We start from the raw sequence: 57530 nt of genomic DNA on the forward strand, positions 1-57530 counted from the left end.
ATCTTGTCACCACGCAGTCTGAACTTTGCAACTGCAAGATGGCAGGTCTCAGAGTGACTGGGTTGAGGTCTTGTGTGGGCTGGTGCCACAGTGACACCCATGAGCAGTGGCAGGGCCCAAGGCTGCATTTCCACCTCACCTCCATCATGCCAGTGTCACCGATCCACAGGGCCCTTTGCGTGGGAACACTGGGTCCCCCAGCCCTACTGCTCCAGAACCTGCATCATAGCAGGGACCCCAAGTGACAGCCTCACACGCTGATGTTTGAGACTTGCTAGTGTGAACTTGGAAGAAGGCTTGTTTGGGGTCAGCATGCCCTGGGGCCAGGCCAGCACCTACATCTGTCCCCTGGTCACCTTTTAACAGCTGCCAATACTGCTCCTGACTTATTTTGGATGTGTAGCTATTGGAATATCCCCAGTCTGCTCAGCAAATCCCCCATGTGACTGTTGTCTGTCACAGCAGGGGAGTGACAACAATCTGTCAGGGAGGGGAGGTAATTTCACTAAATCTACTGACCTTAGGACAAGTCACTTTGCATGGGTTGCTTCCTTATGTGCACCTCCCAGCAACCTTTTATAGTGGGTATTTTTTACTGGGCTACTGATGCAAGAAACTGAGGCTGGGAGAAGGGAAGGGACATGTCCAAGGTGAGGTGGCTGGCAGAAGGTAAGGCTAGCATTGAACTCAGGTTTGTCTGTGTGTTGGTCAGGGCAAGGCTAGCTGCTGTAACAAACAGTCCCCAGACTTCACAACTCAGCTGTCAGAAACCAGCTTTTGCTAGTTGACAGTGCAGTCTGTGGTGGGCAGCGACCTCCACACAGGAGCTCAGGAACCCCATCTTCTCCAGGCTGTGGGTCTGGGCTCCCCAGGAACCCCCAGGCTGGCAGCTGCAGATGTGTGTGTAGAGACGTGTGCCCCTCTCTAAGCCCACAGCCCAGAGCACAGCACTGCTAATGCATGAGAAGTGGTCACAGGGCATGTGCGGGGTGGGGACTGGGAAACTCTGTCTTCTTTGGGCGACTTCACTGTGGAGCACGGAGCACAGACTGTTGGAGGACAGCTCCCCACTTCTGCCACAGTGTGGCCCTAAGCCTGCGCCCCCCAGCACATGGCAGGAAGGAGTGTGCACACAGCTCTGGTGTTGCGTGGGCTGCAGCCTTGGCTGAGGTATTAATAAATCCTGGAGTTAGAAAGGCCCTCAGATTCTGCCCTTCCATCTGCGTCATGAGCTCCTCTACACAGCCCTTGGCAAGGTGATTGTCCAGCCTGTGCTGGCCATGAGGCTCCCTGACCCGGAGTCACTCCTTGTGAGGCAGCTGCCCTGGTTCCAGTGTTTCTGGGACTCTGCTGGCCTTTGCCCCAGACTGGCTGGAGGCTGGCAGAGGAGCCCAATGGTTAGAGAAATAAGAAGAATGGAGGTGCTTCACCGTCAGCCCCTGATTCCTCATTCTGAGGTGACCCCTTCCTTCCTGTCTCTGTCTTCTTTGTCCTGCCCTCTGGATCTGCCCAGAACACACCTGCCAATTTGCCTCAGGTCACAGATTTTCTAAGTCATTTACTTATTCAGTTTATAGCAGGGATGGTCGCTAGGAATAGTGAGCGTACTGGGTTGAACAGTGTCCCCCAAATTCATGTCCACTCAGAACCTCAAAATGTGATTTACTTGGAAATAAGGTCTTTGGAGATGAATTGGAGGAGGGGGGTAATCCAGTGACTGGCGGGAAGAAGAGGGAGAGTCGGACAGAGACAAGAGGAGCCCTGTGAGTGACACACGAGGAGCTTTTATGAAACAGCAGGACAAACACAGGAGCAAGGCTGCCACAAGCTGAGAATGGCCAAGGGCCACCCAGGATCACCTGAGTCAGGAGGAAGCCCGGGATAGGTGCTCCTGCTGAGCCCAAGAGGGACCCTGTCTTGCCCTCTTGGACTGTGGCCCAGGCCTCCAGACTGTGAGAGAACACGGCTCTGCTGGACGCCTGTTTGTGATGTTTTGTGCAGTAGCTCTAGGACATCGGCATGGCAAGGAAGCCAAAGCTAAAGAATGCCTGCTCTTGAATGAAGGAGAGACCAAAAATACAAGCCAGGCAAGATGGCGCATGCCTATAATCCCTACTCAGTAGCTACTCAGTGGGCAGAAGGTGGGGGGATAGAAGTTCAAAAAGTCAAGCTGGGTATGGTTGTGCAAACCTGTAATCTCAGCTACCTGGGAGTTCCCGGCCAGCCCAGGCATAAATGCAAGAAAGGGCTGGAGGCATGGCTCAAGTGGTAGAGCGCCTGACTAGCAAGCTTAAGGCCCTGAGTTCAAATCCTAGTACTGCCAAAACAACAACAAAAACAAAAAGACAGACAACAAGCAAACTCATACAGGGGAGCTTGCTATGGGGTTGGTGTCAGTCGTGGCAAGGATGAACGGAAGTAGCTTTGGACACAGTAGGAGGAGACAATGTAAGCAGTGGATCAGGGGAAGCAATTTGCACTGGATGGAACAGTCGGGGCAAAGGCCCTGGGGTAGGAAGGAGCTTGGTATCCTCCAGGAACAGGCAAGAGGCCAGTGTGTCTGGGCAGAGCCATGGGAAGGGGAGGGGAGGGGCAGAAACTGAGCAGGAGGCTGTGAGGGGAGGCACGGGGAAGGAACAGGCGTTTCCTCTGAGTGTGTGCTGTGTCCCATCTGAAAGGCATATGAAATTTAATCTGCGCTAGGAGATAGTAAGAGGTGAGACCAGTTCAAGGGGGTTTAGAGGAGGTCACAGCTCTGCCCCCATGAACAGGTGACAGATGGGTTAATGGTCCCGGGAGCGTGCTGCTATAAAAGCCAGTTTAGCTGGGTCTCTCAGGACCTCCCATCTCTGTCCATGTGCTGTGCAGTGTCACCTCAGGATTCTGACAGCCAGAAGGCCGTCACCACATGCGTGCCATGACCTTGGGCAAGAACTGTGAGCCAAAGCAAACCTTTCTCTTTATATCTTGCACAGTCTGTGGTATTCTGCTCTCAGCAACAGAAAAGGGGCCAAACTACATTGGGAAGTCTTTGGAGGGTTTTATGCAGGAGAGTGGCTTGGATTTGTGTCATTTTGTCCAGTGTCAAAATAGAGAATTTAAGAACAATTAATAGCCAATGAACACGCAGGACCGTGGCCAGGCCTGCGGATGGAAAGAAACAGTGAGAGAGCATGGTCTGGGTTAGTTGGGGCCTGCAGAGACAACCTGGCAGCAGAGACCTGGGTGGGCCAGGACAAGGCTGGGGAAGGGCTCCCCGGGGAGGCACACAGTGAACACAAGGGCGGGTGGGGCACAGGCCACACTCCTGCTCACCATGGAATGTCACCCACCATCACACCCGCATTACTCCTCATGTCTGCTTTGTTTTGTGATCAGTTCCTGATGGTGACACTCTGGACTTCCCATGAGAGAGCTCAGCTGCTCCTTAGGTCTTGCAGATCTCGATCTCAATCTAAGAATGCTTTGTAGTGTGTACAGCCCTCTGTCGTTCAGTTCCACATCTGCCCCGAGGTGGGGAGAAGGCAGCCGTGCAAACAGGACTTATTTCACCTCCAGAGAGGCCGAATTTGATTGTGTCATGCAAGAAAAACACGCAAGCTCCAGAGAGGCAGGAGTGGAGACATGCCTAGCACAGGCGAGATGCTTGGTCCCCACTCATTTGTCCCAGCCAGATGACCTGGGAGACAGGCGTCTAAAATCTGGCTTGCTGATAAACAGTTGGTTTTGGCATGGCCTTGGCCAGAGTCCCCTGCCAGGAAGTAGTAGACAAGATTTGATCCCCAGCTGTGTGGCCTTGAGCAAGTGTCTTAAATTTTCTGAGTCTCAGCTGCAAAATAAGAATGTGGTTTGATTCCCAAAGGAAGTTGGAGAGGAAGGCTCTGAGCTGCCAAGAGTGGATCAGGCTGCTGGGACCCATGTGACGCTGGATGAGTCACTGCATGACTCTATTTCCCCAGCCATTAAATAGGACAAACAGTAGGATTTGCCTAAGAGCTACTCCTTAAGGCCTGACTTAGGGGTGTCCTCTTCCAGAGGCCTGCTGTCTGGAGGCCACCTCTGGACCCCACAGTCCTACACATAGACATCTGCTGTGCACAGGCCTCCAAACCTCACTCTAACCTTAAGCTCCTACTGGGGCCTTGGGTGCTGGGCCTCTCCAGGTGGGAGCTCCATGCTGGTGTCAGGCCAGACTGTGTCTCTCTCTGTTCAAGGGTGAAGGGCCCTGCCTCAGACGGGCAGGACAAAGGCAAGCAGAGCTGAGAACAGCCACCGGACTGTTTTCTCCAGGGAACGCTTGAAGGCACACAGTTCAAGTGGCATTTCCGGCCCCGCCACAGTTGGGGCCCCTGAGTGCGTGCAGAGATGATCCCTGGCCCAAAGTTTCCCCCCTCTTCTTCCCAGATGCTCCCTGACATTTTGCAAAGTGAGCTGCCCCCGGACTGTGATGGTTTCGTTGTTTGGAAAATGTAAGGAAAACAATGGTCTGTGATCACAGCAAGAATTCTGAGTAATTTCTGTCTTTAAAGATTGTCAGAAACAGTATCTGCTTGTGAAACTGTCAAATCGCACCCACGAGCATCAGGGCGCACTCCAGGCTCTCTCTGCTCTGCTACTCTTCAGCCTCTGTGTGGCTTTGACGGCTGCTGCTAAACGACACAGTGTCCGGAAAGTTTGGGAGGCTTTTGATTTGGGTAATTTTCAGCTCTTCTGACGTGTGTAATGCCTAAGATTTTGTCCTATTGTTTTCCTCTACATTGAACAAGAAACTCTCTCTCCCACTAGCTCAGGGCTTTGTAAAGATGACAGTAGGGACTCGGGTTGAAAACACGTCACATCAGAAGTGACAGTGGAGACACTGTAACTGCCTGCAACCCACACCCTGGGGTGTGTGTTCAGAGAGGCCCTCAGTAACTGGCGTGCTGTCTGCTGGACGGCCATCTGCACTCACCAAGTGCACTTGCTGGGGGTCAGGCACAGGGTGTGTGTGTCACGTCATTGCAGCAGGGACAATTAGAACAGAAAAAGGTGTCCCATGCTGACCCTGGGCACACCCTTTGGCTTCTCAGAGCCTCAGATTCCCAATCTGTGACAGGAGACACCACCCATCTCCCCCTGGTGTCCTGTGGATTAAATGAGGTATCACAAGCATTTAGGAAGGGTGGCGCTGATCCCTGGTGTGGTACAGAGGACATCAGCGTCCAGCATATGCCATGTTGCACTGGGCACTGCCTCCCAGGTCAGCTCTCGGGTCCCCATAGCCCTGTGGGATGCAGTGACTGCTGAGTGGACACTTGGAGAAGATCGGGGGATTCTGCAGATCTAATGACATCACCTGAGCCATATTCACAAATGCCCACCCCGTGCTCAGCCCTCGGATGTAAAGGCAGCAGCTCTTGGAAGCCATCAAGATGCCCCTTCAGCAGCGAGAGTACCCAGTGGAGACTCGTACCCAGCACTCGCAGGGAAAACTGTGCAGCCAGAGATGGCGTGGAGCAAACCTAACCGCGAGCAGCTGAAAAAGCCCAGGCTGAGAAGCTATCGTCTGACTCCAGCTGCAACCTCCTGGGATGCAGAACTGTAGGATCATCATAGATCCTTGTTGCTAAGAGGGGAGAGAGGGGAGATGGACAGACAGAGCCCAGAGGATGCGTGGGGCAGTGACACTACTAGAATGACACCGTCACTGTAACATCTGTCTAAACCGAGAGACTGTCCAGTATCAAGATGGCCCTGAATGTGCAGTATGGACTTGGGGTGCTCAGACATATCAAACGCACCACTTGGTGCAGGATGGATGCCACAGTCGGAGAGGCTGTGTGAGGAAGGGCGGGGCAACGGGAATGCTCTGTTCTTTCTGTTCCATTTTGCTGTGAACTGCTCTAAGAAATAAAACTATTTTAAAACAAGAAGAAGGGTAGGCAGAGTAAAGTCAGCACCTCTTCCAGGGAGTCCTCCCTGAGTACTGCTGCCTGCAGGCCACCCCACCTCGCACCTCCCACAGGAATCTGCAGCAAACATTGCTTCTCCCCTGGGTCAGGCCCTCCCTGGCCAGCAGGTGGCTGCTCTTTCCACTTATGAGACATTGGGGCCCATAAGTCTCTGGGGAGTGGAGACCGCTATGCCCCAGACCCTTCCATTCAGGCAGGCCTGGAAGCAAGCAGCAGGTACCTAAGTATGAGCTTCCTGTCCCCTGCTGATGGACTAAGCACTAGAGGCACTCTGATGTGCTCAGCTTATGGTGCCACCACTGCTGTGTCCAGCCCTGGTGACACAGCCTGGTCCCTGAGCTGCTGTCACCAATGCACAAAGCCCCATGCTCCCTGCTTTCATGGGGTGAGTCCTCCCCTTACCCAAAAGGGCAGGTGAGGGCAGAGGGACCAGGGAGCTCACCTGGTCCTGCCTGGACATGGGAGGTCTCAGACAGTGCTCCCCGCCAACTCAGTGCCTTGGCCTTCTCACAGTTGTCCTTGCCTCCTGCTCCCCTCCCCATGTGAAATGTCCCAAGGCACTGGGTGACTCACAAAGCATTAAAAGGCTGTCACTCTCTGCCTTCAGAGAAGAGTAAATCACGACTCAGACACACGGAGGCTCAGAGCTGTTCGAGACAATGGGGCGCGTGTGCACGTAGGGAGTGCAGAGGAGTTGACAGGTGTGGGCACCGAGCAGCACGCAGCCCTGCTGACACAGAGCCACGTGACCAGCACCATCTCCTCCTGCCCACCAAAACTCCCACCACTTGTGCTGTGATTCCCAGGAGGCTGCACAGTGGGCACAGCTCAGGTGTGTAAAGGAAAGACAGAAAGGAGGGAAGAGCTGCTGCCCGGAGTGCTGCAGGGAGGTGGGAAAGGGGACTGGGACCCTGGGGAGCCCATAGGAGGCCAGGGTCTTGTGGGTCACATGGCGTTAGGAATTGGAGTGGGGGCTCAGTAGAGAGGTAGCAAGGGCTGAGGCAGGAGCGTGGCCTGAGTGCTCCCCAGAGGTGTTCCTGTGGCCCCTCTGCCCTGCACTCCCAACTTGAGGTCCAGTAACAGGCAAGACCAGTATCTCTAGGTGGCTCTACAGCTTGGGTTAAGAACCCCAGTTGTCACATGCCTCCCAGTCCAGGGCCTCTCGTTAAGGTGCAGTACTGGCTCTTGAGTCTGGAATGGGCTGTGGGCTCTGTGCTTCCAGGCTGCACCTGCCATGACCCATCATGCTACAAACAGCTGGTGTGGCAGCTCACGTGCCCCCATGTATCAGGCCCTGGGCCTGGTTCCTGGAATGCCGATGCAGCTGGTCTCAGGACTCCAGTGTGTGGTCCCCAGTCCAGGTGCTATTCTTATCTCACTAACCCAGCAGGTGAAAACCCCAGTTCGGGCCACAGGGTTCTATGATGCCCTGAGGGTCACAGTCTCTGGAGCATTCAGCCTGGTCACTTGGCGAGCTCAGTTCTGTTGCTTGGTCCCTTAGGACTGTGCTGGGCTTTGTCACCTTGAGTCCTTGGTTCCTATGCTTATGTTTAAATCCAGCATTAGCAGTGTTCTCCCCAAGGCTGCCTGTTGTCAAGGGTTGGGACTTCTGCACTCCTTCCAAGCTCATCCACAGGACCTTGGCTGGACACCAGCCTACCACAGGGCCTCATGCTCAGATGCGATGGTACCAATTATATGAGTTTCCTGGGGCTGCTGTGACACATTGCCACAACTCAGTGGCTTCTAACAATAGACATTTATTCCATGATAGTTCTGGAGGCCAAAGTCTAAAATCAGTGTCACAGGCCACAATCAAGGAGATGTGCTGGCAAAGTGGCTCAAGTGGTAGAGTGCCTGCCTAGCAAACATGAGGTTCTGAGTTCAAACCCCAGTACCACCAAACAAACAAAAACAAGGAGACGTGTGCCTGGCCTCTTCCAGCTTCCAGGGGTGGCCAGCACTCCTTGGCTTGTGGCCACATCATTACAACGCCTGCATCTCTGGTTCTCTCTCTGCTCTGTCTTCACATCAACTTCATCTCTGTGTGTGGTCAGACCTTCCCCTGCTTCTCTGCTGTGTGAGAGCGGCACACTTGTGTTTAGATTTAGGGTTCACTGGATTTCTCAGGCCAACCGCCCCACCCCAAGACCCTTAATCACATCTGCCCAGCCCCTTTTCTGAATAAGCTCACAGTCACAGGTTCTAGGAATTAGGACTCGATGTCTTTCTGGGCACTATTTATCCAGTACACCAATGGCCTGAAGATCCCCCAGCTTTGCCATCCTCCAAAGCAAGAACTCACCAAGTCCCTGCCTCTTCTCTGTAAGCTCGGTGCACAGTCACTGCCTGAAACCTGCAGGAAGTCAATAAATGGAAGCAGGCAAGTTGTGAAGGTACAGTATAAAAACTGGGAAGAAGTCAGGACTGAGGCTGGGGGAAGATATTTTGATGTCATATTAAAGAGTCTGGACTCTATTGTACAGGCAGGAAACAGCTTGTATGCGGTCCCTCCTGCATGGAATTACTGACTGACTGACTGACTGACTCACTCACTCACTCACTTATTCATTCATTTATTCATTCACTCATACATTCAAGACTCAACACAAGCGCACACAGCTGGCTCTTTGGGGCAGGAGCCCAGACCCCACAGGACAGAAGCCTTGGTCCCATCAGAGCTGTGCTGAATGTGCCCTTTTCGTGTATCTAGCAGGTATTGCTAAGTGTCCGGCTGCTAGACTTTCTGTCACTCTGAGATTGATGGTGATTAAAGCTTTGTGGATGGGGCCTTGCACCGTTATGCACCGTTCCTGTGAAGGCTTTCTGCCTTCCAGTCTTCCTTATCCAATATTAATTTGCCATTCCTAGTGTTTTTAATTCCAATTTTCAATGTCCATCTAGAACTTCTGCTTGTTAGCATTCTGATTTCTTGTAAGTAGCCCCTAACTGGGTTTCAGTTTTAATTCCAGAACTCTGCAGGCTTTTCTGGAAATCCAGCCCATTCAGTTATTATGAAAGTTCTTCTCTGTTGTTTATTTCAGAATCTTCCTTGATGTTTCCTTGAAATAGACTGTGCTGTTGTTTCCTCTTTCTCTCCTTAATTTTGCTTCCTATTTGTCCTCTAGCTCTCCCCCAGCTTTTCTGTTTGTTTTCTGTTTGTTTGTTTTTGTGGTACTGGGGTTTGAACTCAGGGCCTCACACTTGCTAGGCAGGTGCTCTACCACTTAAGCCACTCCACCAGCCCCCAGCCCCGCCTGTTAATCAGAACTTCTCTGCTTCTTTTTCCACTAACTTCTGCTTTTCAGTGCCTGAGAGCCATACTCAAACTGATATTCCCCATTAATGTGTCAGAGCAAATGGTAACAATACTCCACCACTAGGCTTTCCTTCCCCACCCACGTGCCAGATCAGATCCTCACTTCTTCTGGCTCCCCCAACCAGATGTGATCTTAGAATGTTCTGACTTCTCCGTAAAATAGAATCCATTTTTCAGTTTCAAGCAAACATAGATTTTCCCTCTAGCACATGGCTCACGTTTCAGGAATCTCTTCTTAGCATCTACAGTACAAAATTTCGGGTGCTTTTAGATTTAAACCATGAGTTTTGCAAGGGCCATTGTTTGCCACCACTTCCTGTTCTGGGCACCCACTCTGTCTAATCTCCACTGTGACTGAGCTGTCTGGGTCAAAGGGGATCTTCTTTCAATCCTTCCCCTTTTTCCTGCTGATTTTATGTTTTTCTTCCACACTATACTGTGTTTACTCCAGCTCATTTTCCAGTTCAGTAATTTGTCTTCACCTTCATTCTTTTTTTTTTTTTAATTTGCCTGTTACTTTCTTAGCTTTTCAGCTTTGCAGACAATGGTAAACGCTGCTGCGCTCTGACTGGGGCTCCTTAAGTAGTCTCGTATATTTCTGTTGAATTCTCTCCTCCCTTAGATCTCTATGGGAGAAATCATTCCCTCTGTCCCCTGCCTCTGTTTGTTCAGTCCCCTTGGAGCATTTGTGAAGTGTCTTGGCCTCTGTGAGATTGTGTGGGCGTGTTCTGATGACCAGGCAGTGGTGATTTCCTGGAGAGTAGCCAGCCAGCAGGGGGTAGACGACAAGGCCATGCACATTTTCCAAGATGATAAAGACAGAGTTGCTGGAGGAGGCCTCTTCTGCTTTCACAAGTGTGAATGGGGCTGCTGGTTCCCTGGTGGGGCTGCAGGAGCCATTCAGGTCAGGTCAGCCCTCCAAGCTGGAGGGAAGGGTGACTGGGTCAAAAATGAAAGCAACTAGTGGAATTGGTTTTCTAAGCTCTCAGGAGACAATGGGAAGAAGTGAAAGCTTTTCAAGATAACAAACAGGAAATGTCCAACCTCTTCAGGACTGTGGTTTGGACATGGTTTGCCCCTCTACACTCATGTTGGAGAAAGGGATGGGGAGGGATTGGTTAATGGGTACTGAGCCACAGTCAGATAAGAGCAGGAAGCTCTGGCGGCCATTGTACAGTAGGGTGACTGCAGACAACGATTATGTTCTGTGTATCTCAAAAAAGCCAGAAGGAAGGATTTTGAATGTTTTCACCATAAAGAAACAATAAATGTTTGAGGAGTTACCCTGGTTTAAACATTGCATAGTGGACAGATTTCAAATGTCACATGGTACCCCCATGTGTATGTACAATTTTTGTCTTTTTGTGTGTCTATTAAAATAATTTTAAATTAACAATAGCCAAAAGGAATTTTGGTTCCTGCTGTGAAATGTTCAGAGCAGATGGGGCCTTTAAGAGGTGATTGGATCATACAGAGGGTGGATGCCTTTTTGGAGGAGAGGGCCAATGACCAAAGCTGGATGAGTACTACTGCACAGATTGCTATAAGTGAGGCTGTCCTGTGTTGCCTTCTTTCCTACAGTCCACGTGCCTTTCTGCTCTTCTGCCATGTGATGAAGCAAAGTAAGATACCTGCCAGAGGCTGCCACCTGAGTTTGGACCATGAGCCAAATAAACTTCTTTCCTTTATAAATTACCCAGTCTTAGGTATTCTGTCATAGCTAGAAAAACTGCATTAAGACAGTTAGTTACCATAGAAATGCAAATTATAATTACAGGGGACTTTCTTTCAATTTCCTTATATTTCCAAGGGTCTTAAAAAAAAAAAAAAGGTAATTCCCATAGCAGTATGTGCTAGAAACAACTTGGAGAAAGTTGTTTTGGGATGATGCATCTATAACTGTGAAAAATCCATCAGCACTCAAAGCCCCTACTTGCAGGACTTTGCCCTAAGGCAACAGCCACCCCCCTGCAGTGTTCTCGCAGGGAATTCTGGAACCACCTTCTTAAATGTACACGGACCCCAAAATGCAAGCAGAAATGACAATTTGAGTGATTTGTTTTCTTCTTTCTACTTTTTGTAATCCCCCTAATTCTGTAAGTTAGGATTCTAAAAGGAGGGAAAAATTCTGATTGACGTTGAATAACTGAACCTCAGTTTTTCTCAGCAATAAAAAGAGCCCAGTTCCACCTGCATCCTAGGGTTCTTAGGGGTGAAATGCAAACTTCCACAGGTAAACCTCCCCCTCCCACTCTGCCCAGCACGGCTTCCTCCCTCTGTGAGCTTCGCTGGGCTACATGAGGAATTGGGGGCCACGGGGGCAGCTGAGACTCAATAAAGACTAGTGAGTTTTGGCAGCTTTGACAAAATTCCCAAGGGAGTGAGTCCAGTAGACAGGACCCGCCTCCAAAGCCATCTGGAATATTTGTCCTCAACATGTTAGCATGCAATCTCTGGCCACAGCTCTGAACTTCAGTCACTGCAAAGATGGCCCGGGACAGGTATCTCAGGTCGTAGGGCCCAGAGACCGAGCAAGCAGGGCCTCCCATCCCAGGCAAGCTGTCTCAAGCGTCGACCTTTGCCTGCATCTCCTAACCACACCTCTCAGACAGCTCTGAAGACCAAAAGAATGGTGTCTTCCAACTGCCAGGATCCTCACATTACTCCCTGGGCTCATATACTTACTTTTTAAAATGCATCCCACAATTACCTTGTGGAAAGCATGCTACGTTACTTTTGATTTTGTGCATTTAAAGCAGTGCTTGGATACACGTACACATTTAAATGGCCGCAGTTTTCTGTTCCTTCTGGGGGAGCCCGCCATATGTCTAGCAGCACCGAATTAAGGCGTCTGGAACAGAGTAGGCGCCGCCTGTTAATATTACAACAGCAAACATAATGAATCTGCAGGTGGGACCCCTGGGGAGTGGCGGTGAAAGGTGCTTGCCCACAGATCCAAACACCTGTTACGCACGCACAGGGCCCAGCCCCTTCTTACTGCAAGGGACGTCCTGTGGGCGGAGCCAGGGCGGGGCGGAGCCCGAGTCCGCTCGGAAACTTTCGCTGTGGGCGGGCCGGACCCGCCGCAGCAGGCGAGGCGCATCGTGATTGGTGAGAGCACTCGATGATTGGCGAGCGCGCCAGCCGCTCAGCGGGCCGATCCGGCGCCGCGTTCCCGGGGCCGCGCTGGGAGTGGAGGACGGCGGAGGCCCTCCCCTGGCGCCCCGCCCCCCGGCGCGGAGAGAAGCTTTAGCTCGCTCTGTCCGCCTCTTCTCTCCCGGCTCTCCCGAGCAACTTTGCGGCTGGCCTGGAGGCCCGAGAGCATCGCGGCGCCGCGTGAGGCCCACTCGAGGCCGGTGAGTGCTTCGGGGCTGAGGTCCGTCCCGCGGTGGCCTTGGGTTACGCAGAAGCTCAGGAGGGTCCCAGAGCGCGGGGAGGCGCCGTCCGCTGCAGGCCTCAGTTTCCCCTTCCGAGCTATGGGTAACCTGGCTCGAAGTCCTCTATAAGTTACCAGAAGTTGGAGGGCCGGGGGTCCCGCTGCTTTTTGACCTTTGCCCGTGCCTGTCGCATCTTCCCGGAGGCACGCGCCCCTCTCCCAGCCCGGGCGCCCCGGGATCGGCTGCATCCCCCTCCGATCACTGTCACGCCTTCGAGCCTCTCAGTGAAACCCCGCCTGGGGCGGAAAACGGGGTCGACAAAGGCCAAGCGGCTCGTGGGCCGGCGGCTGAGTGCTGCAGGCGGGTGTCCTCTCCCCGCCGCCCCCAGGACCCGTCCTGCTGCCCGCCCCCTCCTGCCCCCCGCGCCGCCTGGCTGCCCCGTCATGCCCTTCCCCCGCATCCAAGCCGAGCTGGACCCAGGGCTGCCCTCAGTGTCCGCCCGGCCTCTGGAAGGCGCTTGAACACCAGGGGGGGTTGGGGGGACCACGGTTGGGGTGGGGGATCAGTCACGGAGTAGCAGCTCCTCTCCCCAGTCTCTCTCTGCCCATTCGGGTTGCAGCCTCAGGATCCCTGCGCTGGGATCCATCCTGGTATGAACCAACCCTGGCGTGACCACAGCTCTGGTATGGACTTCTCCCGAACATCATCTCTGAGCTGATAGCTGGAAGCCTGGGGAATCCCACCCAGCTCTTCTGGGTGTGATGGAGCTGCGTTCTCTCACCCATTTTCTGTAGTTGATGTAATGAAATTCCAAGGAACCAGCCTTGTAGTTCCTTCGACTCCCCACCACACCCCCTTATTTTTACCCCTCCCAACAGTCTCAGGTGTAGGAGACTGGATGTAGAACTGAGACTATCTGTGTGAGATCTCTCTGCCGACCTGCCTTCCCTCCCTCCCCCCCACCAAGCAAGTGCAGCTCCACCTCCCCTCTCCTTGGACAATGACCCCTGGCCCTTAGCCCAGGGCTTTATGGTTTGCAAAGGGCTTTCCCTTCTGCAGGATCCATCACTCACTCACAGGGCAGTGACAGTACCCTGGGTGCTGGCTGCCCCTGCTCACTGCATTCCAGAATGAGGCCCACCAGGAGCCCAGAGGCCTCGCTTTCTACCTGTTTACCTCTGTCTCCAAGGGGCTGTGACTCTCAGGGATCTGGAGGCAGGTTCCTTTTGTTCCATCACCTTCCTTCCTGCCTGCCCCTTTGCTCTCCCTAGACACAGGCAGGAGATGCCATCTTACCTTCTTTTTTGGGTAGAAGAGTATGGAGGGCTCCCCAGTTCTGGCCTCCACTTGTGCCTTCCAGGCCAGGACTGGACAGGCCTTTGGGGCTGGTCACTGAGGGGACCCAGCTCATTCTTGGCCTCCAGAAATGCCTACTCTGTGTGTCAGGTACCAAACACATCCCTGATGGTGGTGGTACGAGTCACAGTGGGTAGAGAACTTGGTACTGCTGCCCCTGGCCACAAGGCAGAGCTCCCGGCACCTCTTGTTTCTCATTCCCTTTGTGACCTCCTATCTCTCCTGGCTCCCCATCTGCTCCAGTGCCTGCCCTGGTCTCTCTGCATGGCCCCGCAGCCTCCTCCCAATCCAACTCCAGCAGGCCTGTTGGTTCTTAAGCTCTGCATCCTGTGGTTTGTGGAGTCAGGTTCATCTCCTAACCCAGCATTCGTTCAGGCCCTGGGGACTTGCTCAGCTCTCACTGGCCTCTTCTCTCCTTTCTAACCCACCCCCAGCAGTCACATCCCAGCCGCCTGCACTTTCTCGGCCACAGTTGTTAACTCACTGCTGTCCTTGTGCTGCCTGCTCTCCTGGACACATCCCCTGCTGTAATGCCCAGAGCCCCCACCAGCTCAAAGGCTGGCCCTGGATCCCCAGCTCCCATCCACTTGTCCTGAAGGCTCAGTCAAGCCTTCACAGTCCCTAACTTTCTGACCCTTCCCTTGGTTGAGTGAGGTTCCCCTTCTGTGCCTGGCAACCCCAAGTGCTGCTCTGCCTCTGTGGTTGTCCATTTAGGTGTTGTCCTTCCCATCCAGACTGAGCTGCTCAAAGTCTGACCCTAAAACGTCCTCTCTAGGACAGGGAGACCCAGCACTAGACAGACTCAGTCCATGCCTGCTGACTGTCCAGGCCAGACCAGAGTTGGTGCCAGGTATGGTGGACCATGGCTGTCCACGATTGAGGCCCGGGCCATTCCCAGTTCATCTCCCCCTTTGTTCCCATGAACTTGCCACATGGGGTGAGCTGGAATGTTCCTTGGTTTGGCCTTTAATACTCTAGGCAAAAATAGGTACCTGGGAGCCACCAAGGGCTTTGTGCCCTTGTCTTGAGGCACAGCCCTGTGCCAGGGGCTCAGGTTATGTCAGGCCAGGCCAGCACAGGGGACCTACTGGGCCCAAATTCCCAGTTGTAGATGGGTTTTAATATAACACTTTGCTTTAATTCCAAAAACATTACACATTCATTATAGAAGATTAGGGAAATACATTTTTTAAAAGAACAAAATAAAACCACCAATAATCCTTATTCAGAGATAGCAGTTATTAACATTGGTTGTGGGGAGGGCATTTTCTTCTTTTTCTGCAGATTTTTTTGTTTTCATTCTAAACAGACCCATGACTGTATCTTACGTTGCTCTAAATTCTGCCTAACAGTGTTAGATAAGCATTTTCCCATCTTTAAGCCTTTGTCTACAAGGTCATGTTTAATAGCCGTGTGGAGGTCTGTGGATTTCATCACCCGGGCCCCCCTGGACACAGGTGCCACTGTGAGGGACACCCCTGTGTGGGAGCCCTCAGGTGTCTCCTGTGAGTCTTGTGGGGATCCTGGAGGTGGAGATGTTGGCTTCCCAAGGAGCCGTTCAAGGGCTGCCCTGCAGAGTAGAGTGAGGCTGGGCTGGGCAGAGTTAGAAGGTTCTGGGAGAAGGCCCATGAGGTCATTCTGCTCCACGTCTCAGGGGATGTGTGGTCAGGACAGCCCTCTCTGGGAGTGGTAGCTCCTCAGCCGAGTTCCTTGGTGCTCACGTTTAAGTTTTGATGGGATAAAAATATGCCTTGGTGCTCATGAGGAAAGAATGCTAGCCACTCTGTGTTTTGAGATCTTACACAACGACGGATTCCAAGCCACTACTCTGATCGTGATAGAGCTGGGGGTAGACCGGGCATGACCAGGCTCTTATTCTGCAGTCAAGGGTGCCCAGGCCTGGGGAGGCACTTGCTTAGGGTCACACAGCTACACTAGTCTCTGGCTGGTACTCTTTCCCAAGGCTAGGTCTCTTCAGGCTTCTACTCTGCCTATGTTAAGCCCCTAGTGTGTGCCCTAAATACAGCCCTGTCTTCTGAGTGCATAGTGTCACTATGCAGATGAGGAAGGGGCAGACACTGGGCAGGTCTTTGCTGCATGCATTCCCTTCTAATCTTTGTTGTCTCTGTAACCAACCATGGCCAGGAATGGTTTGTTTGTTTTGAAATAACAAGCTCTTTGATCCAAACCAGGCTTGGCCAGCCCTCTGGGAACCTGAAAGTTCATTTCCCTGCATTCATCCAGTCTTACTAACCAGAGAGGTTACTTAGCCCACTGGCTATCAGATCTGTTTTCTGAAACTTTCTGTATAAGGTATTTTTCACCTGGATGGGAATAATGACTTAGAATTTTAATGACTCACACTGTGCTGATCGCCTCCTCTTCCATCATGTCCATAATTCCCTCAGAACCCTGACGCGGAAGGTATCCCTACTGTGCAGGTGGGGAAACAGAGACAGTGAGGTTGAGTGGCCATTCCGCATGGGCCCTGGGGTTGTAAAGTAGTACCTGTTACACTGGATGGTGCCACTCCTCCTACCCCTCTAATAGAGCAAGGGCTGTAGAGAGAGATCCTGAGAGCTCTGTATGTACCTGGGAGCAGGTGAAGACAAGGCCTCAGTAGAGGCTGCTGAGGCTCTGGCAAAAGCGTAGCTGGAGCTCTGACTCAAGGCTGCCTGGCTTTGGCCTGGGAGGGATGGAGGGCTCCCAGGAGAAGAGCACCGCAGGATGCAGTGGAAGGAGTGAAGGGATCCTGAAGAAGGGGTAGGGAGGTTGAAAGGCCTCTTTTTCTGAAATGAGCTTGCTGAGGTTTTGCAATCACAGGTGTGTATTTGAACTTCAGCCCTGGCACCCCAAGCTGCTTGAGCAGGTCTTCTGCCTTCCTGGACCTCAGTTTCCTGGTCTGTGAAAGAGGGTGAGGGTTTACGTCTGAACAGTTTCTCCATCTCAACACTAGGACAATGGTGTTCCTACCGGCTAGGACAGGAAGAGCCTATGGGAAGGTGCGCAGAGCCCTGCCTTAAGTCAGTGCTCAGTAAGGGTAAGCTGCCCTCTGTCATTAAAGAAGGTGACTCTCTAATACTTACCTGGCAGGAGAGATGCCATGATCGCGAGGGTGGTTTTCCCAGGGCGAGGCTTATCCATTGCACTCCGGATGTGCTGACCCCTGCAATTTCCCCAAATGTGGGAAACTCAACTGCATAATTTGTGGTAGTGGGGGACTGTGTTCACGCTCTCCCCTTAAAAAAAATAAAGATAAAAATAAAAAAAGAAGGTGACTCTTGATTCTGCCATGTGGAGCCCTGAGAGGAGATGAGCTACAAATTTGGCCTTTCTTGTATCTCAGGTGTCTGTTGATCTGTATGGTCTCTGTGTGCAGGACTGCCCTGCTCCCATTTCTCTGCCTCAGCTGCCTGCAGGCCTCCTGGGTGTGTGTGCCCCTTGATCTGGGTGCCCTCCTGGATCTAGGTGCCCCCCAGGGCCCCAAGGCCCCTGAGTCTGTCCATGCAGTTAGATGAACAGGTTTGCAAGAGTTGCTGTTCCCAGAAGCCTGAAGTTAGGAGACAACATGGAGTCCTGCGTTGATTGCCAAGCTGATTCATGAGGCCTGGTTATGCTTTGGTTTCAAAATATCCCCCCGGGGGGGAGTTGTTTTTGAAAAAGGGCTCAAAAAATTAAACTAAGGGCTCAATCCCTTGGAGAGAGGAATGTGCAGATTGAAATCTACTTTGCTTTTTGGACACAGATCCTATCTTCAGGACCCATTTGTAGCTGGGGTTGGAGCAAAAATGGGCGGGTCCACTCCTGGCTTTCTACTGATGATCATCTCCAGAAACATCCACCAGGCACTCTCGTGGGCCAGGTTCAAAACTGGGAGCTGGGACCCTTGTCCCTTGTATCTTATGGTCTTTGGTCCTCACTGTTGTCCAAGGATGGGAAGATGTCCCTATTTACAGATGAGGACACTGAGGTGCAGAGAGGGACTTGGGCTGCTCAGAATCCCATAGCCTGTGGGCCCAGGGTCAAGAGACTAGAGCTGGGAGTCAGATTTCCTCATTAGCAGCCTCAGTTTCCTCATCTGTGATGAAGAGGATGGATGTGGTCTAGAGTTTGGAAAGAGTCATTGAGAATCTGAGGAGAAGACTCCCCATATCCCACAGGGAGTGATAGTTTTAGAGGTTGTGCCCCCATGAAGCCCATCCAGGCTTGGGACACCCCCCCCCCTAGAACTTTCTGCTTCATGGTCTGTGTCTGGAGGTTGCCTTAACTGTGTTGAGTGTTGAGTTCCATGTTGCCAAGCAGCACATGAGGCCCCTTTGTTGACCAATGGAGTGCTTTCCCTTTGTCATGTCTTGTGCCACACACTCTTGCTTTCTGGTCTATTCTAGAAGTCTTTTACACCTCACTACACTATGTATTGTTTGCTTTTTAATATGTGACTAGTGCCTGGTCTCCAGGGTTCTGCAGCTGGGCAGATCTGGTTTTGAATCCTGGCTTCACCAGTTGCCCTCCCCCCCAAAACTTTGTCACATTTACCTAACTTCACTGTGCACCAGGAGATGCATTTCCTATATCTCCCACAGAAACCACCAGAAACTGGGGGCTTAAAACAACACAAGTTCATTCTGCACAGCTCTGGAGGCAGAAAGCTAAAGTCAAGGTGTGGGCAGGGCTGGTCCCTTCTGGAGGCTCTGTTCCCTCCTCTCTCCAGCTTCTGGTGGTGGCTATCAGTCCTTGGTGTCTACCATCTTGTTACACTCCAGCCTCTGACCCGTCTTCATGTGGCCTCTGCTCTGTGTCTATTTTCTCTCCTTTCTTGTCAGGACACTGGCCATTGGACTTAGGGCTACCCTAATCCAGGATGATCTCATTTCAAGATCTTTAGCATAATTACATTGAAAAGACCCATTTTTCCATATAAGGTCACTTTGACAGGTGTTGGGTGCCATAAATAGACCCCCGTTCAGCCCCCACTGTCAAGCCCTGTGCTCAGTGAGTGTTCCACATGGGTCACCTCTGTGAGTGTTGTCATTGTCATCCCATTTCTCAGACAAGGACACTAAAGCCAGGGGGACTGGTTGAGGGGGACTGGAGGCCTAAGACGCCAGGACTCATGCTAGAGGTTGCTGTGCCATGTGTGCAGCTAGAGACCTTGATGAGTTTCTGTAAGAAGGCTAACCCTGCAGATGGCGGGTTAAATGAGATTCAGGGAGCTTGGTCCCTCTGTCTCTTTGCTTTCTTGACCTTACAAAACTAAAAGCTGAAGCTGGCTGACTTAGGTGCCTGGTGTGTGTCTGACTCTCCACTTCTCTTGCAGGCAGAATGGACTCTAGCACCCCTCCTCTGAGCCCCTCTGGCCCACAGCTGCCACCAGCACCACAGCCCCAAGTCCGTGCCCGGCTTAACGCCACTGCCTCAGTGGAACAGGAGAGCAGCAAAGTACCCCGAGCTACAGGACCCCAGGCTGGCCCTGGCCCTGGACCAGGTGCTGGAGAAGCAGCTGGCCTGTCCGAGCCCCGGGCCTCTCGTTCCAGGAGCCGAGAGGGAGGAGACCGAACTGGTAAGCTCAGAAGTCTGCAAGTGAACCAGGCCATGGCTGTTTAGTGAAGCAGGGTGGGTGGGCACGTGGCCCAGTGAGCACAGACACGAACAGCAAGGCCTCTTTGCTCAGCGCCTTTCCCCTTCCTCTGGGCAGCAACTTCTTGTACAGATGGGACCACAGGGCTCAGAAGGCTGGCAGTGGAGCCTGCCTCCGCTTCCGTGTGCTGTCCTGTTGGGATGCCAGCTCTAAGAGCCGTTCAGGTGTCTGTTGAAAGCCCTGTTACTTATCTTCCTGGGCCACTACCCACTCTTCCTTATATCCCAAGGACCTTTCATGCTCTCCAAATCGGTCTCTACCCTTCCCCACCTCCCCTTTGAGAACCTCTGTCCCAAATGTGCCTTGTCCATCTCACCTGTTGAAGTGCCACCCACTGGTGTGCAGACATACATGGGGTGGGAGTGGGTTCCGAAGCAAAGCCATCCTTCCTGTGTGGTCAGACTGACGTCCTCTGCCTGGCTCCTTTGCTTTAAAAACAGATGCTGCTTTGGGCAGTTAAACTGACCTCATGGCCCTTCCAGGTGAAAAGCTGCAGATTGAAGACTGTTGTAGTCTCAGGGGCCTAGCTCACACAGACCCTGGGGCTCAGCGGATGGAGTGAGGGGCATGGGCTGGAGTGTGGTGCTCTGCGGCTCACAGGGACTGGCCTGTGTGATCAAGCTGGGCATCTCCTGTTTGCGTCCGAGCTTCCTCGATGTGTTTGCAGTGGATAGTGGCAGGGCCGGTAGGCCCAGGGTTCTTGTTCTCCAGCAGCTAGTTTTCATGGCGGATCCTGTTCTCCTTATCTTTGGCTGGCATTTATCTTACTGCTTCCGTGTGCCAGGCAAAGGGAGGATCAGCGCATCACATGGGTGAGGGTGTAGGGAACGGGTTAGGCCCAGGAACAGCATCAACAAAGGCTAGAGGTGAGAGGTCAGGGATGCAGTCTGGGGAGGAGGCCTGAGAGCACGTGGGCAGTCAGGAGCCTGCACTGAGTGCCACGTGTAGAGCATGCACTTGGCTGTTTGGAACCTGGGAGGACGAAGCCACTTGTGGATGGGGTCTGATTAGGCTGGCTTGGATCCTGGACCATGCAATAGGCTAACACTTCCCCTTCAATCAGTGCCACTGTTCCTTGCCACCTGTGTGCACTCTGCAGTTTGTATTTGAGACAGTGTCCCATGGCCTGTGGAGTTGATTCACCGCGCTTGTTGTACCTCACCAGGTGGCTGGTCACACGGGAATGAAGTTCTTGGTGCGAGATTCCTTCTCTCCCTGAGGGAGGCCTGTGGTGCCCTGTGATGTGTGTGGGGAGCTTCTTTGGCCTCTGCCACCCCCAGGCAGGGTGCCATGACATTCCCTCCTTATGCAGGCTGAGTTGATGTGAGGCTCTGTTTGGTCCCTGGTTGGTGGGGTATGAGTGAAGAGGGACCCAGCCCCCACTGCCCTCGTCAGCCTCCAATGTCAACTCTCTCTAGCTCCCATCATCAGTTTTCCCCTCGAGGAGGCCAGCAGCCCCTGGTGACCAGCCCAGCCCAGCAGAGGCCCCACACGGTGGTGTGTCCTGCTGTGTGTACCACTCTGTACCAGTCTGTCCATAGTCGAGACTCCTCATGGCAGGCCTATGCAGGGAAACTGAGTCCCAGAGCCTCAGTGACTCAACCAGTTGGCCCACTTCTCCTGTCTTACACTGGCCTTGTGTAGCAGAGCCCAAGTGGTTTCTGCCTCTGGTTGAGGTGGGGTGGGGCTCCCCTGGCAGCTCTTGACAGACTAATCCATTCACTCAGAAGTCTTCAGAAGCTCTTTTAGTCTTTGCTTCTCCTTAAAAGTTCACCATGCTGCCACTTTGTCTCCAAATGTAGATCAGGCAAGGATCCCATTGTGGAATCTGGGCCCAACCATGCGTGCTGTCCCCTTTCTCTGCTGCCTCTTGGCCCTGGCACAGAAGCCAGGGCTGGAAGACTAGATTTCAGTCTGTTAATGGGACACAGTCCCTGTAGAGTGGGCCTAAGACTGAGTTTCAGCTGTGCAGTCAGGAACCAGATGCGGTCTGTGTTTGGTTCTGCCCCTGAGGGGGCAGGGAGGAGCTAGCCAAGCCATTTAGCAACCTGAAGGTCCTAGACTTACATCTAGGCTTCACCTCTCCTTGTCCCTGGTCACTGATGTGGAACAGCAGACCAGCCCTGGCAGCATGTCCACACCTGTCCACAGGTGTGATGAGCAGTAGGTAAAATTCCAGTGGGTCACAGCAACTAGCCTCAGGTATTAAAATGCACACCCCTTGGCATCTGGGTAATTGTGTTAACCCATTTGTTCCCCCAACAGTCCTGGGAGGTGAGCAGTGCCCCTGCCCTGTTCTCCATATGAGAAAGCAGAAGAAAAAGGCTAAAGGCCCAGGGTCCCCAGCTGTTGAGGGGACACACAGATAGGCGCAAAATCTGCACACTCACTGTGCACCAGGTGCCTCAAGTCACTTGTGCCCAAGGAGACCTGTGCTGCACTGAGAAGTACACTGAGTTACTTGACCTGTCCCCAGAGAGGGGTCTGTTAGGCTCTGGTGACAGGACCCAAGGCTCAGGCCTGCTCTCCAGGAGCCCCCAGACAAGTAAGGCAAAGGAGTAAACAAGTAACCATGTCCTGAGGGTTGAGCCCAGGGCTGGGGACTTAGAGTTGCTGCCCCCTGAGAGCCCTCAGGAGGGGTGTGCCCACTCCTTGGGGCCTCAGAAGGGTGCTGAAGGGCTGCCTGTAGGAGGCACCATCTGAGCTGCCTTACAGTCTCCTTTCTCTGGCTGCTTCCCTGAGGAGCCCCTTCTGATCTTTCTCTGGGGGAGGTGGGGAGGGCTGCATCAGAACCTTGCTGGGACACCTCACCCTCCTGATCTTGGCTTTGGCCTGGGTAGGACCTACCACATGGGAAGCTGCTGCGGATGGTGGCCAGGACTGGGACACTCCAATGTCATGGAGCCTGACAGCAAAAGAGCAGTGACACAGGCCGAGAGAAGGCTATGGGGAGTTGTATGGCTTGGTGCAGGGGTGAGGGTAGGAATGTGGATACCCGCACACTGAGACAGGTCATTTTGAGTTGACGTGGTAGTGCTTCCTAGGCCACATACAAGTGGGCCCTAGCCAACCCTGCTCAGGTTGCCTACGGGGGTCCCCCGCCTTCCCAACCAGCCCTTGTACAGCCTTTAGTCCACAGGGGAGGAAGCCCTTCTTCACAACCAGCATGGTGTTCAGGCCCGTGGGGACCTGTCATGGCTGAGCCAGGTGACTCAGTGACCTTGCTGGCCCACCTGGTTATAGGTGATGCAGCTGACACAAAGAGGTACAGAGGCAGGCCTCTCAGCCACTGACCTCTGAGGTCTGCACCTGGGTGGGGCTTCTCTTGTGGCCATGCTGGAGAAAGGCCCAGCAGACACTGGCCCAAGGTACTTGTAGCTGGTGGTGAGGTAGTTCTGCTTTGAGACCTGGCAGGGCCTCCTGGGCTAGAATCTGCACAGAGAAGCCAGCCAGGGGCAGTGGGAGGAAAGAAAGAAAGCCATGTGGACCTGCAGCTCTGGCCTTGTGTACCCTTATTAGCACAGGGTTCTGGTGCTGAACTGCATAGGTCCTGACCCGCTGCACTCTTCCCATTGTGTCCCCTGTCCTCAGGGGGTGCTTCACAGGAACCTCTGGGCCTCACAGAGCTCCAGGAAGGACCACACCCAGTTTGGGTGTGAGGAGGCCAAGGAGGGGTGAGGGAGCCAATGTAGATGTGGGTGAGGGAACAGAGCACTGACCCTCACCGACTGGGGCACAGGTCACAGCGCTAAGCGAGGCTCAGAGTCATACCGGTGATAATTTAGGGAACACGTGCTCTTTTATTCTGACCTGGTCCATCTGCTCTTTGCTGGGCCATGTCCCCCACATGGTAAGCAGTTGGTTGTTCTTATAGATACCTAATGATGGTGCAGGGCAGGTGAGGATCACGTGGGTGGTTTCTGAGTCTTTTGGAAACTAGGTGATGGGCTTTTCACTTACTTTTAGCCTCTTGCTTGCAGTCTAAGCCTCCATTGTCACCTCCTCCAGGAAGCCTCCCAGTCAGGATAGATGTCTCCAGTCACCTGCCCTGACAATGTGCTTGTCCATGCTGACCCCACAGTGAACCATGTAGAAGGCAGGAGCCTCGCCTTGTTGGTTCCCTCTGCTCCTGGCACTCCAGCTGGCCTGGGACCAGGGCTCAGTAAATGTCTGCTGGGTAGTGATGGAGGCTGAGGCCTGGTGGAAGAGCCACCAGTCAGGACCTGGATGGAGGGCTTCGAGGGCTCGTCTCTATGGCCCTTCACTAGGACCCAGGTCATTGGCATAAAGGCTGTGGGGGCAATCCCCACCCCCCGCTTTTCTTTTCTGGAGACAATGCATGCTGATTTTATGTAACAAATGCTTTTTTCTTTTTTCCTTTTATATTAACATGTGTTAATTGTACAGAATAATGGCTTCATTGTGACACCTTCATCCGTGTATATAATATACTTTGATCATACTCATCCCATCACTCTCTTGACTACCCCCCGCTTGCTGGTCCCATTCCTCTTTCCAGATAGTCTGGTGGGGCACCATTGTGTTCAAGGTGGCCCCCAGTGACTCAAGTGTGGAGCACCCCTTAGCCCAGTGTGGCCCCAGGTTCACCATGTGTGTGGGACCCATCCTGGAACAAGGCCACAGCCCTGTGATGAGACATACGGTGTCCTCTCCATTCTGCCCCCTCCTTCACCACATCCCCACAGGGTGAGCATAGTGAGAGGGGCAGTGAGATGCTGGAGTCCAAGGGCCCAGGGTCAGCGAGTGAGGAAGTAGGAGTGGGTGGCAGCACATTAGAGACGGGACATTGTGCCCTATTTATTGACTGGGTGTTTACAATTGCACTCTTCATCTAAGAGTATGTTCAAATGTTTTAAAAAAAAATTCAGGTCTAGCTGGGTAACAGCAATCTTTGAACTTGGAAGCCAGCATGCTTATGCCCAAACATCTCTGGGAGCACTTTGTGCACACTGGGTGGGTGTGGAAGGACCCCAGAGGCCGCCCAGTGGGGTGTGCTGGGAGCGTCTGTGCTCCTGATGCGCGGAAAGGCTGCGCTCCACCTTCTGCTTCTCTACAGAATCATGCTCCCGCCAGGGAACTGACCTTGGCAACAGAGCACCAGGCCAAGTGCATGTGGGCTTAGCTGTGCTGGGCTCAGGGAAGGCAGATGGATGCCCCAAACTCTGTTCTGAGTTCACCAAGCTGCACTGCAGTGCTGTACCAGAAGCTGGAGGTTAGAGACGGGTTAGATCCAGGGGCACAGACTGAGTCCATGAACTGATGGGGGCTGTGATGGATGACAGACGGATGCCAGCAGAAAGGGGCAGTGAGCTCTGTCGGAGTGGGGCAGCATCCTAGAGGGGGCTCTCTTCACCTGGATGGCCAGCAGAAATGAGGACCATGTGCACAAGTCCTTCAAATGCATGGACCTATGGGAGAGACGTGATTAAAGAGATGGGCTGGGCTCCAGCCCGAGCTTCTGCCTGCATTTGAGCCATCCCAGCCTTGCTCTGCCCTCCCCAGGCTGGATGTGACCCCTCCCGAGCCTTCTCAGGCTGTGTTGTCTTGGGCTACTGCCTATTGCCACCTCCCCGTGGAGCTGTTCCTTCCAGCATTGGGTGCCCTGGGGCAGGAGCCAGGCATCAGCAGTGCAGCAGAGCTAGCTCAGAGCCTGGTGTGGAGCAGTGCTGGGAAGGTCTTGGATGCGAAAGACTTGCCCTGGGCGCGTGACTGTTCCCGGGCATCATGTCACTTGCTTCTGCCTATGTCTCCAAAAACACGGGCACAAAAGCTGCTCTTTCTGTCAGCACCTGCTAAGAAGCAGGCAGACTCCAACTGCTTCCTGAAGCCAACATAGGGTGTCTGGGTGTCTGCCATGGGGGTGGGGGTGTAGCTGTGGTGGAGGCAAGGCATGGAGTTGGGTGTTGGCTCTTAAATTTGGTTGCAAAATCATAGGAAAAGACTGGCAAAATGAATTCTTTTCAAACACTGTCTATTGGTGTGGTGCCCAGGGTCAGTAAGGCTGTCATGAAGTCAAGGCGGTTATGCGATGCTTTGTATGTCAGGGTGACTTTGTAGAAAGTAAGACATATGCCGGGCATGGTGGCTCACCCCTGTAATCCTAGCTACTCAGGAGGCAGAGATGAGAGGATCACAGTTTGTTTTTGAGACCCGACCTAAACCAATAAAAAGCTGGGCAGGGTGGTGTGTACTTATCACCCCAGCTACACAGATGCATAAATAGGAGGCTAGAGTCCAGGCCAGCCCAGACATAAAAGTGAGACCCTTTTCGAAAAGTAACTAAAGCAAAAAGCCTGGAGGTATTTCTCAAGTGGTAGAGCTCTTGCCTAGTAAGTGCAAGGCCTTGAGTTCAAACCCCAGTACCACCAAAAAAGAAAGTAAAATAGCAGGATCTGGATGATGCTTGGACCTGTGGCCTAGGAGTTCAGCTGGAGAACCTGTGCTAGGAAACGACTTCCCCACAGACCACAAAAGACACACACAGAATGGTCTGTGACGCTGTTTCATAAAAGCAGTGATTATAGAGGGCATCCTAAAGCCCTCCTCTGGAGGAAAGACCAAGTGGGCGTGTCCCTGGATGGGACGTGTGAGTATCTGAGATGGTAAGCTGATGGCAGTGCTATGTGAAAACTAAGCATGACTCACTGCTGTGGCCTGAAGGTTTGTGTCCCCACAGTTCCTATGTTGAAATCCTCACCTCGCTGAAACCCTCATGCCTCCCCTTCCATGCAAGTATGAGGTAAGAAAATGTCACCTGTGAACCACGAACAGGGCCTCTGTCCGATGCCACATCTGCTGGTACCTTGATCTTGAGCTTCCAGAACCCTGAGCATAAAAGAATAGTCTTGTTACTCATGAGTCCCCAGTCTGTGGTGCTTGTTAGAGCTCCTTAACAGTCTGACACCCCTCTTAAGTAAAAAGTACCAACATCAAGATGTGTGGACACAGACTGTGACCTTCCAAGGCCATGTCTAGTGATGACATGGTCCTTGGACTGCTGAGCACTCATGAGTGTTGTTTTTATTATTTGGGTCAGAGGCTTTCCAACTGGAGCCCTCAATCTTTCTAGAGCCCTGATGAGAGCCTGCCTGAGCTGAGGGGAGCAACAGTAGGGACCTGCTCTGTTCCTGCACCCTTCACCCCCCCACCCACATAGTCCTGAGCTGGTGTTGAAAACCACCTGCCGGGTAGAATCTGCTGACCCTGCTCTGGAGCTATTACCGTTCTTGGCCTCTGTGTGGGTCCTTGTGCTCCCAGCCAGGGTGTTAAAGTGAGGGTCAGCACTGGGGCTTGTGAAGCCCATTCCCACTGCCCCTCTTCTCCACTGATGGGTGACAAGACATGGCTTTATGACGTCCTGCTTGTTTTTCCCATGTTGAAGGGCCTGTGAAGGGAGATGCGGAAATCCCCTTTGAAGAAGTCCTGGAGAAGGCCAAGGCTGGGGACCCGAAGGCACAGACGGAGGTGAGGACCCAGCGTCTGGTGGGGAAGCTCAGGGTACGGTCCCAGCATATGCAGCCTGGCCAAATGCCTGCAGCCTACCAAGAGTCAGTGCCTTGCAAACAGGGCCAGAAGCTAGCATGGTTGTGCCACAGCTGTGTGCTAGCCTCCTTGTTGGTTTGGTTTGGTTTCCACGTTCCATTCTACAGACAGACAGACAGACAGACACACACACACACACACACACACACACAGTTCTGCTTCCTCCAGCTCTCTGCAGCCAGTTAGCTCATGCCCTGACTGCTCTTCACACCCACACCCATCTTCCCTGAGGGGCCATTTTGCCTTGATGGTGTCATCTGGAGATGGGCACCTTGGCTGCTAGCCCTCAGAACAGTGCCCATTGACAGGCACCTGCCAGGGGCCAGGTTTGTGCCTTTGCTGGGGACACAGTGACATGCCATGTGGATGGGGCCAGTCCTCATGGGGGTGACAGGTCAGAGAAAAAAGAAGACAAAAGCCAAGCAGACAGACACTCACGGTCAGGAGGTGGCAGAAGTCTGTTGTCCTCGGAGGAGAGGCCATTTCAGCTGAGGGCCAACTCTGCACAGCTGGGCAGTGCACCGCTGGGGGGCTGTGGAGTCTCAGCTGGTCTTTGTCATCGTCACTTTAGGTCCTCACCATGTTCTTGGAGGTGGAATCATTGTTCCCACTTTTTAGCTAAATCTAAGGCAAGGGTGGTTTCGGTAACTTGGAGGCTCACACGCACCAGGGTGAAGTGGGATTCACCCCCAGGTCAACCTCTGTAGGACTCCCCTTGGCATTGCGCAGGCCATGTCAGTCCGGGTTTCACGCTGTTTCCTGCCCTAGAGTCTAGGACATCGGGGTGGTCACGTGTGGGGACTCTGGAGGCACAAGGCAAGTTCCAGGTGGTGACGGTGTGCCTGCTACCTCTGCTTGCAGTCCCAACCCGGCCTGGGGGGCTACAGCCATAGGCACATTTCCAGCCTCACGCTGCTGTACGTGGCTCAAGCGGTGGACCAGCTGTTTGGGAGATTGCCGTCCCCGACGTCTCCCCAAGGATGTGCAAAGCCACAATGAGGACTTTGTCGGACTGAAGTTCCTCCTGCTGCCTATGGCCCAGCCTTCTGTAATTGGGCAGCATGCATGGCCCTTTCATGGCCTGTCTGTGCTCCCAGCCTCGGCCTCCCTTCGTCCATCCATTGGGTGAGGGTCGGACGAGGTCAGCAGGCTTTCCTGGGCATGGCCAGGTAGTAAATGTTTTGGTTTCTGCTTTCTGTTGTATCTACTCAGCTTTCCCACGGAGCACAAAAAAAGCTGACATGATGACATGTACCAAAAAAAAAAAGGGGGGGCCCGTGGGACTGTGCTGCTAGCTGACCTCTCTCCGCCTCTGACTTTCCATGGTCCCCAACTGTTCTGAGAGGCGGTGAGAGGCCCAGCCATCCTTCTAAGTGTCTAACAATGATGGTGAGCCTCTGGCTCCCGGTAGACTGGAGCAATCCAGGTGGACAAGTGCAGAGCCCTGGGTGCCCTCACCTGTTGAGGGAAGAGCAAGTGCTGAGGAGCCTGCTGGGATCCAGCCTCGCACAGACACTTGGTGGGGCCTGTCCTGCTGACTTCTGTTTGGCCTGTGTGGGAAGAGGAGGGGTGAGGAGTGGGCTGCTGGAAGTGAGGGCAAGAGAGGGTCTGGAAGCTGGAGGGTGAGCAGTGTCTCCTTGCAGGTGGGAAAACACTACCTGCGACTGGCCAGCGATGCAGATGAAGAACTCAACAGCTGCACTGCTGTGGACTGGCTGATCCTGGCAGCCAAGCAGGGCCGGCGGGAGGCTGTGAAGCTGCTTCGTAGGTGCCTGGCAGACAGGAAAGGTGAGTTGCCCAAGGAATGCAAGGTTTGAGATGCTGCTTGCTAAGAGGACAACTGAAATAATAAGTGGAAAACCCACTGTTGAGAAGTGAGTCTATCTGGCTTGTGACCTTGACATCTGACCAGGAGCTGGCAGGGCATGGGGCAGTGTGGCCCACATGGCTCCTGGTGCGGAGCCTACAGATCCCAGGGCTGTAAGGGGACAAAGTCAAGAACATAGCATGAGTGGGTAGAAAGGAAAGGATGGCACAGTTCCTGTCCTGTCCTACCCAGCTCCACATTCTTGAGCACTTTCAGAGCTGAAAAGAAATCTGTGCTCACTTGGGAAAATTTAGAAAATATTTAACAGGAGAAAAAGCCCAGTTTTTCTCCCCAAGTCTTGCCAGCCTCCTGGGATGGGCATGCTGCTGTCCCAGGCAGTTGGGGTGAGGAGAGGAGCTGTTGCTGGATTCCGACTGTGGGCCTGTTCTCCATTGCTCCATAGACTGTGTTGACCTTTCTCCTTTGGTCTTGGTGGGAGACGCTGCCCTGATGGGGACCTGAGCCTGTGAAGTGCTGTACACATAGGGATGGTCCCCTCCCCTTTGTGCCCTGCTGGTAACTCTGTATCGAGACTAACCAGGGTTTGCTGCCATCATCCTGGACAGGTGGCCCTCTGTTCCCTGGCTTCATAGCATAGCTACTGGAGAAGGGATGTAGGATGCTGGATGGAGGGGGAGGGAGCAAGTCCCAGCAGACACTCAGGCCTCTGCTGCTAGACCTGTGCCTCTGACGTGGAGACTAGGCACAGGCAGGATCAGGATCTGGGCAAACGTCCATTCTCCTGGAGCCAAAGGAAACAGATACCGCCTAGGGGTTTCTGTCCCCAGCCCTTGGAGCGGCACTGGTGGCCCCAGGCAGGTGGGACATAGGCTGGCTAACTTCTGGTTCTCAGGCATCACTTTTGAGAACGAGGCAGAGGTGAAGCAGCTGTCCTCTGAGACTGACCTTGAAAGGGCTGTGCGCAAGGCTGCCCTGGTCATGTACTGGAAGCTCAACCCCAAGAAGAAGAAGCAGGTGGCCGTGTCAGAGCTGCTGGAGAATGTCGGTCAGGTCAACGAGCAAGGTAGGCCACCTGTGCCACCGGTACCTCACTCCCACCCCTGCCAGCCCAGGCCTTTTTACCATGGGAGTAGTGGCCTTGCTCGGCCTTGCTCATGAGACTGAAGCTTCTCCTGGTACTGAGGCCTTCCCTGAGGACCAGGGCTCCACGGTGGGGACAGCATGTTGACAGAATGACAGCATAAATTCTGGCTTAGGTGTTGGTTAATTCATGGAACAAACTAGGATTTAGCTTGTTCTGTTACCAGGGCCAGGGATACAAGGAGTGACAAAGGCCTGTCCTCAGCCCTGGGAGCTGACCATTTGCTTGGTAGGGAGATCAGGCCATTGATGATGCTGGCCAAAGATGGCGGGGTTAGGCAGTGCCACTCAGAGAGTGATGTGCCCCGTGCTTAGTGACTGCTCCCAGGTGGGATGGGCTATGTTCGTCACCAAGTAGGAGTGCCACAGAGGGGTGGAGGAGGGGCTGGGTCCATTGTGGGGAGACTCACAGGTGGCTGCCCAGGTGTGGTCCTCACATGGCCCACAGGCTGCAATGAAGACCCCACATCCTGTGGTTCTCTGAGCTTGAGGACAACCCAGGAGCCTGAGGGCCCGTGTTGAGTGAACTGCAGGGCACAAGGGGACAGTTAGCCACCGCTGGTTCTCGATCCACTCTGTCCCCTGCAGACGGAGGAGCACAGCCAGGCCCCATCCCCAAGTTCTTGCAGAAGCAGAGGCGGATGCTGGAACGCCTGGTCAGCAGCGAGTGTGAGTACAGCATCCACCCCACCCCTGCCAACCTGTCATCCTTGCTTCCCAACCATCACCTGGTCATGGCGCCTGCTCCTCCCTGTGGGTCACAGGATGCCAGACTATAGGACCCTGGGGTCTTCTACCAGGATCTCAAGGCATGAATGGACTTTGGGCTCAGTCCTTTGGGTACCAGCATTCTGGGCAGTGGTACCGGGACCTGTCCACTAGTGGCACAGGCTCCAATAGGAAACAGGTCTGCGGCGTGACATTCCCTGCTGGACAGAGAAAGGCCAGCAGCAGAGGTGGGGGGTCTGCATCAGGGATGCCTGGGTGACTTGGAAAGGGCGAGGAGAGAGGCCACTCCAGGCAGAGGGAGCAGCACAGGCAAAGGCCAGAGGGGTCCAGTGGTGGATGGGCGCTGTGGGAGTAGATGGAGGGGAGGAGCAGGTGGGGTATGGAGATAGGAACAGGGGCACCCTGAGCTGGGAGTGCCCAGGGGACATCACGGGTCAGAGAAGTAGACTCACATTCTTTGTATGCACCCTTCCAGCCTGACCTTGGTACCATCTGCTCATGGGGCACTCTGCAGTCCAGGAACCCCAGGCTCCCATCATGGAGAAGAAAACAGACAGGGGCTTGGGGTTGCTCAGCATTAAGAGAAGTGTTCACAGTTGTGACTCCCTGTGTTAACTCCTCAGCGTACCCTTCCTGGGCCAGCCCAGGGGACCTCTTCCAGCGTGAATGTGGCTCTTGGTGACTCTTAGCCACTGTCTAGCATTTGTCTTCACTGCCGGACTCATCCATTCTAAGTATTTCCCAGGGCTTAGAAACGTGCCTGGTGCATAGTATGCTCTTGGCAGACACAAGATACTGGGAGGTATTAGTGGGCATGTAGCCGCCCTCAGTGGTCCTGTTGGATGGAGGGTTAACGAGTGCATAGTAGGCCCTCTGTGTTGGATAAGGGTTAGTGGAATGCAGTAGGTCCTCTGTGTATACTATTGGATTGAGGTGCAGCAGCTGGTCCCCAGCACTGTGAGAGGCTGGGCTGAAGAAGGGTGAGGAAGAGGACATCAGGGTGCTAGAGGTGCAGGTTATTAAAGGCCTGTCAGTGGAGCTGGCCTTAAAGGTACAGGCAGACTCCAGGTATCAGGGCTAGGACAGTAGGTCACTTTGGGTGGGCAGCATGTCACCAAAGCTGAGAGTAGGGATGGAGACTGGCAGGCACCACTTCCTCCCCATCCACTGGTCCTCACCCATCTACACTCTAAGCAGAAGTCCTACCTGAACCCATACAGCTCCCGTCCCAACCAGCCCCAAGCCACCATCCCCTCCTCACCCATCTGTATTATGGTCCCAGTGGGCTGCAGTGAGAGGACCTGGTCCCGTATTCTCTTGTGCTTCAGCCAAGAACTACATCGCACTGGACGACTTCGTGGAGATCACCAAAAAGTATGCCAAGGGAATCATCCCCACCAACCTGTTCCTGCAGGATGACGATGATGACGAGCTGGCTGGGAAGAGCCCTGAGGACCTGCCACTGCGCCAGAAGGTGGGTACTGAGACCCCAGAGAGCCTGTCCATGCTCTACCCTAATCCTTTCCAGGAAGCCATGGCGGGGAGGCCTTGGCCTTCAGTGACATGTCCTGGGTCTGTGCCACTTGTCCTGCGGGTCAAGTGTGAGGAAATGTCCTCAGAGGAGGCCTTTCTGGGCAGTTAGGCCCAGAAAGCAAGGGCACTGTCTGGCGGGCATACTCAGGTGACAGCACCACAAAAGCCCTTCTGGTGTCTTCCTGCATAGAGCGCCCTGTTGACAGCAGGTGGCTACCATGTAGAGCAATCGTCTGTCTGTGGCACAAGATGGGCACCATTTCCTCACAGTTACCTCCCCCAAACAGCTGCTAAGGTCTGACAGGCAGGGAGGGCCAGCCCCTGGCCTGTTCAGTGGATGTGCCGGGGCTCGTGGAGAGACTGAGGGTGGGCTGCTGGTCCAGGGCTGCTGGCACACCCGAGGGAAGTGAGCGGCACTGACAGCATGAGTGGGGAGCAGAAATGAACCCACACCCTGCCTTGGCCGCAGGTTTTGGCCGTGTAGTGAGGACTCAGTGTAGACTGTGATGTGGCCATAGGGCCTTTTTGCAGAATCACCCAGGTCAGCCCGTGAGGTTGCGTTAGGTGTGTCCACTGCCGGCAGCAGAGACACCAGGATTTCTAGGAGTTGGGCCACCTGACCCGACAGTTACATGAGCACACTGTGAGCAGCAGGATCAAGACCAGTACGGGGACCTCTGAGCTGAGGAATGTCTGTGGGCCCAGGTACCCAAGCATCCTCAGTGCTGGGAATGTGGATGAACCATGAGGGCGTAAGAATGGGGTGAAGCTTCAGAGCATTCAGCCAGAGGCGGCAGGAAGTGGGCTGCGAAGGCTGCATGTGGGAGCCGGGAGTGTGGGACATTGGAGCAGAGGAGGGGCGACCGAGCAGCACAGGAGAGACCATGGCCCAAAGAGCGGCAGCTTGACTGCCACGCTCCGGAGACTTGGAGTCCCAGGCAGCTGGCGGGTCTCTGGGTGACGAGTTGAAATGCTTGCCGCTGAGAACAGGAGCATGTCCAGGGCAGGAGAGACCGCCCACTCAGGAGGTCCCGGGACACGGGATGACAAAGTGCCTGGGACGTGTGGGTTCCCAAACGGGTTGCCCCGGGTTCCTCCTAACCCGAGAGGAGGAGGTTGGGGCGCCTGGCATGTTTCTGGGCAAAAGCCAGAGCGGGTCAAAAGTGAAAGGGCAAGTTGGAGAAGACTGGGGCCAAGGTATCCCAGGGTACCTGTCCCACGCAAGCACTAATGCCCCTTCTACAGTGCCCTGGTCTGGGCAGTAAATGACGTCACCCCCTGGGTGTTGAGTTCATGCTGTGCAAAGTCTGGAAGTCCCTCGAGGGAGAGAGATTTAAAGTGTTCTCACAAGAAATAGACAGGCTCTGCTGCCCTGCAGCTTTTGCACTGTCAGTGCTGTGTGATTCCTTCATGATTTATCTCATTAAGGTCTTTTGCAAAAAAGAGTGAACTTTCAGGTGTGTCCCAGCACCCAGGCTTCTCCCGCTGTTAATGGCCTTTCAGAGGATGGTAGGGGGCACTGAGAGGTTATCCTCAGCCCTAGAAGAATAACAGGCACCCCTGCGAGCTGGCATTGCCCCTACAAAGAATGTTCCAGAGGCCAGGCTCCCTTCTCAAGCCCAGGGGCACAAAGTCCCTGAGAGCTGATGTGTTTTTAAATCCTAATATGGTCCAGGCATGGCAGTGAATGTCTGTGATCCCAGCTACCCAGGAGGTAGAGAAGGAAGACCCAGGTCCAGGCCACCCCAGGCAAAGCTAGTGAGAGATCCTATCTTAAAAACAAGCTGGGAGAAGTAATGCATGTCTGTAATCCCAGCTGCTCCAGAAGGTGGAGGAGTCTAAGGCTGACCAGGCAAAGTTAGCACAAGACCTTATCTGAAAAGCGAACCACGAATTGGGGGTGTGGTTCAAGTGGTGGAACGCATGCCTAGCAAGCACAAGTACCACCAAAAAACACTAATTAATAAAAATCCTCGTGTTTACATTGAAGCACGGGAAGCCAGACATGTGGACCCTTTGACTCAGGTTTGAGCAGGTCTGGTTTCGGCTCCCTTGCCTCTGCTGCCTGCTGGGCTGCAATGCTCCGCCCTGGGTCTCTCACGTAGCTGAAGGCTGGGCACTCCCATCTGGACGGGGCGTGTTTTGTGCTCACCGTTCCCAGCTTGAGGAAGAGTTTGTTGAAATTCGTTTAGACATGCTTGCAGAAAAGGAGACTAACAGTTCTGTCCCACAGTCTGGTGGGACTTGGGTAAAAACTGTGGAGTTGAGGACCATAAAAATGGAGAGCACACCCCCACTCTCCCTCAACCCCCCTCCACAGAGGCTCCCGGAGGGGCCAGCCCTGCATGCTGCCCAAGCAAGGGCCAGACACGATGGACATCCGGTTCTCAAAGCTTAGTTGTCCCTTACAGGCCTCTGCACTAGGGTGTTGTGTGGCCCCAAAGGCTAAAACGGGTCTGAGCGTTAAGGCTGAGCGTTTAGACTGGACTGCAGTCCCTTCTGCCAGCTCCTCAGGTACCTGCAGGCTGCTTCTTTGGCTGCCCGGGCCAGTTAGGTGTAGGAACAGGAGCATAGAGGGCCTGGGCCACCTGTAGTTCCTCCTGCTGTTAGCAAGCTCCACCCACAGGGACGAACATAGCTGACCATCTCTGACACACGCGTGACTCACTGTGGGGCTGTTGATTTTTGCTGACTAGCCTGACCTCATCCCGAAAGGGCTCCTTCCAGAGAAAGCCCTGACCAGGTTCATTTTTGCAAACACCTATTTGCTCTCTGGGAGCATCAGAAATGCCACCTTGTCTGGCCTCCTTGAGGCCTGTCTCCCACAGGTGTGGGGATCTCTGCTCAGGGGAAAGTCGATGGCCCAGAGGAGCCGGGGGGCCACTGGCTGTTTATTAGTTTGTTTACCTCCTGGTTATAGATGGACCTGACTCCACTGTCGCAAACATTAGAGGATCAAAACTCCCCATGCACACGTGTGTAGACGTGTGTCTGTGTGCAAGTGATCTTAAACATTCTAGGGTCCTTTACAGCTCCCAACTTTCTGCTAAGGGAAGCTCCATCTACCGTGGCTTCCAGGTGCCTGGTCAGTGAGTTGACAGCCACAGTTCTTGAAAGATACACCTTCTGGAATTGTCACTTAGTTCATCGGGATCCCCCTTGGCTCCTGGGTGGGGTACGTGGAGAACCCACCAAGGGAGTAAGAGGGCCAGTGCTGCCTACTTGGCCCAGCACAGATGGGGCATCCAGCTTCCACTTCCTGCCCATCATTGCTCAGGCCTGGCTCTGTCACGCGGTCCCTCAGGGATGCTCTGGGCAGGCAGCCAGGCTTCTGCCTCCTGTGGGGCTGAGCCCTCTGAGACCCCTCTCCTTGTGTGCTATGCCTTGCTGCATGAGACTGGCACTGTCCATGCCCCATTTCTCCCCTCCTGCCCACTGCAGTGGCCCTGGTGGGCTAAGAGCCCCCAATGATCTGCAGACAGGCAGGATATGGGACTGCCCTAGGTGGCAGGGCCACCTCCCCCCTCCTGAGGTGGGGGCGACTATATGGACTAGAGAGCGCGGTGCACCTCTCCACGTGAGGGTGGTGTGCACGGGAAGGGCTTGTCAGGACAAAGGCCCAGCAGTGGGAGAATGGCGGGCAGGGTTAATTTCATGCAGTGGGGATGTGGGGGGCCCGAGAGAACCATGGGATGCAGGGCGAGGGGCTCTCGCCCCAGTTGACCCCGACACCCCGTCTCCCCCCAGGTGGTGAAGTACCCCTTGCACGCCATCATGGAGATCAAAGAGTACCTGATCGACATGGCCTCCAAGGCGGGCATGCACTGGCTGTCCACCATTGTGCCCACCCACCACATCAATGCCCTCATCTTCTTCTTCATCATCAGCAACCTGACCATCGACTTCTTCGCCTTCTTCATCCCCCTGGTTGTCTTCTACCTGTCCTTCGTGTCCATGGTGATCTGCACCCTCAAGGTGTTCCAGGACAGCAAGGCCTGGGAGAACTTCCGCACCCTCACCGACCTGCTGCTGCGCTTCGAGCCCAACCTGGACGTGGAGCAAGCTGAGGTCAACTTCGGCTGGAACCACCTAGAGCCCTACGCCCACTTCCTGCTCTCTGTCGTCTTCGTCATCTTCTCTTTCCCCCTGGCCAGCAAAGACTGCATCCCCTGTTCGGAGCTGGCCATCATCGCCATTTTCTTCACAGTGACCAGTTACATGAGCCTGAGCAGCTCAGCTGAACCCTACACCAGGAGAGCCCTTGTCACCGAGGTGGCCGCTGGACTGCTATCCCTCCTGCCCTCTATACCCATTGATGGGCCCTTCCTGAAAGCGCTGGGCCAGACCTTCTTCACTGTGCCCATCGGTCATTTCATCATCCTCAACGTCAGCCTCCCCTGCCTGCTCTACGTCTACCTCCTCTATCTCTTCTTCCGCATGGCCCAGCTGAGGGACTTCAAGGGCACCTACTGCTACCTGGTGCCCTACTTGGTCTGCTTCATGTGGTGCGAGCTGTCTGTGGTCATCCTGCTCGAGTCCACCGGCCTGGGCCTGGTCCGTGCCTCCATCGGCTACTTCCTCTTCCTCTTTGCTCTCCCCATCCTGGTGGCTGGCCTCGTCCTCATGGGCGTGGTACAGTTTGCCCGGTGGTTTGTGTCCCTGGACCTTACCAAGATCCTGGTCACCACGGCCATCTGCAGCGTGCCCCTGCTATTCCGCTGGTGGACCAAGGCCAGCTTCTCTGTGATAGAGATGGTGAAATCCCTGACACGCAGCTCCGTGGTCAAGCTCATCCTGGTGTGGCTCACAGCCATCCTGCTTTTCTGCTGGTTCTACGTGTACCGCTCAGAGGGCATAAAGGTCTACAACTCCACGCTCACCTGGCAGCAGTACAGCTTCCTGTGCGGGCCTCGGGCCTGGAAGGAGACCAACATGGCGCGCACACAGATCTTGTGCAGCCACCTGGAGGGCCACAGGGTGACATGGACGGGCCGCTTCAAGTATGTCCGGGTGACAGAGATCGACAACAGCGCAGAGTCAGCCATCAACATGCTGCCGTTCTTCGTGGGTGACTGGATGCGCTGCCTGTATGGTGAGGCCTACCCGTCCTGCAGCCCTGGTGACATGGCCACGGCCGAGGAGGAGCTGTGCCGGCTCAAGCAACTGGCCAAGCACCCCTGCCACATCAAGAAGTTTGACCGCTACAAGTTTGAGATCACGGTGGGCGTGCTGTACAGCAGCAACCCCAACGGCACCCGAGGCCACGAAGAGGACGACATCACCAAAGACATCGTGCTGCGGGCCAGCAGTGAGTTCAAGGGTGTGCTGCTCAGCCTGCGCCAGGGCAGCCTCATCGAGTTCAGCACCATCCTCGAGGGCCGCCTGGGCAGCAAGTGGCCCGTCTTTGAGCTCAAGGCCATAAGATGCCTGAACTGCATGGCGCAGCTCTCCCCAGCCAGGCGGCACGTGAAGATCGAGCAGGACTGGCGGAGCACAGTGCACGATGCTCTCAAGTTCGCCTTCAACTTCTTCTTCTTCCCCTTCCTGTCAGCCGCGTGAGGAGCGCCTGCCACCAGAGGAGGCTTCAGTGCATGTCGCTGTGAGGCCTCCCCGTGTGCTGAGCGTGTGCTCCATGTGCTTACGTGGGCAGATTCAAGGCACAGAGACTTGCTGCTTGTGTAAGTGGCCCAGGCCCTGCTGAGGGCAGGTGGGGCGCTGCTCCTTAGCTCTGTCCACTTGGAATGCCAGGCGGCACGGGAAATTGCATGCTGTCTTCACCCACAGTCCCTCCTTTCCTGGTGACACTGGGAGATTCCCATGCCCCAAATAGCACTTTATAGATGGACCCTCCCCTCCCCCACCTCCATGTCCCCAGGCCCCTGCCTTACTTTTGTGCTGGATTTGTTTTTGCTTTTTAAAGAACCAAACATGTCTGTGTAGACTTCATGGTGGCATTTCTTATTTATTTGGTTGCTTGCCAGCTGGTCGCCTTCCCGGGATGTCCACAGCTGCCTGCACCCGTCCTGTGCTCCAGGCCTGGCTGAGCCCCTGCCTTCAGGCAGGGGAAATAGCTGTGTGTCTGGGCTCTGCAGCCAGCCTCCCCGCCTAGTGGGTGATGGTTGAGTTTTTGAGGGCCTCTGCTGGGTCCATGGGACTTGGAAGACAGGAAGACCCTGGAAGCACCCCACCCAGTGACAGGGAAGCATGGCAGTGCCCAGTGCTGCAGAGCAGAAGGTCAGCATCATGATGCAGCTGAAATAAAAAGCTTTGTGAAATCTGCATTCCTTTCCCTCCTGTCTTTATTTGAAAGAAGTTTGTTCTTATGCGGGCATGAGCATCAGCAGGTGTCTACACGGATGGGAGGAAGTACAAGTGCCCTTTGGGTTACAGAGGGCAGAACTGAGGTTCGTGCAGTGGATGCCCACCTGCAGACCCCGAGTGCCAAGGGCCGAGACCTCTGCCATGACCCTCTGGTACCTGGCTCCAGCACACACAGACGTCAGCCCAGCTGTGGCCTCGGATCTCTAGGTGGAAAGTACACACAGTTGCAGTTACTTTTGAAACTCAAGTTACTGATAAAATAGAGCATGCGTGTGAATCATGGTCCATGTCGCCATTCTTTATGGTATGCTTGTGAACTATTCTGTATTCTATCACATACAATGACACTTCCACTGGATCAGCTGGGGCCCCCACCCTGAGCCCCTTGGTTCTTCAGTTTCTGTCCTGAGGGTGAGGATAGGTGTCCCTCCTCAGGTCCCACCTGATCCCCCTACCCCCTCATATGTAAGCTGGGCCTCTCTTGCTGTGGCTGGGGAATGTGGAGGCCATCACACACCCAGTGTAGTCTGGTCACCTGTGACTGCCTCCGTTCTCAGATGTCACCCATGGCCCTGCTAACCTCTGTCCTGTGGGGTCTGCTTGGAATCCCCCGTGTTAAAGATGTCACTCTGTATGCTTGTTTGCACCTGGGCTTCTTCCTGGGGCAGTGGGGTGGGGGTAGAAGCCAGAGCCACTAGCTCTCCCTGCCCTTACAACATCAAGGGCATGAGATGCAGTCCCCAAATGGCTCTGTCCCTCTGACACACTACTCTGCATACAGGCAGGATCCTCTGGGCTCTTAGAACGAGCACAGAGAACCTCAGGGCAGCAGGTGAGGAAAGTCCTATGAGCACCCCATCCACGAAGAGAAAACCAATGCTCAGAGGGGAGGTCACAGATCACGTTAGCAGCTGAGCCAGGATCGGATGGGGACATGCCTGGCCCTGAGCCACCACAGGGCTGCCCTGGGACCCGTGGTGACTTTCAGCCATCAGCAGAGCTGACAGCAGGAGGAGGGGGTGGCGTGGCGTGGACTCAAGGGGCAACCCCAGTCAGGCACAGCTTCTGGGTTCCACTTCTCATAATGCCACAAGCTCCTTTATGACGAGGATCCCCTCTTTGGCATCTGTCCCCAGGCCTCCATGTCCTGGCCTATGAAATGGGAAGTCTGGTCCAGGGTGGCACTTTTCGAAACGTCTTAGCAATGAGGAAACGTAGGGGACTCCAAGTGCAGCAAGGGGGTGCTGCTCGTGGATCAGCTGGCCATCCTGGCTCTGAACCCCGATCCTGCACCTCACATCTGCTGGACCCAGGGCAAGTCCCAGCATTCCATGACTCAGTTTACCTACTGGTAAAGTAGGGCATAACAGGATCTAGCTCATAAGCTGTTTTGAGGGGAAAGCAAATGAATTTCCTGACAAGTAGTCAGAACAGTGGCTGGCATTAGTAAATGCCCTACAACAATTTGCTGATCTTTAAATGGAGTTGAGCGTTCCTGGAGCTTCAGAATCAGCTAAGAACCTTTAGATGGTCCCATCAGGGGACTTACAAAACCCTGGCCAAGCTTCAGACTCCAGACTGAAAATAACCCTTTAGACTGGAACTGGTCAAAGCGGCTGAATCCAAACATATGAATGGAATCTCCTAATTGTGGCACACATGCATGCACGTGCACACAAATGTGTACTCATGGACACACAGGCACATGTACACACATACAAGCATACACACACACATGTACACACAAGCACATGCACAAATATGTACACATGCATGTAGACACATGTACACATAAGTGTCTACACGCATGCATTCATGCATGTACATATGCACGCGTGCAGGCATGCACATACAAATGTGTGCCTGCACGTAGAGGCACATACATGCACTTACACACAGCAGCCCTGCCTTTCACCTGAAGGAAGGTGTAATTCCTCCCAACTACATAACCATAAATGCTTGGCCAAACCCGTGACTTCCTATCTAAACTATTCCTCATTCACTTTAATAACCCCAAATGTACCATTTCTGCCCTGAAGCAAATATTTACTGCTGTGTGATGCTGAGAAAGCCCTGAAATTCCACAGTTTAAGCCAAACCCCGTATCAGCCTCAGGAAGTTACAACTCCATTGAGGACAGCCAGATGGCTCCCATGCCAACAGGAAGTGCTGGGAGTCCAGAGGAGAGAGGAGCCTTCCAGCCTGGGGGTGGTGTCAGGAGGATCAAGACAGCTCTGGGGAGGCCTGCTTGCCCCACGTTGGAAGCAAGCAGAGTCAGTGGACCTGGGAAGCCCGGAGGATCGTGTTCAGTACCCAAGATCTCAGGGGAGCTGGGAGCAGCAGGCTGGTAGGAGAGCACAAGTATTGCCAAGGGGGCTGGGAAGCTTAGCAGGAGATGACTGAGGGGGTTTTACCTTAGCCCTGCAGGCTGTTGGGACCATGATGGTCCTGAGGACCCTGGTGAGGCCAGGGCTGAGCTCTGCAGGGCTACACCTGGGAATCCTGCAAGCCTGGGTTTGGGGAGACAAGCAAGACAGAAAGGTCCCTCCCTTCTCAGCAGGCCTGGCAGATGTGGACCCTTTGGCTCTGAAGACAGACTCTGGGGGCTGCTTGGTGGTGAGAAGGGACCTAGGGCTCCCGGCAGCCTCTTCAGCCTTGCATGTGGGTAAGCCAGCTGCTCCTCCCATCCAGGACCAGGTCTCAGAGTCCCCCTGGAGGGGTCTGCTGAGGCTGGAACTGGCGGGGGCAAAGGCCACAGCTGCCGGAAGCCAACCCAGGCTCTTGGGAGGGTGCTGTGGGCTCTTCTGATGCTGTTTTGAGTCATTTAGTCGCCCAACTAGGCCCTACCCCTGGCATTTGACATACAGAGATTCTCGAAGGTTCTAGGGTGAGCATCTTACCCAGTTACAGAACAGGAAGTGGCATTGTCCCTACACAGCTCAGTGCTATTGGCCTGCCAGCATTTGCAGCCTTAGGAAAGGGGTGCCTGGTGGTCACTATTTCACTTCTGGGCCACCAAGTCTCAGTTCTGGCTGAAGTCTTGCTCGCTCTGTTTCTCCCTAACCCAGGACGCAAGCACTCTCCTAATGTCCCCCATGTCCCTGGGGAGGCCTCCAGGGTGTTGCCCAAGGACCAGGGAATTCCCTTGCTTCCCCTGCTTTGTTGCTCTGATAAAGCTTGGTGGGGTCTTTGGTGGAGACCCCCACAGGGTTGACCCAGCATTGGATGGGGCCAGTGGCAGCTGTTCCCGCCATCTTCTGGTGGTCTTCTGAGAATGTTAAAGTCCTTCTGGAACCCCTGTGGGTTCCTGCTCTGTGCCTGTCATGTCCAGAAGTGAGATTTTACCTCCAGGTGGGGCCTGCTTGCTATCAGCCATCGGTGTTTCCAGAGACCTTGGTCCTTGCGTTCTGGGTGGAGGAATCCACCCAGAACACGTGGATGGGTGAGGTGGAATAGCTTTATTGAGGGAAGGGGAGTCACCTGTTCTGCCAGGTGAGGGAAGAGAAGAAAAAAGAGTGGGGTCTTTTGGTAGGTCATTTTTTTATATCACCTTGAACTTGGAGGTGGGGAGACAGGCTCCTCTCAGCTGTGGGCTAGGGGGTGGAGCTCTTGAGTCAAGAAGGGGAGCAGTCCCAGACTATCCCTGACCTGCCTCATGTCTCTCAGCTTCCCCAGGCAGGGCTACAAGGCAGCAGTTGGTGTGTGTGCAGCCCTCCAGCCAAAGCTGGGTCGTTCTCCTGGGTAGTTCTCCATGGAGGCTTAGCTGCTGGGGCCAGGCCTGCACAACCCAGGTTCCACTGCTCTCCAGCTGGCTGGCTGCCTTTCCCCTCCAGTCAGGCCCCAGCGCTGAGGTCTGGGAGAACCACCTGCTGGCACTCCCTCTGCCTGCCAGAGCGGACTCACGTTCATCACAAGGGTCAAATCAAGCAGGCACAGCTCTCTGGGTTTGGTGGTAAATCAGAGTGAACCCCGGCTCACCCAGGAGGAGCCCTGTTCTCCAACAGGCATCAGACAGCCTGCTTTCAAAGTGCAAACCCAGGGTTTCTGGGGAGGTTGGTGGGTGCAGCACTGGAGTGAACTGTACCGTTTTTTCTGTCAGTGACAGAGACAGAGACCCTCTTGTTCCATGGGCGAAGTGTCCCTGAGGTCCCATTCTTCTGTGGTAGTGAGGCCCTGGGTGAGCTGGTCTCTCAGCTGCTCAAGAATGTATCCTGTTTCTCAGCCTCCCCTCAGCTCCCTGGGCCAGGTGACTTATTTCCTGCCCATGGGAGTAGTCAGAAGGAAGATAGACAAATGCCAGGTCACACTGGTGAAGGACAGACTTGACTCTGTTACCTGCTGGTGTGGAGGGTCCTTACCTTCACAGACCAGAGAACTGGCTCGTGAGGCAGCTGAATAATGAGCTGGTACATAAAGTAGGATTTATTACAGAGAAAGGAAAGGCTACAGCTAGAGAAGGGCAGCGGAGCCTGAAAGTCAGTAACTCGCTGCTCAGGTGAAGGCTGGGGTTTTTATGGACATTGTAACTCTGGATTAGGTGGGTTTTTCTCATTGGCCATGGATTTCCGGGCTTTCTCAGGTGAACTGGTGTGGTTTGCACCTTCACTGGGGGAGTGGAAACAATCTAGAGAACATTTTGCTTATCAGCCCTGTGGCAGATCTATCAGACCCTGTATCTTTAGGATGCAGAAATGCAGTTTACAACTCCTTCTTAGGGTGCAGGAATGCAGGTCTCCACCTCCTCAGGACGCAGGAATGATATTGCTCTCCACGGGGGATGGGATACTCACCCATCTGCCTTAGGTCTCCAGGCCCAACAACTCCACTATCAGGACAATGACAAATCCCAGGGATGAGGAGTGACAGAAAGAAAACCTGGCCTCTGACAGCAATGCAGGGTGTAGGCCCTGTACTAGCTCAGACATTCAGTGAAATAGATGAGCTAGGAACCCATCTCACACTGTTATCTGGGTCTCCACACACCAGCTCCCAGTGGCCAGTAGAAGGGAAAGGACCTTGTTTGTCAAGAGCAGCAACCATTCTTCACCCTCTTGCTGGTTTGATTGGACTCCAAGATTACCAGGCCCCTCACTGGCACACTAGAGTTAGGGAAAGGTCGGTACTCATAGAAAATATATGACTTAATATTGAATTGCAGGTTGACCACGGTCTGGCTTGGTCAACCCTCACCTGGCCAGGAATCACCCATGCCCTGCCCTACTCATTGATTATTGGTTGGGAATCACCTGGTTCCTCCCTTCCCATAGGTTAGTGTCAGTTTTAAAAGCACCTGGAGTAAGGGAGGCACACTCTCTGCCTGCAGGTTCCACCTGCACCCACCATGCTCCCTTTTGTATTTCCCTTCCGTAACTTTCAATAAACTCCCTTTACACCCACGTGTCCTGCCATGGGTTCTTCCCCATGGGACGCAAAGAATTTAGAAGTCTTCTGATCACAAACAGACTACACAGTTGCAGTTAACAGCAGTGCCAGGGGTCCTGCACTGTATGCAGGCACCTAGGCCACCCTCAGCTGAGCTAGGCTCCAGGCTGCCTCAACTTCCCATGACACCTCTTCCTGAGTTCCCTCACCCCTGCAGGTTGCAACCACCTCCAAGTCCCAGCATGGGCATAGGCTGTCTTGGAGATGGCCAGGACACAGGTACAGAGTGTCATGAATTCGTTGAAGGCTTGGTCACAAAGCAGGGAGAGCAGCAGCCCCTCGAGGTGGATATGGCGTCCTCCATGTTTGTAGAGCAGAACAAGGTCCCCAAGACACGGAGCTGGGCACAGCAAGATTAGGACAAGGTCCCCAAGACATGGAGCTGGCTTCATCAAAGTCGGGTTGGGAATCCAGGTGTCCCAGGCACTCTCATAGTGTGCTCAGGCAATGCTGAATGACTAACTGGTGATTAACAGGCTTGCAGAGGAAGCTGTGGGAGGCTGGCTGGCTCTCATCTGGACATCCATTGGCCCCTCCCGTGGCTTCTCAGATAGATTTAGAGGAAGGACTCTCTTCTCTGAACAGCCATATCTATCTCTAGCTTGGATTTTGGGGGGCAGAGATTTAATGATGGTGTCTACAATGCTCATTTTTACTTTTTCAGACTTTCCGGCCCTCTCCTGTGTGGGCTGTGCTAATTCTAATAGCATCCAGGTAAAGAGAAGGGGCTTTGTTTTTCAAAACGACCTCACTGTTTGAAAGGAACCACTCCCCACTTGAGCAATTATTTCGGGCTCTAAAAGCTTCTTGGTTGCTGGGAAACAGCCTGGAGGCTGGCGGCCCTTTGTTACACCTGCTCTTCAAGTGGTTGCTTCAGCAGACTAACTTTAAGAAATTTGAGTGAAACCAATCCAAGCACAAAAAAGGCCTTTGTTCTTGGTCTTCCTTTCCAGAAATGGAAAAAAACTAATCAACCAAACTAACTGGTTTTGCCTTTACTCCAACTAACGAAGACAGTTTTCCTTTTCTGGAATCAGCCAGCAAGGCCCTTTCCTTCTTATGAATTCACAGATTGATGTGGCCCCTGCACTGACTGTTACCCAAGAGGTGCTAAGAGCCTGGGCAGTGGATTTCAAAAGCCCCAGGGTTGTTGGATGTGTAGGGTGGCCAGGTCCCCCCCCCGCCCCCCGACCCCATCTCCAAAGGAGCTGGCTGCCCCAGTGTTAGATAGCAGTTAGCCGTGAGTGAGTGGTGGGGCAGGACAGATAAAGAGTCAAGGAAATTATATTATTTTAATAATTATTAAAAGGGCCAGAATCAGACGTTGAAACTGGAAAGTAAAAACTAAAGAGCCAGAGCAGCTAGGCAGCCCCTCCTGTCTCCTTTCAGATGCTAAGGTACAAGAATGGGGCTACTTGCATTTCAGGGCTGTCTTCATCGGCCTTTCTCCCTTTGAGATGTTTGCAAGCTCCAAGGCTCCTTGGATGGGTGGAAGGACAAAAAGAATGAAGGCCATGTCCAGCAAATGGACGTCCTAAAGCACATCTATTGTCCCTGCGACCTGAGCAGGCCTGGATGACACCTGTCTGTGTTAGCTAGCGCCCTGATCCAAATCTTAATGACCAAGTGTATTTCACCAGCTTGGAAAATTTAAGACTAGAGATGGGGGCCACCATTTTGTCTCTACTCCCATCTTCTGCATGGGGAGCAAGAACTGTCTCCATCCCCATTTCTCCCCACTGTTATCCTATTATACTAAATTCCTTTCCTAATAAACTTTACTATGACTTTTACTACATTTTTTGCATCCTGCCTGAATTCTTCTCTTGCTAGATGCAAGAACCAACGCTAAATTTTCAGTGACACTAGGTCGCCAGCCCCACCACAGGAGGGTGCTGGGGACTACAGAGAGCCACACCTGGCAGGTTCCCCACACTGTGGCAGCTGCTTTGTGCTGTCTTCACACTTCAGGCTCACAAATCTCGTGAGAGCATCTTTACACGTGGGGAACTTGAGGCACAGAGAAGTACAGTGGCTTACACCCCGTGGTGACCTCCAAGATGGTCCCAGAGGCCCCCACCATGGCCCCGCAGCTCCTGCTCCAGTGTGTCAGGCTGGACTTTGTGACCTGCAGAGGTGGCTGAGATGTCTCTGAGGTCCGTTTCTAAGTAGCCTGTGGTTTTCAACATGGCTTGTCTCTCAGATTAGTGGCTCTGCGTGTCAGCCATGTCACAGCAGCTCTGTAGAGAAGCCCATGTGGTGAGGAACTGAGGCCATGAGCCATGGCCGCCTAAGCGGGTTTGTAAACAGCTTCCACCCACCCAGCCAACCAACCCTTCAGCGACACCACCACAGCCAATAGCGCGGCCAAAAGCCCCTTGGAGACCCTGAGCCAGGACCCCGCTCCTCCACTCCTGGATCCTGGTCCTCAATCACAGTAAGATAATGAATGACATCATTTTAAGCTTCTAAATTTGGGGATAATTTGTTACATAGCTGCAAGTAACTGATAAATCCCTGCCACTTCCCCAGGCCAGCAGCCATGCCCCTTTCAGGTCCTTTCTCCATCCCCTTAAAAATTACCGCATTTGCCACACAAAGGTGTGGACCCCACCTTTTCCCTGATGGACTCAGTCACATTTTTCAGGTGTTTCATCTCTCCCTGCTCAGTTTCGTTTCATGAGTATATTTTTTTTCTGCCCACAGGGCCGGAATAATTTTCAGTCACTCTGGAACTAAGGCACAGAAAAGACATGTGGTGTGGTCACCTGTGTGGACCTTATGTAAGTTCTCATCAGTCCCTTGGGTCTGATACCTTGTCCCTGCTTATGGAAGGACAGATGGGGTCTGGGTGCCTTTGCTGTGATCGGTCATGTGTACCGTAAACACGCATGTCTATGAAGCATGGTCCCTGAAATGGATGTGTTGAGGGGTAAGACCTTGAGGTGGGGCTTGGTGGGAGGCCATTAGGTCACCTGCCACCGCCCCAGGAAAGGATTCGTGCTGGTCTCTTGCAGTGAACTCCTCTTTGTGAGAATGGGTTTTTAACAACAAAGCCAGCCCAGGCGCCTGGCCCCTTCTGCATCTGTTTCCCTTTTCCCTCCAATATGTTATGACAGAGCGGTTTGCCCGCACCAGAGGGCAAACCTCAGACTTTCAGTCTCCAAAGCTGTGAACTGAGCAAACCTCTTTTCTTCACGAAGAACTCAGCTTCAGACTGATATTCCATCTAGCTCTTGAGCCCAGCAGTTGCTGGTCACATGATCTTGGGAGGTTTGCCAGACCCCCCCCCCCCCCCGACCCTCATTGCCTCATGGGAACTTTCATGGTTTCGCTCCGAGATGTCCTGCAAAAGCACATGTGTGGCAGGCTTGGTCCCCAGTGCAAGTGTTCAGAGGTGGAGTCGGAAGGCAACTGGACATGAGGGCTCTGAGCTCATCGACGGGTCAGTCCACCGCTGGAGTCAGTTTCATGGGCTTTTGGGAAGCGGTGATGTTGCAGGAATCTCAAGCTGAGATACGGGACACTGAGGCAGTTTAGCAGGAAGCAACGTTTTATTGTGCCGGCACAGATGCAGCGGACTCGTGGCCAAAGGCTGAGCCCCGAGAACAAAGGGGTCTCACCTTATAGACCCTTGCAAGCAGGTTACAGAAGCAAAAAGCAAAGGTCAACCCACCTATGGCTGCATGTGACTCCATTGGCTATTTCATTTCCCCAGTGCTATGTGACCTTCATGTTTCAATTCTTCAAGTTTTACCTCTCTGCTTTGCCATCGCCTCCCCCTGTCTCGTTGTCAGAACACCAGCCTGTCTGTTTCTCTTCTGGTCCTCCTCCCTGCTACATCATTCCCCTCTTTGATGCTCACACCCAGGGTCAGAGAGCATCACCTTGATCTAGGGGTTTGTATTTCCATGGCATCATTACATGTGTGGCCATTTTTTATAGTGGCCTCCATGATGGTCCTGACCGTAATACCAGGGGACCAGGCAGGGTGACATCAAATATGCTCCCAAGATAAGACCCATTGCTCACTTTCCATGACAAATGTAGCCTGTATTGTTTTGTTTTGTTTTGTTTTTTTACTCTGGGACTTTTAGTATCACTTACCAGCAACCTCGTTAACCTGGGAGTATATGAGCCGATGTAACATCTGACCTGTTGGTGGGTGCATGATACAAATATGGCTGTGAGAGACCCCAACAACAGCTCTCTTACAACATTCAGTACATGGAGGAAGCCTTGTAAGGTCCAACCCAAAAGGTAAGAGTCCAAGTGTGTAGAGGAGTGCAGGGGTGTGTTCCATGGTTGAGCTTCCTCCATGTGTAGATTAGTTAGCTTTCAGAGTGACTAGAGCAGGGCTGTCATCCTGTTGATCATGGTCCCCTGTTGTCCCCTGGGAAGCGGAGCTCTTGCCGAGGAAGGGTGCAGGCATTCCAGAGGGTGATCTTGGGTGGTGAGGCTGAGTCAAGGATGTACTCCCACTCGGGAGAAGCTGGCTTTACTCGGCTATGGTGGATCCAGGCAGTAATTTTTTTTACTTTAACTGTAATGGGGATAGACAAGACAAAAACAAAAGGGCCCCTCCAATGGGGCTTTAATGGTTGGACATTTTATTCTTTTATCCAGACAGTGTCTTTTTTTTTTAACTGAGTAGAATCACATGGCAACAATATACTATCAGTATATATGTTTAAGAAAACTCATTGTTTAAAAAAGTTAAAACTATCATCTTTAAGTATCAAAGCACATGTCTAGAGCCAGTAAAAATAGTCATTTTGTCTCAAAGTAGAAGACCCTGTCTAAAAATATGACTTTGTTTCTGGCCACACGTGTATAAGAACCACTTCCTCTATCCTCTCGGCCTCTGGCACCAGTGACTCCATTTGAACTTTGACGGCATTCCCCCCTTCCTCCCTTGTCTCCAGGCTACTTGTCTTTAGCAGTCTCTTTTGAAGATCTGTCTCCCATCCAAGTGCTAACCAGGCCTGACCCTGCTTAGCTTCTGAGACCATACAAGATTGGGTATGTTCAGAGTGGTACAGCTGTAGACTGAAGATCTTTCTTGATTGTTTTTTTTTTTTTTAATTCATTGCAAGGATTTGTTTTTTCCTGGATTGTGTTTGTTTGTTTGGTTTTGGTTCCACGTTGGTGGTGGGGGGAATAACGAGCAGATCAGGTGGGAGTCAGTACCAACTAGACATTTTTGGCCAAATTTAAGCAACAAAGAGGCTTAGAAGGAGTGGCTCTTAGGCAGCAGGCTTCTAGACAAGGACAAAACAAAACAAAATCTAACAAAAGCAGATGTCTAAAAAGCTAACCTGGGTGACACATAAGTAGTTATTAGAGTCATTTTTTGTGGATTGATTATAAATGCCCCAGAAGGATCAGAACTGTAATGACAAAAACTTAAAACAACCATGGCTAAAATTTTGATGGACAATTTAGCAACTAACAGAAGAGTATATCAGTACCATTAACTTTTGTTACCGTGTTTATCTAAATTTTGTATTTTAGAAAGCTTGATATACTTGAAAAACATAAATATTTAGTATAAGGAACTAGCAACAGCATCACAACTCCATGAGGTTATATATGCATATTAATTTAGTTGTTGTTCTTGAAGTAAAACCTTAGATTTTTTTGTATCAGTTAGGAGTAGAGAACAGTTTTAGTAAACCCAAATAGCCCAGTCACATACATATAGGGTACCTACTATATTAGAATCTCCCATGAGAACACTTGTTTAACCATGAGGTCATCTAGAAAAGTTTACATAAACTTTTAGAAAATAAGAGGTATGGAAGAGGCAGAGAGATAGCTCAAACACCAGTACAGGGTTTATTGTTTAGGCAGGAGCCCTGTGGAGGGGGACCCCAGCAAGAAAGCTAGAGCCCATTGCCATACACAGGCTTGGGCTAGATATAGGGGGCTAGTGGAAAAGTACCAGGAAGGTCACTAAGGGATATTATTGCTGAGCAACCAAGAAAGATAAGTTGTATTAGGTCACTGTCTGCCCAACTGTCCTTGGCACCCATCCGGGGAAATAAAGGTTAACAACTGTCTCTTTATTAGTCTTTAGGGTTGGGTGGGGAGTTTCTAATAAGCCATCTGCAAGGGGAAAGGGGAGCTGGTCCTAATATGGCTATCCTCACTGTTAACTCCAACATAAACCAACTCTTGAATGAACATGACTCAGTTACCTTAGTAGTTAAAACTCTGACAAAAATCACCAGAGAACACAGGTAAATATTTATGGAGACTAAGTATAGAGTTAGGAAACCTAGTGGCCATGAATCATGGCTCAGATGTTGATAAGGGATCACATCCCAGATTGTTGACATTAACAGATGGCTCATGAAAATAGAGCAGGATCCCACCACCCTGTAGTCAATGGAGGCCCCCTAAAATAACAGGCCCAATCTGGCCATCCCAGGTCAAATATTCCCTCCATTCAACATGTGGAAGGAGTAGGACTAACACCTTCACTCTGTTGGGTCCAATAAAAACTGGAGATCTTGACTTTCAGTGTACTGTTTTTTGAGTTGCTGTTGTTTTTATCCTATCTGGAGGGTGCACTTCTTTGCTTTACATGAGTAAATCTGTCTCAACTCTCATATCAGTGCAGCAGTGCTCCCTGTGCTCAGCTGCCTCTTGTCTCTCTGTGTTTTAATAAACTATTGTTGTCTTCATAAATTTGTGGATTAATCTGAAGCACCAAAAATTTCTGACAGTTATTTTGACAAAACAAAAACCACTTTTAAGACAGTTTTTGTAAATGTTATTGAGAACAATATATTTTTAAGATAGTCTTGTTGTTATGAGCTTAGAGAATTAAGTTTTAATTTAACATCAGCACATTAAATGTTTACCTTACAAAACCTTTAATGTAACTGGATTTTAGTAGTCAATCACTTACATAAGCATCTATAAGCTCCATCTTTTTATGACAACTTACTCTGTACTTTTATGACAACTTATTTTGTATCCCCTGGGAAAGCTTGTCTTTATCCTTTTTTTTAATTTAAAAGTATTTTTTAACCTTTTATTTTTAAAACCCATATCCTTTATATATATATATATATATATATATATATATATATATATATATATTTGTTACTTGTTGAAAATAACTCATAAAACCTTTTAACTTAGAGTCTTATATTTGTATTAAAAAAACCAGAAAGAAAGCAACTTTAAAATTATTTTTTGTACAAAAACAATTTATAGAAAGCCCATTTGTTAATAGACCCATGTATTATATGAGAGAATTAAATCCCAGATTTTATTTACGACAGAATGAAACAGGCTAAGGTCATTTTTAACTACCCAAATTTTAAGACTCCTGTTGCAGGCTGGCACCCTCCCCACCCCAAGGCCTTTTTTCTTTTCCTTTTTTTTCTCCTCTGGTCTAAGCCAGAGTTATGTTAACCCCTGAATGCCTGCCTCCTAGTGAGACCTGACTGAAATAAATTTGAAACCTGTTTTCTTAAAAGTATCAGTAGAACAGAGTGGCAATTTTTACATTTACTTTATAATAAGAATCACCCTTAAGATGTTTACATATTTATATGGAAAAAGCTTAAAAGCTGTTTGTAATAGAGATCTTTAAAACAAACACCTTGGGTTTTTTTTTACCTTGAATACACATTAACCTTATAATAGCAGTTGAAGAGCCATTTGAAGATGCTCACACACACACACATGCACACACACATATACACACATATATACACACATACACACACATATACACACACATACACACACACATACATACACATACACACATATACACACACATACACACACACATACACACATATACACACACATACACACACACATACACACACACATATACACACACATACACACATATACACACACACACACACACACATATACACACATATATACACACATACACACACATATACACACACATACACACACATACATACACATACACACATATACACACACACACACACACATACACACATATACACACACATACACACACATACACACATATACACACACATACACACACACATACACACACACATATACACACACATACACACATATACACACACACACACATACACACACATATACACACACACACACACATATACACACATATTCACACACATATACACACGCACACATATATACACACACATAAAAGCTTTATAAATTTAGTATGCCAGGAAAAAATGTCAACTTAAGCTCGCATAAGATGAGCTGAAATTCCAGGAGCAAATTAGATTTTTCCCAGTGCTTTAAACAAATACACACACACACACACACAATGAGAGTGTACTCTCAAAAAAAAGGAAAACCTTTTAAATTATACCCAGAAGGCCATCCAGTGGAATGGTGGATGATGCATCTTGTTCTCTTAGGAGTCCCTCTTTGGAACTGAATTTTTTGTTATCCCTCCCTTAACCTCAGTTGTGGCTCTTTCCCAGGAAAAGCTCAAACCCTCCTTAACTCTCAGAGGTGTCTTACACACCCTGCTCCCTGAACCTGACAGACACGGTTTCACCCCAAAAGGCTACTAATGGTCTCTGGGAGGTGATCAGTCTCCCCTTCTGCCTCCTGGAGCAGGCCTGAATTCGCATCTGGGTCCTTACCAGTCTGATGAGCGGTGCTTCCCTCCCCTCACTGGCTCCTGTGCCTCACCGGGTTCTGTTGTGCATCTGAGGCCCTCACCCTGACTCCCTGGGAGGATGGATACACCTCTGGATCAAGCTCAAGGTCATAATGTACCCCCGCCCCTCTTTCCCCCGCCATTCTTGGCCACACGAGGAGAGGAGATGTGATGTTCTGGCTCACAACAGGGTCAGGTGATCATGGACTATAATCTCTGAAACTGAGCCAGAATAACCTTTCTTCTTTTTAAGTTGTTTTTCTCAGGTATTTTGTCACAGTGATGGAAAGCTGACTGGCACAGGAACAGTGGGGTCCTGTAAAAGTACCCCCCTCAGGACTGGGGAAGATGAAGTAAAGAAACCTGCAGAAGGCCCCAGTGAGTGTCCCCCCTACTACTGTCCCTGCTTGGTAATGCCCCCCTCCGGCCCCGGCCAACAGGGCACATTTTCCAGGCACCTGTAACCCTGGCATTCTGTGTGGATTAGATCAGAGTGGCCGTCCTGTTTCGAAGCTGTTTGGATTTCAGAGACAGTGATTTCTCTAAGCAATGAGTGGCAGCTGTCACCATGCAACGACTTTTTGCTGCATATAAATAAAGAATCCAACAGGAACCAATAGGAATGAGCACGGTCCCCTGGACTCCACAAGCTATCCTTTGCCTGGCAGGTATCAGAGTGAAAGGACAAAGTCTGTGGAGGCAGGAAGAATGGGTCAGACCCCAGCTCCAGAACCCATGACCACACAGGTTCCAGTCTGGCCTGTACTGTATGGCCCTGGGCAGTTCCCTAACTTCTCTGAGCCTCAAGCTCCTCATCTCTAGAGTGCAAGCAATGACAGAGTCTACCCTGGGCTGGTCTGTAGAGGAAGCAATGGGTGAACACCGTGTGACACCAAGCTAGCAACAACAGGCTCTCGATTGGTGGTCACTGCCGCTGTGGGCATTGTGTAGGGTGGACCTTGGACATGCTTCCTCACCACCCCAGCCTCACTTGGCTCCTCTGTGGAATCAGGGTGCAGAGAACTGGTGTACTGGGCTATTGTGTGTCTGCGAGAAATAGGGCATCCATCACACCGTCCTTCTCAAGGCCACTCATTCATTGATTCTTTCAGTCATCCGCTAATTCATGGATTCACACGCCATCTATTCATTCTGCAGGCCAAGGGTCCCCTGTGCTTGGGATGGCTGGAGCACGTCCCTTCCTGTCTGACCCCCCTCTTGCCACATGAGCACGGGCACAGTGACTGCAAACCACGCTGGAGTGAAGGCAAAGAGGAGCCTTCACTCCTCTTCACCAGGGAGCACTGCTCCAAGCCATCCTGGAGTTCCTTGGTGTTGGGGCTCTCCATCTCTCTGTGGGCCCAGGGTCTGCCCACCCTGAGCCCTGCTCATGTTATCCACCCACCCATCTCGGGGTGTATGGAAGAAATGCTTCCTTTGGACAAATTAAATGTCATTGTGTCACCATGTTCCTGCCCCATCTCTCTCATTTCCATATGTCAGAGACAAGGGATTCCAACACTTTCAGCTGTTCAATTTGCAAATCAACCCCCCCCCACCTTTCCCAATAGCCTGAATGTGATGATCTGAACGTCGTGTCTCCAAATTCCACATGGGACCCTAGTACCAGCCTAATGGCATTAGAAGTCAGGGCCCTTGGGAGGCCATCAGCTCATGAGGGTGGAGCCCCTGTGAGTGGGGTCAGCATCCTCGTGAAAGACACCCCAGGGAGCCACGTGAGAACCACAGAGGTGCCCTCCATGAGGCTCACACCCCACCAGATGCCACATCCCCTGGCCTCTTGAGCTTAGACTTTCCGGCCTCCAGAACTTCCTATTGCTTAGAAATTACCCAGTCTGTGTGTTTTGTTAGTCCTGACTGGACTAAGACAACATCCATTTGCTGTTTTTGATTTTCAGAGTTAGATAATATCCACGGATCCCATGGGAGGCAAATGTCGTCCATGTCCCTGACATCTGCCCATACAGTCATCTTCCCGACGTGATTCCCTTGGGTTATGAGGTCCGTCTTCACCATTTATGTTTTTACAGTGTGTAAATATACTCACAGCTAGGCTGTGTAGCCACTAGGGTGATATTTTCTTCCTAGTAAGACTTTCTGTTTACACTGGTTTAACAATTATCTAGCTTTTTGTTTATCTAGCTTTTATTTTTTCTATATGGAGCACTAATTCATTTGCCAGAAGTAGAAAACTCTCCTCAATGTGTAAGCTCTCGATTCCCACTTCCCCACCCACTTAGACAAACTATTCTGGAACGTTCCATCTTCCTTCTTCAGTCTGGACTGTTGACTTTTGGTCCGCTCCCCCCACGTACCCTGAGGTATCTGGCTACAAGGGAGGCTGGGGCATGTAGACTCCGTGGATGGCCACATGTCCAGATAACAACTGCAAGAAAAAGAGCAGTCCAGTAGGGACAACTCGGAGCCCCCGCCATGGTGTACTTTCTTCTTTCCTGGTCTACGCCTTCGTGTGGACGGAGCATGTCCTCCAGCAGCTTTCTAAGAACAGACATTTATTTAGGTGGAAACTACGCACCGCAAATCCCTCCCCTTGGACGGTCTCCGCTCATGGATGGGACGGTAGCAATTATAACCTAAGCTGAGGCTGGAGAACCATGTCTTGCAGCTCATCTCACTGCTCTCGGGGACCAGGGGCCCTCACATGGAGGTAATGAGAGTCAAGTGTCAGCAAGATGCCACCCATGAGAGTGGGGCTGTTCTAGAACACGCAGCTCCAGCCACTCCTCCCGGTTCCCTCGCAGAACCTCACAGAAACAGCAAATGCTTGCGTGTTTTAAGGTACTAAATTTTGGGGTGACTCATTACCCAGCAAAAGCTGAGACAGACCTTGCGTGTGTGCAAAGGTCTTTTATTTCCCCGCCACATACAAGTGGTGGTTTGACAGCAAATTCTAGGTTAGAAGGATTTCTGATTTCCTCTAAGAGTTTGAAGGGCACCCCTTTACCTTCTAGCTTCGCTTCCTGCTCTTGGGACGCCTGTGATATTCTGATTCTGCTGAGCAGTCTCGCCTGGTCCTCCCTGGCCCTGGTGTCCTGGTGCTTCAGCATTCTGTCACTGTGCCCAACACTGTGGTCTTTCAGTCTGGAGTCTAAGGTTCTCCCCTCTTCTTTGGTGTTGCCTTCTTGACCTCCTACTTGGTTGTTGAAGTCTCAGAATGCTTAGGTATTTTTCCCTGACATTCTGATTTTTAAAATCCTACTTCTTGAGCTGTCTCCTCAGCTGTATCCTCCAGTCTCTGCAGACAGCTCTATTCCTGCAGCGACACTTCTCATTTTCCGTGACTTCTGTTCTTTGAGCATCTCCTCCTCTGTGCCCCCTGTATTCTCTCTTCTCTGTGCAGACATATCTGAAGGCTCCCATTTCTTTTCTTTCTGTGTTCCTCTTGGTCTTTTCCACAGCAGGGCTGTCCCCACGTGTCTGGTGGTCCTTGGCCGTCTGCTTGAGGCTCAGTACACAGTGACACGTAGCAGCTGCCAGGAGCTTGAGTGGTGCCAGGAGGGAATGCCCTGGTCCAGCTGACCCATGTGCACCCTCCAAATTAGAGCCCGGGTTTTTCTCAGGCTCTCCAGTGACCCTGCTTGGAGCCTTTCCAATGTCCCCTGGCCTGGACATGGTGGTCGTTACCCATTCTGGGTTGGCCTCCCCACCTCCAGCTCCTGCTTAGCCCGAGGCCCCTAGTGCAATCCTGTCCCATCCTCTTTCTGTGGGGTGAGCCAGACGCTCCTTAGGGAGCCTGGGACAGGTGTGCCTTGCTCCATCTGCACCCCATCTTCAAGGTCCTGGGGTCTCCGGGGCCAGAGCCTCTGGGGTTCTCTGGTGTAGACATTTTCTTCCTGGGTATGCTCACTGCTGGCCAGGGCTCTGCCTCTGCACTACTGCCCACTGCTCACTTCTAAAAGCTTAGAGTCCATGGCCTCTCCTACTCTTGGCTGTCATGGCATCCATGCTCCATCTCTTTCCTGTCACCTCAGGGCCCCTCAGGAGAACAAGCTGGCTGTGATGTTTGTCAGGCTTCTCTGGGCCCCTGCACAGGAGGCCACCTTAGTTCAAAGAGGTTTCACTGAGCAGGTGGGCAGCAAGGACAGTCAGTGCCAGCCTGGGCCAGGCATAAGGCACAACCTCCCTACAGGCGGTGCCAGTGCTGGGGGCCTGAGATATGACTGAGGATGGGGTACAGGAAGGGGGCAAGGGTCAGAGGGACCCTGACCTGCCTGTAGCTGAAGAGGCAAGGCTCAAACTGGCAGCTTGGGTTTCTCGGGGAGCAGAGGGTACAGTTAGCTCCAGGAGTGCAGAGCTCAGGTCAGAAACATCCACGGACTAGCCCCAGCAAGGGCCTGGTGCTGCCTGGTGGCTGGAAAGTCCAGGACAGCTGGCAAACACAACGGTGGGCTCTGAGGCAAATCCTGGCCAAGTGTCACATGTAGTAGCTTTGGGCAAGTCTCCTGCCTATTATGTACAAAATGGAGGAAATACGGTGTCTTCTTTGTCGGGTGATCACAGAGTGTGGACAAAGATGGAGCTTACACAGCTCTTTGTGCCATGCACAGCTCAGAGCATCCCCATCATATAGGAAAGACACAGTGTGGAGAGACTGGCAGGCACAGATCACGTGGGGACCCCGACACCAAGCCC

General features: G+C 52.4%; 1 protein-coding gene and 1 non-coding gene across 3 annotated transcripts; both read left to right on the plus strand.

The window, feature by feature from the left end:
- The first annotated feature begins 12486 nt into the window (after window positions 1-12486).
- On the plus strand, window positions 12487-38713 carry Wfs1 (wolframin ER transmembrane glycoprotein). 2 transcript variants are annotated; one of them, XM_020165140.2, is made up of 8 exons: window positions 12487-12626; window positions 19321-19563; window positions 27044-27126; window positions 28848-28992; window positions 29925-30095; window positions 30761-30841; window positions 32230-32375; window positions 36182-38713. In XM_020165140.2, the coding sequence occupies exons 2-8, from the start codon at window positions 19326-19328 to the stop codon at window positions 37991-37993; spliced, it is 2676 nt and encodes an 891-aa protein (XP_020020729.2). In that variant the 5' UTR covers window positions 12487-12626; window positions 19321-19325; the 3' UTR covers window positions 37994-38713. The 2 variants fall into 2 exon arrangements, with proteins under 2 accessions (XP_020020729.2, XP_073898762.1); XM_074042661.1 differs by having other exon boundaries at window positions 12499-12626; window positions 19325-19563.
- Window positions 17082-17245, plus strand: LOC141411056 (U1 spliceosomal RNA). Its single transcript, XR_012435915.1, has one exon. It is a non-coding gene; the product is annotated as a U1 spliceosomal RNA (small nuclear RNA).
- Window positions 38714-57530: the final 18817 nt, after the last annotated feature.

The sequence above is a fragment of the Castor canadensis genome, chromosome 9 (genome assembly GCF_047511655.1).
Source record: "Castor canadensis chromosome 9, mCasCan1.hap1v2, whole genome shotgun sequence".
Taxonomy (NCBI): Eukaryota; Metazoa; Chordata; class Mammalia; order Rodentia; family Castoridae; genus Castor; species Castor canadensis.

Coding starts and splice junctions, on each gene's coding strand:
- Wfs1 (XM_020165140.2), top strand. CDS start 19,326: ATGGACTCTAGCACCCCTCCTCTGAGCCCCTCTGGCCCACAGCTGCCA. Junction 30,096..30,760: donor CGGTCAGGTCAACGAGCAAG/GTAGGCCACCTG, acceptor TGTCCCCTGCAG/ACGGAGGAGCACAGCCAGGC. Junction 32,376..36,181: donor ACCTGCCACTGCGCCAGAAG/GTGGGTACTGAG, acceptor GTCTCCCCCCAG/GTGGTGAAGTACCCCTTGCA.